The sequence below is a fragment of the Heterocephalus glaber genome, unplaced genomic scaffold (assembly GCF_053883595.1).
Source record: "Heterocephalus glaber isolate CG9 unplaced genomic scaffold, H.glaber_assembly_v1.0 deba00001673, whole genome shotgun sequence".
NCBI lineage: Eukaryota > Metazoa > Chordata > Mammalia > Rodentia > Bathyergidae > Heterocephalus > Heterocephalus glaber.
Window position 1 is genome coordinate 19,935,197 of NW_028258410.1, and position 70,530 is coordinate 20,005,726.

General features: G+C 51.2%; 1 protein-coding gene across 16 annotated transcripts; it reads right to left on the reverse strand.

The window, feature by feature from the left end:
* Window positions 1-1,129: 1,129 nt before the first annotated feature.
* On the reverse strand, window positions 1,130-13,475 carry LOC110344561 (uncharacterized). 16 transcript variants are annotated; one of them, XR_015446057.1, is made up of 5 exons: window positions 13,217-13,271; window positions 10,014-10,436; window positions 6,177-8,195; window positions 4,190-4,423; window positions 1,983-3,790 (listed from the first exon to the last, which is right to left on the reverse strand). XR_015446057.1 is itself a non-coding variant. In XM_087197741.1 (4 exons), exons 1-4 carry the CDS (start codon window positions 9,721-9,723, stop codon window positions 3,725-3,727), a joined length of 549 nt encoding a protein of 182 aa, XP_087053867.1. In that variant the 5' UTR covers window positions 9,724-10,005; the 3' UTR covers window positions 2,121-3,724. The 16 variants fall into 16 exon arrangements, 1 of the variants encoding a protein (XP_087053867.1); XR_015446056.1 differs by lacking the exon at window positions 10,014-10,436 and adding an exon at window positions 11,775-11,920 and having other exon boundaries at window positions 1,985-3,790; window positions 13,217-13,265; XR_015446060.1 differs by lacking the exon at window positions 10,014-10,436 and adding an exon at window positions 5,886-6,158 and having other exon boundaries at window positions 2,117-3,790; window positions 8,090-8,195; window positions 11,921-13,475.
* Window positions 13,476-70,530: the final 57,055 nt, after the last annotated feature.

Genomic DNA, 70,530 nt, shown 5'->3' on the forward strand with positions numbered 1-70,530 from the left:
GACCAGGAAGCCACTAGAGTGTCCCCAGTCTACCCCATCCCTGTGCTTTAGTCACTAGCTTAGATTTGCTTCCTGGAGAACCTCAGTGAGATAACTGTCCCCTAGAAAGAGACAAATCAGGCTGTCAGGGGTCAGTTCCTGGCTTCACAGCTGATCCAGGGAAAGCCCGACTATAAGGACAGGAGCCTGTACTTTCCCTCCCAGCAGAACCTGGTGATGGCTGTCCTCTGATTACAGAAATGACGGGCTCATTGCCAGAGATTTCATGCAGCAGAGGAACTGTATAAAGACAAAAATAAGAATCATTATCCATTCCACCCTCCACAAGGGGCTGTGTTTTAAGTAACCAAGCTCCTTGATTGCAGCCTGGGGGAAGTCTGAGTTCCTGTGACTGGGCTTGTCGCAGTATTTTGCCTAATGCTGAATCTTGTCAGCTGACTCTTACTGAATGCTGAGTGTCAATGACAACGAGAAGCCCCTGATGCCAGCCTCCAAGTCAAAGCAGGTAGGCAGAGTGGGGACCAGTCACACTGACGAGGTTACTGTCACACCTGCATTAGCTGGTGGCCCTGTCTGCACAGTGGGTTATCACTGTTTCAATCTTAGCTGGACACAGCAGAGAGTAGCTTTGTTTCTCTCCTGCCACTGTCTCCCTGCAGCTCCTGCAGCTGGGCTGGGATAGGTAAGGAGGTGACATCAGTTGTGTACATGCAGGAAGGAATGGGTCCTGTTGGTAAACTTACCCATTAGGGATTTTTTGCTTTGATGTTGATTTTGAATCAATCCTGCATTGACATATTATTCATCTTTATTTCAGAATATTTTGGTGCCTGTTGAATTTTGTGCCTCACCCTAATCCAGTGAGTAATCCCGCCCCACCTCACCCTAGTCCTTGCCCCAGTGTTAGGTCTCTGGTCTCTGCTTTCTGATGACATTTGGAGAGATTCCCTAGGTTTTTATTCACATTTACGTACAAGGACAAGCTCATCAAACATTGCCTCTCTCTGGCAAGTAGGAGGCAGCCCTGGCAGCCTCCCAAGTATAGGATGCTGTGAACACGGCTGTGACTACTGCACGTTATGACCAGGCAGGTCCAAATCTAAATTTTACCTCTCGATGGGACCTCCGCTCCTCCCCACTCAGATCTCACTGAGGCTCAGGGTCCCCTCCATGTTCCTTCTCTTCCCTTGGTGGCCCAGGCAGAGTCGGGCGGCACTGGAGAAGGGTTTTTAGTGCCATCAATGATGAGTGTGCAGCAGGTGGATGAGACTGGTCCTGTTCCTCCAACAGAGGGAGTGAGCTTGCACCTCCTCTGTCCTCCCCACAGAGTATCATGTTGCAAAGCCTGCAGACACCATGACAGAGGAAAGTCAGCTCAGGCGAAGTGGTTAAACAGACCTCAGAGGACGATTCCAGCCCAGGGCCACGTGGTTTACAAACCACTGTCCTGTCAGCTAGTATTTGTTTGCAGCAACATGCCAGAGCCCACATGCAGACTCATGTTCATAGAAATTACTGTGTAGAAGGGAAATCAGACTTTCCAAGAGTAAAAAAAAAAAAAGGTCCTTCAATAATTGGGAGTGTGCAAAATGCTGGAAAGGGAAATTTGGTTCTGAGAAGGTTAAGAGATTGATGCCAGGAAACAGGGGTTTTGGGGCTTAGAGCTTGGAATAGAGGGAAGAGGCTGGGGATGAGTAGGAATTTAGTCAGGTGACTGCAGGTGATAGGAGGGGAAGAGTGTTCCTGGTGACAGAAACGGTATGTGCAAAAGACCAGAGGTGCGGAGGATACTGTGCTTTCTTGGGACTAAGGAAAATCCCATAGGCTGCAGCCATGTGCAGAGGTGGAATCAGGCTGAGCTTGTTCTGTTTGAGAAGCTGTGAGTGACAAGGCCATTGCACAGGAACTTGGTGGCAGAAAGGGGACATCAGGGCCAGGCCCAGGTAGGAAAACAGAAGTCAGGATGGCCTAGGCCAGGGGGAGGATATTAAAGGATCTGGGGGAGGGTGAGATGTGGGGAGAGTGTGTACTTAGGAAACTCAGTAAATTCATTGTTTGAATGTTAGTAAGACACTTGCATGTGCACAGACAAACTAGACTGCTTCTGCCACTGTGTGATAGAATAATATAAAAAATGCCCAACACTAATTTTTGCAATACTAATTTTTATTCAAAATAAGATATATATTTCTCATATTTGTGATGTTTATGCATTTTAAGGTTGACAGAGAGCAGAAAAGCTTACTGAGTGACGTGAAGATGTAAGAGATAACAACTTAAAACCAAATCACCAACAACTTTTATATTTTCCAAAACAATTTCACTGCTGTACTTCTTTCTCAAACACAAGGAGTGACAATGAGCACTTTGAACATTTCTTCAATTATTTTATAAACATTAACATCAGATTTTTTATTGAAAACAAAGTATTTAATAATGAAATCTTACAGTTTGCAGAATTTGCTACAGAATGTTGCACTTTTCACTTGGTAGCCATGGCAACTTTAAACAATTTTTTTCCTTCTGATTTTATTTTTTTACAGGATCTACAAATAATTTTATTGAAATCGAACAAATAGCACAACAATCTTCCTATGCTGGGGAGCATCATCCCCAAGCCATGTCCCATGCTAGAAGCATAGAACTTGCACAATAAGAAATTAAAAGAAAAAGAAAGTCATTTCTGTGTAGAAATCAGACTCTGCCCTAACATCAGCATGGACTAGACTATTTACAAATCTTCACACTTTAAGTACAGTATTCCCTTTTATGTTTTTGCCCTCCTTTCAGTGCTTTTCAAGGGGCCCTAGTACTTTCCCTTGACTGATCCAGAAGGGGTGAAGATATTGTGGCAGAAGAGTGGTGGTCTCCTCATAGCGCTACAGGCACCAGACCTAGTATGTTGTTCTTCATCACAGGGTAGTGGACCCTCCCAACCGGGTAGTAGGGGGAATGGCTGGTGCAAAGGCAAGGGGGGAGGCGGTTAGAATAGGCTTGGGGCAACTTCCCATAGGCACAGACGCCCATAGCCTGTTCTGACTCTGGCCTGTACCTCTTAACTGAGGAGAGGGCAATAACTAGTTGCACTGGGGAGCAATTAGCCAAGCCCTGGGAAAAGGAGAAGCTACCCATACCAGTCCTCATTCCAGTTAACAGCCAGCAAACTGTCCATGTGAAAGTGGGAACAAATGGCAGGTAGGTGGGAAGCATCAGGTGGGTGCTGTCCTCAGCCTCTGTCCAATCAGGAAGTATAGAGGTAGAAATGGCTGAAATGCTCTGACTAGGGGGTAAAGGAAGTGAGGGAAAGGAAGTTCCCACTTGTGTAGAGCTCCCAAAGTCCAGGGGCTGGAAGAAGGCAGATTTTGCATGGAAAGTGCTGTAGCTTTTAGTGAGGCTGGGCCCTAGGCAAGCTTGGAAGAAAGCAGACCAGCCAGGCAAGGAACCAGGAACCACACATTCCTGACTGGCAGATGCCCTGTGGCTGGGAAAGCTCTGCTGGTAACTCTCCCGTTAGCCTTTGCCAGACACCAAACCTCTCTTGTCCACACACAAACCAATACCCGATTTATACTGAGGGCTGCCCTGCTTACAGCTGAAGGTTCTGGGCCAACAGAGTTCACGAAGGGCTGTGGCCCCAGCCTGGGGTGCTCAATGGAAGCTACACCTTGTGACAGGAAGTTTCTTGCTGGGTCAGAGGGGGTGCTTGTGTCTTCACCCACCAGGCTCACAGCTCATAGAGGATCACAGGGAAATCCACGTGGCTGCGGGGGAGATCCAGCCTCACGATGCCCTAAGGAATCAGAGCCTTATACACCTGCCTCAGCTTGGCCCGCTTCTGGCCGTTCATGGTGACGACTGTCTCCTCATAGAACTCATGAGCCAGATCCCCATCCTCCTCACAGAACGTGGAGCGAGGGGAGTACCTGCTCGGGGTCAAGCCTCAATTGAGCCCACTCTTTCTGCTAGGCCTCCCGAAGCTGACTGCCCGGCTTTCCCCCATCCCTCGCTCCGATGGGGCCCCAAAATGCAGGACTCGTCCTGGCTCAAACACAGGGGTCCAGCGGCGGGAGCTCGCTGTGGTGCGGTGTTCCCGGCCGGCCGCCTGCGGTCCTCCCCAGGCCGAATCCACGCCCTTACCCGCGGCGCGAATACGAAGGGGGGCACCCTTCGGCCTCGAGGCCTCCCTCACCAAGGCTTGCTCAGCGCCCGCAGTCTCGTCTCCGGGACGCTGCCTCCCGTCGCCGAGGCGAAGGACCAAAGGCCCGAGCTTTGGAGCCGCTGGCGCATGGCGATCCAGCGGCCGCTGCGCTCTCACAGTGCAGAACGCGCCACCATGCCCGGGCCCAGCTCTGTTCTCAGGTGGTGCTGCTGCCGCCATCACCTCCGCCGCCGCCTTCCTTGTGATTTTAAAGATTTTTTCATTCTAGAAAATTTGGAAACATACCAATCACTAAAAGGAAAAAATGAAAACCATTTATAATGTTATCACCTATGTTACCATTGTCGATATCTTGATTTGTTTTTTACCCAACGATTTTTCTCTAACTGTGGGTGCCTTTGTGATGAGAGCATCATACACAGAGTTATAGCCTGTTACGTTTCACTTCACACAAGATCATGAACATTTTTCATGCTATTTAAAACTTGATGTAAGTGTATGAGGTCAACGCCTTCCAGTTCCCTTGTCTGGATACTTCCATTCCTACATCACTGGGCATTTGTGTTGTTTCCAATTTATGTTGCAACGAACACATTGCCACATAATCTTGCTCTGCATTTCTGAGTATCTCCCTGTGATAATATCTATATGTACAAAGATCGCATCAGGGAGTGAGTGCTTTTATAAAACTCTTCTCTGTCTACCACATAGTTTGGGGAGGCAACGGGCCTGGTGGTCCCCACTGGTGGGCGTTCTGTGCCTGTATCATTGTGACCTCAGAGACATAGGTAGTGTGTGTTGAAAGGGTTTGTGCAAATCTGCTTGGGCATGCTCTGCGGTTCTTTTAATTTGCAGGGAATTCCTAGCTGGGTCCCGCTCGTCCTTGGTGCCACCTTCTCAGGAGCAGACAGGAAGCTGCCCGGAGCCCAGGCAGTGACCTGTGTGACAGGCAGCACTGCACTGCTAGATCAGTGGTCAGTGGTCGGTGTGGACAGGGAGCTGCTAGTGTCAGAACCAAAGTGTGTCCCCCTCGTTCTGGGGAGCTCAGCAATTGTTCCTCAGTTCTGGGGTGCCTCTGAGGTGGGGCACCAGGTGGCACATGAGGAATGCATGTGCCCCAGGCACCCAGACTGGCCCTGGCAGCCTCCCGAGTGTAGGATGCTGTGGACACGGCTGTGACCACTGCATGTTACGACCAGGTCACCCCAGCCCCATGTCCTGTGGGTGCCCCACTTCTGACACCTTGCTGGGCAGTCTCAGGGCCAAGCCTTGCAGCTGCTCCACTCTGCCCGGGGTTGGTTCAGAGCCTATTTCACAGCCCATTCAAAGGGAAGATTAGGAGGCCTTTTCCATTTCCTGTGTGAAATGATTCAATTCCCAAGGGAATTGGTCAACACAGTGCCCTAACACAGCCCAGGTCCTATATTGTTTGCAGTTATGTTTGCAATTACAGCCATCCAAGCCCATCAGCGTCTGGGCTGGGTGCACCAATGACACTTGCATTGCTGCTGGGGAGGAAGGGGGGCCATGGGCATCTCTGCCTCATTTCAGGAAACTGATGTGTGCAGTGACATCCACAGATGATGGGGATCCAATCTCCCCAAAACAGGTCTCCCCATGGAAATGCATCTGATATATGTTTAACCAAGTGTTAAGGTGCCATTATTCATCATAACAGTTGTTAGCCCCTTGACAACACCCAGGTTGACATACAGGTCATCCCCACCTGCCATAGCTGCTTCTCCACAGGGGCAGCCTGACCAGCCCTTGGGCCTGAGCACAACAGGATGCCTGGCTGTCATGGAAAATTTTAGGAGGTGGAACCTAAGACACCAACTTTGGTCAGTCTCCATCCCTGAGGGTTCTCCTCCGGCAACTCTTGATGCTCCCAGGGCCACCCAGTCCTGCATTCCTTGGAGATGCTGTGTCATCCCACATGCTGTGGAGGAGCCTCCTGGGGTGGAAGACTCAGCAGTGTGGCAGACTTACAGCATGTGTCCTGGGTAAGAGGACATACCTTCAGTTATGTTGGGTTTTGAGGTCACAGGGCACAGAATCCACGTTAGACCCTGGAGCACAGAAATGCAGAACGACCAGAAGGTCTGGGGAGCAGGAGGCATTGGAGGGGCAGGAACAGGGTATCCTGGGCCCTGGGCAGCAGATGGCAGCAGGAAGAGCTCATACTGGGCCATCAGTGGGGTCAGGTGAATTCAATCCCTGGAGGAAAACTGGAGGACCCTCATCCTAGGAGACAGGGCTAGGTGGAGGTCCACTGCAAGAGTCTGTTCAGGCACCATCTCCTCCCAGCCCTGTCAGGAATTCAGCTTCCTCCTTCCTCCCTTCAAAGGATAGTACTAATCTCTCTCTCTCTCACACACACACACCACACAACACAAAAGCTCAAGGTGTCTAAATCCCTTTTTCATTTGTCACTGATTTGGCCTTGTATCCATCTTTTTGACTGGGTCTCTAAAATGAGCATAAAATCAACATTAAAGAGAGAGGAAAATGGGAGTTGGGGGTGGGACCGCAGCTTCCATCTGTCAAATGGCCTTTTCCACGTGGGAAATGCCAGCATATGGAGATGGACTAAGTTTGTCACCAAGTTGGTTACAGTCCAGAGGTGAGGGGCTTTGGAAGTAACCTTTATTCAAGTACAGTGTGTGGTGTGAGTCAGGGCTCCCAGAAGACACACTCAACAGAACATGTGCTGAGGAGTTCAAAAGATGCCACCAAAAACATGCCCTTGAGTGTGTGGAGTATTTCAGAGAGAGGACACCTGGGGACAGCAAGCACAGAGAGGGCTCGGCCAAGCTTCCCTTATCTGCCTAAAGTTGGATCCTACAAAGGGAACCAACCAATTATCAAGAATCCCCTGCCAGGGCCCTGGTCAGCCAGAGAAAGGTGGACTTCCATCACAGCAGGTGTACCCAAGGTCACTCTGTGCCCAGATACTTTACCCCCGGCTGGCACCCAATGGCCAGTTAGCCTTCCCCTTCCCCCTCCCCACTGAAGCAGGTATATATGATTCCAGATCACCCTGGGCTGGGACTGGTCACTTCTCTTTCCTGTGATGTCCCTGTGTGGGTAAGGAATTTGTATAACTTTTCTCCCATTAGTCTGTCCATTGTCAGTATACTTCATAGACCCAATTATCAAACCTTCAGAGGGTAGAGGGAAAGTTTTTCAACACCTATGGTTCATATACGGAAAGAAATTTATCTTCAGCAATTGGCTCCTGTGGCTATGGGGGCTGGCAAGTCCAGCACCCGCAGGGTAGAGCAGCAGGCTGGAGACCCTGGAAGGAGCTGGTGCTGCTGTTTAAGTCTGAGACATCTGCTGAAGAATTCTTTTTGCTTGCAGGAGGTCAGTGTTTTCTTCTATACACGCCTTCACCTGATTGGATGTGGCCCCCCACATTATGGAGGGCAATCTGCTTTCCTTAAAGTCCACTGATTTAAATGTTAATCTCATCCCCAAACACCCTTATAGAAACTTCTAAATAATATTTGACCTCATCTCTGGGCACCACGGCCTTGCCAAGTTGACTTAAAATGAACTGTCACTTATGAGTTTGGATTTCAAATCTTTGATTTCAGAATGTCAAAGAGCATTAGTATTTTTTTTTTTTGGTACCAGGGATTGAACTCGGGTCCTTGTGCTTATGCAGCAGCAGGTGGCAAAACCACTGAGCTAAATCCCCAGCCCAGTATTTTCTTTTAACTGTTCCCTAGTACAGGGGTCATCTGTTGTTTCTAGCAGCCTATGTCTCCTGAGAGTGGCATATTGGGAGCCCCCACACCTCTGTGTCTGGGCCTTGATGACCCCATATTCCATTTCTGGCCACTGTGATTGGTCCAGCAAAGGGCACGTGACTCAAGGCAGTCAATGGTGAGCAACCTCGGACTTTGGGGCTGGTGTTGTGGGCACCTGTCTTTCTGCTGCTGCCACTGAGCAGGGAGGCAGTCAGCTGGGAGCTGTCCAGCTCAGGGGTTGAGCCTCCCTGAGAAGAAATCCCATGTAGAGGACAGCACAGCTGCAAAAGGGGGACAAGGAGGGAGAGAAGAAAATACGGTGAGTACTCTCATGGCAAATACTGGTTCTAACACACACAAGATCACACTAAGGATCCCGAAACCTTCTTGGAAGGAAAGAACCTGGACAGAGCTGTCTAGGCAGCCAGGGTGTGGACTTGGGGACGGGGAAGGATGAGTATTCTCTGCTTTCTCTCTGAGCCTGGACCTGTGCTGGGTGCTCGACATATGTGGCCCCATTCAATCCTTAGGAAACCCCATTGCTGTAGGTACTTTCACCTTCCTTTCATAGCTAGGCCCAGAGAAGCAGAGGGTACCCAGCCTGCCCAGCTTAAATGTCAAGTCAGTGGCAGAGGTGACATCAGGGGCCAGGTCTTTCCAGCTCCCAGGCTGGGGCCTTTCAAACCACATCATGTCTCCCTCATGGGGAGGAGCTGGCGGCAGCATGCAAGGGCTGTGTCATCTGTCAAGGGTTAGGTGGCGCATGAGCAGCACACACAAGATACTCACACAGGTCAGTCCTACTCCACATGCCCTGTTTTCCTGTCACCTGTCAACCATTAGTGGAAAGGACGGAGTAGGAAGCCAAGGGGAGCTGCTTCCCTCCAAGAGTGACCCACAGTCTCCAAAGCCGGAAGTGGGTCCATCATTGTATAAAACTCTGCATCTAGGTGAGTTTCCTACACCCACTGTTTTCTTGGTTCTTAATTGAGATTGCCCAGCAAAGCAAAGAGAAGTCACAGATGCCTTCTAGGCAGGTTTGAAGAGCAGCAAGAGCCCAAAAGTTCTTAATGAGGTCCCTGATCCTGGGCTGAGCAGCAGTGGGCTATCTCAGAGGTCACATGACTATCCTGCCTGGACCACTCACTGTGGGCCAGGGTGCTGATTGGCTCAGGCTGAGTCACATGCTGGGGCTGAATGTAGGATCCACCCACCCAAATTTCCTAGGCTGAGTGGGCAGGCAGCTGCTTCCTGGGAAATTGTGCACACATTCTTGAAGAAATGGGAGGGATTTGGAAGATGTATAGTAGGGGGAAAAGATCATTACACTCAATTTAACAGAGTGCATCAGTGAACACATTAAATAGCAACGGAACATTCTTGTTGACATATGGGATTTTGGGAAATGAAACAAGCCACACTCCTGATTCAGGTCAAGGACTATCTAATCCCTCTGGGGTAATGGGAAATGCTATTTGCAGGCCTCTAAAAACTGGAAAATTTAAATACTACTTTGTAAGAAATCCCCAGGATACATAACATTGCAAAACCACTGATTTCACAAACATTTATTGGGTACTGTGTGGCAGGCCTTGAGCTAGGCACAGACAAGCACGGTCCCCTTGTCATAAGGCTGACATCCTGGTTGGAGATTTATAGATAATAAATAGCCCAGTAAAGATGTGGGTGACCCCGAGCATTTCAGAAAGGGGCAAAGGCACTGATACAAATGAACCGCGGTGGCATGATCAAGGAGATAGGTGGGGGAAGTGCCTGAGATCAGGAGAGCCCTACCCGAGCAGGTGGCATGCGAGCTGAGACTGGTCATGGAAGGAGCTGGCCCTGGGAAGAGGATTCCAGCAGAGCCAAAGGACCAGCAAGAGGCTCCCAGGACCCTAAAGTCCTAGTGCGGCCCTTGAGGGCAAATGACAACGTCCTGATGTTCCTCCTTTCCACTCCTCACCGCCCCTTCCACCGTGGGAGGGAGAGTTGCTACGGCAGCCAGTCTGCCGCCCTCTTCAGTACTGGGCACCCAGCCATCCTGGGTGACAATTGGTATTCTTACTCTTTCCCTTCAGCCAAAGTAAGGATGCAGATACCTGAACTCCACCCCTTTAATCAACAAGTTCTTTGAAGTCCCAGAGCTTTGTCTTTCAAATGTGATTCCATCCATTTGTTCACTTGCTCAGGCTACAAATATTTATGGAGGCCCTGCTGAGTGTCTGGCACCGTGCCCTGCACTAGGGACACAGCTGTGAGCCAAACAGACTGAAAAGAGGGACGCTTGCCCTTGGACAGGGCACCCCCTTCTCTAGATCCGCAAATGCTGACAGGTCAAGCAGTGAAAGGTGCCTGCACATGTCAGGTCCTGGTTGGGGGAAGGGGGACAGTGAGTGTGGGGGTGCAGAGGTGATTTTTAAAGGTAAGGAAGACCTCCCGGAGGCAGCCACAGTGAGAGGCAGCAGCCTTGATACTATCTTGAGACGAAGCTTTCCCAGCAGACGAATGGCTGTGCAAAGGCCCTGGGGTGTATGAAGCATAGTGAGGATGTCAGTGTGGCTGGAGAGGGGAGAGAAGGGGTACAGAGATAGAGGAAGCAGGCCAGTGAGGAAGGGCTGGATCAAGCAGAGGCCATGGCTTCTACTCTGAGTCTGTAAGAGCAGCACAGGGTTCTGGCCAGAGGATCAACAGGATCTGATTTACCCATTTCATTCACAGTTGGCTCTGTTGAACTCACTTCTTTAACAAGACTGGGTCACCCCAGAGGTCTGTGGCTGAGGCTTGGGTGCCCTGAGAGGCCACGGACACAGCCATGCTGGGACCTCTGGTGGCCCAGGTACCTGCTCTGCCCAGCCTTCATTTGCGGCATTTCTCATGTCCGGCCCTCCTAACGGGGTCCCTTCTCTGAGCCTCACTGCACCTTGGCATGGAGGCGGCGGCTCCCTAACTGGCTCACGAAGCATCTTTTTAAAGGTTAATGGTCACCGTCGAGGGAGGGAAGGGTCACCGAACATGGATGCTCTCTTGGATGATGTGGGTTTTTCAATTAAGTGAAAATACAGAGTCAGGCCTCTCTGCAGGCACCTGATCCGACTGCCAATAAGCCGAGAAGGCCTTGTGCTTTGGAAACTGGAAGCTTCACCCTGGTGCGGCTGCCTTTGCTTTGTCCAGGCTGATCCTGGGAGAGGGGATTATGAAGAACTTTTCCCTACCCCTATATATGGATGCTCATGTGAATATGTGGCTTCTTAGAAAGCAATTGATAAACAATTGATAAATAGATGTGCATGTGAGTGAAAACCCTTCTGAATCTCAACAGACATAAAAAGCAAATTGTAGTCACACTGATCAAAGGGAATATTCAAGGAAAACTTCCTTGTCCTGAGCACACAGGCAGGTTGCTTTCTCTCTGGGGCTCAGTTTCCCCACTGTTGAAATGAAACTTGTGTCCAAAGGACTCTTTGGGAGTCAAATGCCTGTGACTCTATGATGTACATCGTGCAAATTCCTAAAGGGAAGGGGGTAACATTCTGTTACCAGGTGAGGTGGCAGCCCCTGAGTGGAAATTTGTCCTTCAGTCCCACGCTGCCTGTTTCCTACTTTACTTTGGGTACAGGGCCAGTGTGATTGGCCTCATGCCCTTACGTTGGCCCTGCTGTCAATAACAGGTGGGGCAGGTGCAGTGCAATGGCACCTGGTCACCTAGCCAGCTGAGCTGAAGTCAGTGCATGGAGAATAAGTATGCAAAAAGGAAAACCCAAAGCCAGCCCAAACCAAAGCACAACACCACCCTACACACGCTGTCTTTGTAGCTTCTGGAGCTAATGAGTAACAGCAGACACTTCTGAAACATTTATCACCTGGTCTCAGAGGGGAAGGATGGAAGCCTTTTTCTTTTTTTGTACCGAAGATCGAACTAGGGACCTTGCACTTGCAAGGCAGGCTCCAGAACCACTGAGCTAAGTCCCCAGCCCCTGGAAGTCTTTTGATTTGATTTCAAGTATACCTGAAATATCAAATTGAAAATATATTCCCTTATGATGTTTTCCCCAAAGACTAGTCAGGGTGCCCATGAAGGCTATGAGATGATTTGTGGCTACTGGAACCAGCATGAAGGACTGGGGTATCCTACTGTGGGAGACGTATTTCCACACCAAGTTTCTTTCAGATACTCCAGCGCCCCGTGGAGAGAGTCTCAGGTGGGTGCTAGTTGACTTTAGGTTCTCCAGTGCTTACTAACTTTCCTTCAGACAGAGGGGGCTCCAGGCTCAGGTTCATCATCGTTAGGAGTCTTTGGTGAAAAAGTAATAACACTTCTTTGTTTTGGTTGTATTTGTTTTTACGGGTTTTCTTCTATTTATGGCAGACAATACTGATTTTTCATTTGCAGAGGTGGAACATCAAATTTCCTTAAGAATGTTACTTGAGTAAAGTTAACTGATTTAAGAAACATACTGATGAGGCTGGAGTACAGATGGGATGTATCTATTTAAAAAATCACTATGGAGTCATGGGAGTGTTCTTTGTAAATGCAAATAGGATCATGGCATTCTCCTGTTCAGAAAAACCCCATCAGTTTCTTCTCCCTCTAAAGCAAATCTAGACTCCTTGCCAAGGCCTAGATACAACCTGAGCCCAGGATCTGGGCCTTGCATAGCTATCAGATCTCCTCTCCTCCCTCTGTGTCGTTCCACTCTGGCCACACTGAGCATTCTCACCACAGGGCCTTTGAACTTGCTCTTTCCTCTGCTTGTATTCTTTTCTTCCAGAAATGCTGTGGTTAACCCTGAGTGCACTGTACTTTCTGCACATTTTGCACCCTCCTAGCAGCTTTCTCTGCCACCCCACCTAATTAGCACCTCCCTTGCCTTTACAGCCCCAGGGTGGGTGGGCTGTTCCCCTGCCCACCCAGATGCTAAGTGACGCTGCTGCGTGTGCCTATTTATCTGTCTAGGATCTTCTCTGGAAGGTGAGCTCTGCAGGGGCAAGGACTGCACCACCTGGTTCACTGTCCTGAGATGTGACTGTGAGGAGAAACAGCACCCCCTCCTCTCTCTAGGACCAAGGGGGCCACATGTGTTGCTTCTCCAGCACCTCTCCTGTCTTCTTCTGGCTACAGACCACCCTTCCTAAACAGGACCCAGACCTGCCCCATTCTTCCCCTTGGATCTGTGGGGAGGGAGAAAACACCTATATGTAGGCAAGCCCAGGTCCCGAGCCCCATGCTGGGGCACCACCTGTAGCTGACCCACTCGGCCAGCCTTATTCCGGGACCTAGAGCTGCTGCTTTGTTCTCTCTGACCTGGGGAGTGAAGATGAATGACAGAGACACAGAGTCAGCTTAACGTGTCTCTTAGGAGGCAGAGTCTCTAGCGTCTGGCTCATCTCACCTTTATTCACCCAAACACGGGCACAAGGAATCAAAGTAACACAAGATTCATCTGCTTTCCAATAGCCATTAGTAAGTGCTCGGGTAAACAACTTAACCTCAGGTGTCAACTTTTGCCTAGAACCTGCAATATACCATCACCCTTGATTGCAGCCCTTCTCCTTTGTGCTCACAGAGGAGACCACTTAGGCCTCAGTTCTCCTGTGGCCTCACACACCCACGTCCAAAAGGAGGAGCACAGGTCCAGGAGAAAGCCAATCAGAGCCCTACAATGCCTTGCCATGGTGATTGGCTCAGGGGTGGACACGTGGCCCTAGCCTGGCCAATCAGAGTGACTCAAGGGACTTCTGTGGGTTTTCCAGGCTCCCAGGACTCCTTTCTGTTTCTCAAAACCTCCAAACTCTGTTCTGCCTCAGGGCTTTGGCATCTATTGCTTTTGTCTAAAATACCCCTTTTCCATCTTTTCACAAAGCTGTTCCTTCTCTCCAGGTCTCATTCTTTGCATCTTCCTTACTGACTCAAGTGGCCACCTATAGCCATCTCTTTTTACCAGCTGTCCTACTTGAATTTCCTTCATAGTATGTATCGCAGTCAGAAAAAGCTCTCATATTTATTTCTTTGCTGTCTTCCACTGTAGTTCCACAAAGACAAGACTGTCCCCTGTTGCATTCCGCTGCCTGACTCACACCAGGGGTTTGTTAAGTATTTGTTGAGTAACTATCAGAAGTTAAGATAGAAATAAAATAGGGGTGGAGGTGTGTTGCATCGCTCATTACCAAGCAAATCTTCCCAGCCGCAGTGGGAGGGGACTGGAATGGGAGGGAAGGGTGATGTGCTCAGGAGTAGGGGCAGTGTTCTGAGAAATGGATGGGGCAGAGTTTTGAAAAATGACAAAACGCAGCACTGACCACTTGTCTCCTGGGTGAGTAATTAATCCTCCCAGAAAGAGAAGAACGGCCCTTTGCAGTGGGGCCCATCGATCAAGAGGCTACAGAGGGACCCTCGGCAGCCAATTAGTGGGAGCGAGCTTCCAGGCACCAGGCAGGAGATGGGATGAAGGACAGAAGGGCTGCTTCCCCTGCGTTCCTCTCCCCACCCCTCATTTGGGCCGGTGCCTGCTCAAGAGTGAAGTAGGGATGGGAACTCTGCCTGCCTGGAGGGGCTGCCGGACGTGACATGTTCTCTGGCGCTATGTGGAGGCCCAAAGACCAACATCCCATTATCCGAGGAGGCATCGATACTGGGGCCAAGGAGCTCTGACCGCTGTCCAGCAGGGCTCTCCGAGGAGGAGCAGGACACGGAGGCCTCTGGGCCGTGGGGAGGAAGGCCAGAGACCACTGCTCCCCAGGGTGCACACAGAGCCAGCCACTGACCTCGGGCATGGCCTGGCAGCCTGTAAAGGTGCAGGGGCTCGGGTGGCAGTGGGCCTGGGGCTGAGCACCGGCTGTGTGCAGGCAGAAGGCCTGGGAGCGGAACATGTAGGGGAGGGGCCCGGGCAAGGTGAAGGCGGTGGCGAGGAGGGAATGGGAAGAAGCCAGGAGCGGGGGCTGGCCTGCTGCCCTCACCTGGTGTAGCAGTGCTGGTACCTTTAGCTATGTCATGTGGGTATGAAGTGAAGTGACAGCCAGGGTCCTGGATGGGACAAAGTAAGTAGACTGGTACTAACCACTGCAGGAATAAAATCTCCCAGGAGACATCATGGTGTACTCCGTCTGCTCCTCTGGGCCAGGTGTTGGCTGTGGGCTTCTGAGAACCTGGTCCTGAGTGTGGGGCAGGACCTGGGTCTGACGTCCTTGGGGAGCAACAGATGCGCTCAGCTCTCAGCCTGTGGTGCTCACTAGGCCCCTACTCTGTCCCCTACCACCGCCCCCCACTGCTGTCCTGGGGCCGCCACTGTGGACTTGGGAGGTCCCAGGACCAAGTGGCCTCAGGCCAGGGTCCTGCTCTGTCCTTGTTCCGGGAGTGATGTCCCCACCATCAGGTGGCTGCTGACCAGCAAACTCCGGTGACCATGAGGCTGAGGGTCTCAGAGCACAGACTCTGCACCTGGCCCTGGACAGGTGGAGAAGGTGCCCCTCACTGTGGGTAAATGGCACCATGGATGCACCTCAGTGCAGAGTGGGTTGGGTCGAAGGCAGGTTAGGATGCATTAGTGGGTCCTGAAATCAATGTGGAGGTTGAGCCGGCACTTAGAGCCTGCTGCAGACCAGAATAGACTCTATGAGGACATCGCAGAGAGCATCATGTGGTGATGAGCGCGGGCTGGGAAACATGTTCCGTTCCTCCATAAATAGGGGTGTAAACCTGTGTGTGTGTGGTGCATGTGCGGGGTGGGGCTGGGCTCAGTGGGAAATGGGTCTCCCTGTGGGTTGCATTAGAGAGTTCTCCGGCCTGAACTTCAGACACAAGGGCATCGCCCAGGACAGAGGGTCTGGGACCCGTGGGTTGGGGATCAGATTGCAAAGCTGTAAAGAAAGAAGAGAGAGAACTGACAGGGGCCAGTGGCTGTCACTGGGGCCGGCCCACTGCAGAGTCCCTGGCCTCTCCCTGTCCCCTTCCCTGGCTCACCAGCTCCAGCCCCTCATGGTCACTTGCTCTATCTCGCATCTCCATTGCTCGTCCCCATCTGAGGTGACCTCTGTGAAGTTCAGTCCTCTGTGTCTGGTCTGCCTGCTGCTGGGACATCCCCTTCCCGAGGGCAGGAGCTCATCTCTCCGTCCCTGCCCTGGTCCCCAGAGTAAGGACAGCGAGGCACAAAGATGAGGCTTACCTGGGGCTGAGAGGCCCGGCTCACCCTGGAGGTGGCCTGGCCATTGGTCATGAAGGTTGAGTACCGGGCTGGCCTGGGCCGGCTGTGATGGGTCTGCAGCTTGGGTGGTGAGCGCAGAGCTGCCTGTGGGGGTCGTCGGGGCTCTGAACTGAGGGGAGACGCTGTGCAAACCCTATCTCAGGTCCCCACGGCCCCTGGGCCTCACCTTGCCACGTACCTGCTGCCAGCCCCTGCTGTGGGCACCGACAGCTCCCCCAGGGACTTCCCTGCTGGGGGACAGGGCAGCTTCACAGTGTCTGAGGAGCTAGGAGTACACTCCTAGTCCCTCTCCTTGGTCTGTGCGCTGTGGCCCCTGGAGGCTGAACTCCGTCTGCTAACGTGCTGGGCAATGGATGCCTGGCGGCCTTCCTCCCTCCTGTGTCCCTTCCACCCCATGGGTTTCCAGGCATCTTCTTCGGAATCAGCTACTGGCATTGGAGTCATAGTCTCTGTACTTTTAGGGGAACCAAAGTGGAGGCCAAAAACCTTGGCTGGATTTGGTCAGTTTTTATAGTTTTACACATCTAATTGTTTTTTCCCCTGAACCCTAAATTTCCCTGATTTGAGACTTATTTACAAAGCTAAAAAGGGGCGCCCATCACCCAGCAGGCCTGCAGGGCGGGGTCCTCTCGTCTCACCGTCCATAGGAGGGGTCGGGGGAACTGACCTGCAGGACAGAGGTCTCAGGCTGAGAATGAGAGGGGCAGGGGGAGGCCACGGAGAGGGGAGGGGACACAGGGCTGGGTGACACAGGGGAGGCGGTGAGGTGGTACCGGGGGGCTCAGACCAGCAGCTCCCCTGCAATGCTGAGCTGAGAGCTGCCAGGCAAAAAAGCGGTGGCCATCTGTTCGGTAACCTGGAGGCTCAGGGCTCTCCTAGGGTACGGATGTGTCCAGGACCTGTTGGGCACATTTGGTTTTCATCCCATACACAAGGAGTGGCCTGGATGTGTGTGTGCAAGCTCACACACTCTCACCCCACCCACAGGCGGGCAAGCCGGGCATCACTGACACGCCAGTCCACGCCTGTGCCTCCTCGTAGAGACCCCAGGGATGGCGCATAGAGCAGCCTCCAGCTCTGGGGCGACCCTGGTGGCCCCCTCACTCATCTCCAAGGCAACCAGCCTGACACCTGTGTGTCAGGTTAAAAGCCTCAGGGCCCCACGCTCTCTCATGTTAATTCATGCGGTTTAGCCGCTGGCTGCTCAACCTTTGTGCTGTCATGGGGAGTAGCGGTGCCCAGTTGTCATCTCCGTGTGTGTGTGTGTGTGTGTGTGTGTGTGTGTGTGTGTATTACACAGTCAGGAGGGGTGGGGTGAACCAGTGACAGACCCAGCCAGCGGTGACCGGCTTCCAGCCTGCTTGCTTTCCGAGTCCTTAACACAGAATCTGAGTCCCAGAGATGAGGCCCCTGGGTGTGGGGGAGGAGAAGGCGCAGGCTTGGGAATCTGGGGAGCCCCACCCAGCTCCTTCCTGGTGCAATGGGGGCCTCCGGCCAGGCGGGGGTGCTTGAGGGAATCCAAACCCGTCCCCAAGGGGCTCCGTCCATGGCCCTGAGCAGGACACAGAAACCCAGGCCCTGGGTCAGGGTCCGGGCTCTGCCTCCTTTGCCCTCTGCTGTGGAGCACAGTGCCCTGGAGAGGTGGAGGCAGAAGAAGGGTCAGGTGCGGCTCCTGTCTGCAGCAGGAAGTCCGCCCACTGCCCAGAGGGGCCCTGCAGGCGGCAGTGTGAGGGGGCCGGGCCCAGCCAGGCCGGCCAGCACTTGGGAGCCAGCGCCGCCCGCCTGCCACCGAGGAGCAGGCTCCGCATCCTCCAGGGCCCCAGCCCTGGGCGGTGGCCTTGGTCCCGACTCTGTTCACGGCCGGGAAGCAGCCCAGGCAGGGGAAGGGACTTGCCCTTGGTCACCCAGCTGGCAAGCGGCGTGGGGGCAGCATGGCAGGGGCATCCGGGCCACGGACCCTGGGCTGCGGGTTGGGGCCATGGGGAGAGTGGAGCCGGCGGCAAACTGGAGAGAACGGGCGGCTCGAGGGGCACCAGACTCCGCTCCCTGCTCGCGACTCCCGGACGAGGTGGCCCAGGGTCCCTGAGCTGAGACCCCAGGAAGCCGAGATGTCCCGCCCTCCGGGGAGAGCTCTGGCTTACGTGGGGACACTGCGTTCAGTTTCTAGAAGACTCCGCGGGTCCACAGTGACCTCTGCGCCACGGCGAGAACGTCACTCATTCTGGGCGTCGTGGGGGACAGGGCTGGCGTGGCCGTGGGCTGGGCGGAGGGGGACAGACGAGGGCGAGGACGCGGCTCCCTGAGGCCTGACCTGGCCTCCGCAGACAGGGTCAGGGCCACCTGCGGGGCTCAGAGGAGGCGCATGGTCCCCTCCCTGGGGCGGCCAGGGAGGCGGGGTGGGGTGAGGGGGCCCCTGGCCTTGTCCAGAGCAGCTCACAGTGCCAGAGTGGACAGTGACTGGCCAGTCTCCTGGGCCCGTGCCGGCTGCTGGGTGGTGACATGACACCAGCCCGTCCATCCACACAGCCACCAGGAGGAGACAGCCTGGCCCTGCCCGGGTCCTGGACTCCGGGGCTGGAGGCCTTCGAGTCTGTCCAGCCCCCACTTGAAGCCAGCCCAGCCCCATGTGGGCAAGGACGGTGGCGATTTCGGGACATCGTCCTCCTGTCCCCAGGTTGCCAGAGCTGACCGCTCCAGGGGCCGGGCCGGAGGCCCCACAGTGCCCGGCTGCCTCACCACGCTGTCCCTCCTTACAGGGTCACTTGAAGAATGCCAGGGGGGAGGCGCCAGACTTTTGCATCTGCCGCTCCCTGGGGACCAAAGCAATCATCTTTTGTGAGCGCTGATGGAGAACAACTGGCTGCTGCCCTTTAATCAGGAGGGGACGTGCCCAGCCACGGGCTCCCTCGGGTTCCGTGAACACCGTGAACTCGCCTGTGCTCTCTGCAGCTCAGCGCAGCCTGCGAGGGGCCACCGAAGAGGCCGAGGAGGGCCCCGCCCCCGGCCTGGCTCCCTGGCTGGAGAGCAGCTCGCAAAAGAAATCGCCAGGCAGCGGGCTCTTGGCAGTCCCTGATCTGGTGAACTATTCCTGGAGTGCAAAGTGCTCCTCAGGCTGCGATCCGGGCGCTGGGGGGCGGGGGTGGGGGGTGGGGGTGGCGCCCAGGCACACCCGAGGGCAGCTGCTCGTGGCAGTGCGGGTGCTGTCGGAGCCCTCTCTTCCCCTCCTCCTGGCCGTATTCTGGGGTGGCCATTGCAAGGAGGACACGTTGCCGGGTGTCATCTCACGCGTCACCGTGGGACCTGGGTGTCCAGCGTGACAGGAGCAGTTCCAGCCCCGACTCTCCTGTGACATCAGGATGGGACACAGGCCCTGTCCCCACCCCAGGCTCGTTGTCTGAGGGTGGCTCAGGGCCCTGAGACCTGGCCCCTGGCTGGGGGGCGGGCAGGACGAAGGTGTCAGACAGCAGAGCCTTGATGAGTCGGTCAGGGCAGAAGCCCGTGGAGGAGATGCAGCCCTCGCTCGGGACATCGGATGGACAGGAGAGGCCGGGGCAGCCTTTGAGCGGGGCTGATGACTGGAGTCCAAGGTGCATGGCTGCTGCCCACGGCAGGAAAGGATGAACCCTGATGTGACCTCCTGAGAAGCCGGGGTCGGACACAGCTTTCCATCCCGACTGCTGTCCTTTGAGACCTCATGAGGGGGAACCGTGGCTGAGGAGCTGCTGTCTCTGTCCCCTGATCTATGTCCTCAATCTGGCAAGACAGGTGCTCTCAGTCTCCCTGTGTCTCAGGTCAGAGCCCCTGGGGACATCCCAGCCCGCCTTCAGTCTGGCCACTGAGGCCAGCACAGCCCCATCCACACTCCCCTCCCCTCCAGTGTCTGAGGAGCACGTGGCTTGTCAGAGGGGAGCCGTGTGTGAGACCCATGAATGTGGCCCTCGGGAGACGCCCCTGTCTCTGTTCTTCCATCCTGCCAGACACACATGGGGGTATTGGGCCAGTGCATTTGGTCTTTATCACAGGCTCACATCTGGGCAGATGGGGCAGGGAGCAAACCCACTGAGTCAGGAAGGATCTGGGGTGTGCAGCAGGCACCTTGCAGGGTGAATGGGGTGGGGGTGGAAAAGGCAGGTTCAACAAGGGGACAGGCAGAAGGTAATGAATTTTTCTTGAAGGTTCTCACACTCATTAATTTCCTTGTCGCATGTGAAAGTGTAGGCACCAGCTCAATTAACAGTGATGTTCTGATGCCAATTGCATTTGTCTTTTAATCGCTCCCTTTGCATATTGATTTGGACAGCTCAGTTTAATCACAGGCTATTGTGCTTGGCAAAGGAGTCCTTTGCGATCTGAGGGTGTTTCTCCCTCTCCTGGAGTGTGGGTGGGACCAGACTGCACTCACCCTCCACATGCCAGCAAAAGTCTTACGCTCCTGCTGGTGAGGGGTCCTTTCTAAGGGATACAGGTGGCATATCTTAACTCATGCTTTACAGAGGATCTTACCCTGGGGGCTCGGAGTGAGGCATCCAAGAGAGGGCAGGAGTTCACAGTGCAGGTCCAGGTTGATAAGGCAGAAAGCCTAGCTAGTGGCAGTCTTTGGAGGCCAGGAGGTGGGAAGCCCTGGCCACCTGAGTGTCCCGTGCAAAAGCATGGGCTCCCTCTCAGCCGGGGCTAGGAAGGGCCCCTGGCCCAGTGGCTCCTCTCTGCACCCCTCTGAGCACTGTGATTAGTGTGGGCAGGGCTCTGTACCGAACCTCTGAGGTCCTGTCTACAAACCTCATCAGCATCGGGGGTTTCCATCTGTCCTGGGTCCAGATGACAATACTGTGAATGACAAGTGACCCTTATATGATAATACATTATATAAATATGTGGGTGGACATACAGACTTAGGAAAGTTATTTCTTTTTTTTTCTTGGTACCAGGGATCGAACTCAGGTCCTTGCACTTGTGAGGCAGGCAGCAGAACTACTGAGCTAAATGCCCAGCAGGAAAGTTATTTCTTACAACTGCCCTATGACTATTTTCCACATTCTGCAGGTGAGGAAACTGAGGCTTGGACAGGTTTTGAGATATGCTCAAAGTCACACAGATGGTAAATGGTAGGGTTGGGATTTGAAATTGGTTGGCCTCAGAATACTGGTGTATAACCATGACAACAGCCTCAAGTTCCTTCCTGTCCAGAGTCTGTGATTCATTGAACTGTCCCTGAATTTTGATAATGTCTTACCCAAATCCCCTGTTACTCAAGTTTGGGGTTTGAATGAAGCCTGGCACTTGGCATCCACTGTTTGATGGGGAGAGGACGCACTGGATTTCTGTAAGAGCATTTGTTGTCAGGACCGAATGCAGATGTTTGCCAGTCTGAGCAGTAATTGCCCTGCTCATTCCGAAAGGGGCCATTTTATCATTAAAGATGCCCCAGGGGTCCAGTTTGATTGTGGGCTGGTTTTAAAGTGCCTGCCCTGCCCTCTGAGGCCATTTGGTGTTGGGTGTCCAGACACCAAGCCCAGCCCTGTGCCAGGTCCCAGGGCAACTCTGGATGAGGCTTGTTTGGTCCCCACAGCACTTCTGCCATGACCACCGGGAGACAGGCAGAGAGGTGGATTACTTGGTGACAGCCTGAGGTGGAACCAGATATACTGGTGTTACATCCACACTCTCAACTGCCACACTACGTGGCTCCAAAATGAATCCCAGCTGCAACTGCAGGTCCTCTCTATGGGGTTGTGATGGGAGAAGATTTCCCATGGGTCCTACTGTGCCACTGGGAAGGTGACAGTTCTGAAGACCACATGGGTGGTCATAGCAGGAGGGTTTTGTCCGGAGAAGAGCTAGGCAGTTGGTGCCCACGGAACCTGGCTGGGGAGTTTCTTTTCTAAACTCACTGGACCCTCTCATTGCCTGTGGCTTTGACGCAGAGGTGCCTGGAGGTGTGCAGGTGGTGACACCGTGTGGCAGGCAAGGCTGTGACAGCTCCCAGCAGTCACCTCTGAGCGTTCTCAGCCCTGCTGTTCCTGCTGTCCTCATCCCCACCTGAGGAGGATGGTCCCATCCTGCCACCCCAGGGTGCTTGGTCCTCTAAACCAACAGACAAGAATGCAGTGGCTGTGTGTACAGTTGCTCCATGCCTGCAAATTACTCCAAAAATCTGATGTCAAGATTTTGAGTTATGACTCAGTTTCATGCCTATTATAAGATCAATTATTGCAAAAGCACTCTGTTCTACTGGAGCCCTTCTACTGTGTTTTGATCCACATTGAAAGCCAATAAATGCTTTATTTATATATCTGAGATAAAATACGAACACTTTATTCCTACCATCTGATAAGAGTCCATCCCATCCATCCTATCCCATCCATTGCATTTGTTTTAGTTACTTTCTTGTTATGGGGACACAATACCCAACACCCACAATGTAAGGAGGGAGAGGTATTTTATTTTATTTTTTTGGCTCACAGTTTAGAGGGTTCAGTCCATAGTTGGCTGGCTTCAGGCAGAAATAGCATAGCAGAAGGGTCTAGCAGAGGAAAGCTGCTCATGTCATGTCATGTCATGGCAGAAAGCAGAGAGAAAAGGGAGGAGCCAGGAAAGAAGATGTGTCCTTCTGGGTCATACCCCCTGTGATCCACCTCTTCTGACCAGGCCCTGCTCCTAACAGCAAATCTGCTATATCACCCCCCCAGTTCAATCATCCTCCACAAGCCTTGCCTATGAGTATATGAGAACTTTGGGGCCATCTTCAGTCTAAACCATAACATCATCTCATGGCATCCCATCTATTCCACCCCATCCCTTTCCATCCCATTCCATCCCATCCCTTCCCAGCATGCTTCTGTCCACCCCATTCCTTACCATTCCATTCATTCCAACTTAAAAATGCTGTACCCAAGGCTGGGGATTTAGCTCAGTGGTTTCAACGCCTGCTGTGCAAGTGCAAGAACCCAAGTTCAATCCCCGGTACCACCCCCCCCGCCCCAAAAATGCTGTACCCAATGCCCTAAGTAGAGTTAAGGACTCATGCATAGATACTGCCTGCAGATTTAACAGTGCTACCTCATCACAGGGTGCTCTCCTGACTTTTGCTGCACTGAGTGGTTTTTCTTGATTGATGGGACTGAGATCCCTTAGTCCTGGTCAGCATCTTTCCTTCTTTCGATGCTCACACGAGCCCTATTCCTGGCACAGAGTAAATGCTCCAGGAATGCTTCTTGGCTGGATAGAATGAATCCTCTCCTTTTCCCGCCTTTTGTTATAACTATCTAATTTTAGGTTGCCAAATGCTCAGCAAATAGCATCCTTTTCTTTGCAGATGGTGAAGGTTTAATGGGATTCTTTGACAGGCCTATGAGAGCTCAGAACTAAACAGCCTGGCACCTTGTAGAGAGCCTCACACAGGCAGCAATGCCGCTGAGTCCTCACGCCCCACACTGAGTTTTAAACGAATTTTGAGTGTTGGATTCGCATGCAAGGCTGTGTGAGTGTGAATGAGTGAGGGTGTTCCTGCTTGTCACAGTGGTAGGGAAAGAGGTGAGGAACTGGTTTCTGTTGGGCAGGAACCTAGGACAGTAAGTGTCTCACTGCAGTAGCTCAGACAGTTCCACACAATGAAAACTGCTTGCATGAAATGCCAGTAACACCCATTGCTGAGACACTGGCCTTGTCAAAGTTACCTTTGGAATAGAGAAGGTCAGAGGGGAGTCTGTTTCTTCTCCTCCCTCACCCACTTTCTTTGCAAATGTCAGGTTTATGTGTGGGGAGGCTGGTGCTGGGACAACTGGTGGCTGTTTTGGAGAGCTGCCTGGCCCTGACATGCCAGCCTGATTAGGCCAGGAGGGGCGAGTCACTGTGGACTGAAGCTCCTCAGGTCCTAGGTCAGTGGAACCACGTCAGGCTCTGATTACCAAGGACAGATTAGCAGCCTCCTGTGGGGTCAGTTGGCTGATATCACATTAGCACGCTTCTAACCACTTCCCAATACACACCCTCCACACACACATGTGCCCGGGACACGGAGCTTCCTGGGACTGTTCCCTGGGAATAGGGGACTGCATGTGACATGATCAGTCTGTTGGAGCAGTGGGTCGGCTCATCTGCGGTGTCCACAGTGCAGTCCTCCCTCACCCCTCAGTGTAGATGGAGTGCAGAGTCCGGAGGCTCTCTGAGGAGGTGACCTGGGGCTGAGTCCTGAAGGATGAGAATGAACCACAAGGAGGGACTAGAGAGAACAGCATACCACACAGAGGGAATGGCAACAACAAAGGCTCAGAGGATGAAACAGGGCTGCAAAGACTGGAGATGTATGTCTGAAGCATGGAGTGTAGGGAGAATGGAGGGAAATGGGACAGGGGGACTCGACCATCGAAGAAAATGTAAGTCACAGAAAGAAAAGGGAAGAGAGATATTTCTTCCTGCAGCCATGAGGTTCTCATATCCTCAGTACTTCTCTCTTTTTTTTTTTTGGTACTGGGGATCAAACTCGTGTCCTTGCGCTTGCGCAGCAGGCGGCAAAACCACTGAGCTAAATCCCCAGCCCAATCCTTCTCTTTTTTTAGTCCACTCTTATTACCAGGGGAGGGGAGAATTTTCCCACCACTACCTCAGCGTCCTCCTTGCTTCCCAACACTGAAGCCCGTCCTCCTTAGACAGTTCCTGCTGGGGAGGCTCTTCCTGTAACAGAAGCTGAGCAAAGACACAGCAGCATTTGTCAGCCAGGCCTCACTCAGATGCAAGGTTTAGGGAGAGCTTTAGCTTTAGATCAAATGCAGCTGATAATGCACATGGCACAAAAATGCAGATTTGTTCTTTGGGTTAAAGAACTAAGCCACCAAACTGAAAGTTTGATGTTTAAAAACAGGTGAATAAAAGTGAATCTCTCTATAGAAATCAAGGTTGCTCTGGGAAATAAAGATACACTGGCTTCAGTCTTCGGTTTGGACAAATACATCATGCCTTACAAAATGTTTTCCTTTGGTCAAAATATTTACATGTTACACTTCTTTACAATTCTTCTCTTGACTGGACAACAATAGCAAAACGTCCACAGGTACCCAGCCCCACTGCCCCTCTCGTTCCTGGCCGTCCCTTGCTCCTCACGCTGTGCATGGTGTTTTGAATGCTATATGTTGGTTTCCTTCCACCTCCCTCACTCACAAGTGTATCATGGGGACAGTTGCTTTTGTCTGCCAATATTTATTCTCTGTTTTCCTGGAACCATGTCCTGATTTTGTTTCTGTCAACCTCTCCCATTCTCCCTTGTTCTTTACAAGGGAAATTGGACCCACTACCTCTAATTCTAAATGTGGGCTCATGATCCAGCCAGTGTATTCTACCCCTCATTGTCCTTGGCCGAATAATTGACTGATAGCCACATGATCCAAACTAGGCAATAAAAAGTAGTGAAGAAGAGAACTGGGGCCTTCTGCTGTCAGGGTCTAAAAGCTGAGCATGGTGCTACATGGCTGTCATCTGCGCACTCTCATAGACTGAGGTGGAAGGACCAGAAGTTTGAGCTCAGCCTCAACTTATGAACTTTGTGAGATCTTGTCTCAAAATTAAAAATAAAAAGAAGAACTGGGCTGTAGTAAAGTGCAAAGGCCCTAGGTTCAATTCCCAGCACCACAAAAAAAAAAAAAGAAAAAGAAAAAGAAAAAGAGAGAAAGAAAGAAAGAGAAAAACTGGGCCACCAAGTAGAGAAGGACTTGCCTGTATATGAGCAGAGAATACAGAAGAAAACAGTGTCAAAAAATAGATTCTTGAAGACATGATTAGAGCTGTCATATCCAGCTTCACCTGCAGCTGCTTTACCTCAAACTATTATTATGTGACCCATACATCTATTTTTTTTTTGCTTATGCCTCATTGAGTTGGAATTCACCTATTGTTCCCAAAGGGCCTTTTGTTTAGGATGGGTAGAGGGTATCAAATATCTTAGCAATTAAAATCCAAGCTAAAGAAACTACCTCTGAATTGCCTATGATAAGAGGCAAAACCCTGCATTTTGGAGAGATTAGTCAGAGAGGGAAGCCCCAGATGGCTGTGGAGGAAGACTGGGGCAGACGTTCAGGAAGCAGGCACTGGAGGCAGCTGGGAAAGGACAGGGTTGCTAGGCCGCCATTGCCTGCAGAAGGCTTCCTGGAGGAGGTGAGCTCTGAGCTGGGGCTTGAAGGAATTATAGGAGTAGGAGATAAGGGGATCCTGAGGGAACACCTGGCTAAAGAGACACCTGATCCCAGCAGCTGGTCATGCTGTGAGAAGGGCCAGGTGCTGAGAGTTGATATGCTTTATGCCAAACAAATTTGGACTTTTTTCTTGTGGATGAGGCTCTTCCAAACTTCAGTAATCTATTTACCACCACTACTTTTCCCTACCTGTGATGTTTGTGTACTAATTTACTTATCATATTTCTCTAGAAGGGTTCCTTTTTCTCTACTTAATCTACAACTGCATCCTAAGCATAAATATCTGTGAAACTGTGAGTTTTATTTTTTGATTGCATTTCTTTCCTGAAATTCATTAAAGTAAACATCAGCCTAGGCTGGGGATTTAGCCCAGTGGTGCCGCCGCCTGACTCACAAGCACAAGGTCCTGAGCTCGATCCCTGGTACCAAACAAATAACTAACTAAATAAATAAAATAAACATTGGCCTTTAAAGAGGCAGTCACCTGAAATCATTTTGGCCATTCTTGGGGATCTGGTGGGGACCTTGCTGCTGGGGTTGGGAGGGCAAGGAAGGTGTTGGATGGAGGAAGGACTGAGCTGGAAGGCATTGCTATTTCAGTGCATGACAGAGCAGAGCAGACTGAGGGGCTTGGGCAGGGGAGACCAGGGTGAGGTGGGGTGGAGTCACAGTCGTCAGAAAGGAGCCAGGCTGCATGGGCATCAAAACCACAGATGGGTAGGAAAGGAGAATTATCAGCACCGGCTAGATAAGCAAAAGAGCCGAAGCTAGGTGAGACAAATATGCAGAGAAAATGTGGGGCTGTCAAATGTGTGGGCATTTGTTGTGGGAGTAAATAGAAAATGGATCAAACATCCCTGGACCAGGCCTGTCTGCAGCGGAGACCTGACCACCCCATGTTCAGTGAGCCGAAGGTCGAAGACTCTGAAGTGAGCTGAACAGCACCCCCTCCCCCAAAGGATCTGTCCCCCTGTGATGGGGACCTCACATGGCAAAATAGGGACCGTTATCTTCTTTGTTTTTTTGGTACCAGGGACTGAACTCGGGTCCTTGCGCTTGCGCAGTAGGCGGCGAAACCACTGAGCCAAATCCCTGGCCCCAGGGACCATTATCTTCTATGGCAAAAGGTGTACAATGAGGAAGCAGAGAAGAGGAGCGGCCCCTGCAGGGCCCAAAACACTGTCACAGGCATCTAGGAGACAAGCAGAGGGACATCAGGAGCTCCCATCGCTGGGGATAGGAGATGTGCCCAGGCAGGCAGAGACTGGAGTGACACAGCCACCAGAAGCTGGAAGAAGCGAGTGACAATTTCCACCTAGAGCCTCTGAGGGTTGAAAGGAATCGTACCACAAATTAAAATGTAGGGTGAACTGTATTGACTTTTTGATATCAAATCTCACTTAAAAATGTATGGCAATGAGAACCCTGGGTTCTAATGATCCCATTTAAAGAGGACAATGAATGGATTCAGGTTTTTCCATTTCTGGAGCTGTGCTCTCACCACAGCCACTGATCTGCAGAGCTGTCTCATCTGGGTGGAATCAAAGGTGGGGAAGCACATGTGAACTGACCAGTGACAGGAGCAAGCACCCTATCCCCAGCACAAACCTTCTAGGGTGTAGAAATCTGCCCAGCAGAATTTCCCCAGATTTCCCTCTTTGGAACATGCCAGCCCCTCGGTCGAATTCATTGGTTCAGTTCACTCACACTCACCTCCTCTTCTGTCCTAAATGACCCTCCTGGTGTCCTGCAGTACATGCCAGAACAGAAAATGTCTCAGGTCTGCAGAAACCCGGAAAAGAAAACTCATTTTTCGATGCACAGAGAATACAGGCATTTCAAATGCATTCCGTGCTCATCGCTATTGGGAAAGCTGCACAGAGGGAATAATGAATGCAGAATATGTGAGTGATTCATTTTGATTTAAAAAATGCAACCCAGCCACAGAAAGCTTTGCAACATATCTGTACACATACACACACACACACACACACACACACACACACACACGCTCTATTTATGAAGTCATGAAATTAAAGAGATGGTTAAAAGCAAACCTGAAATTTAACCTTGAAAGAATTGGGCATTTTAATTTTTTAAAAGGTGGCAAAAAAAAAAAAAAGCCATGAGAGTGTTTCTGAAGGTTAAGGAAACTGTTATTAAAATGAGAATTACGTGCGCGGAGCTGTTCGCAGATCGGCCCCTGGAGTGTGAAATTAGTGAGTGAAGGCAGATTTCACAGCCCTGTGCTGCGGTGAGTTAGGGCAGTGGCGGATTTGCAACCGGGCCGCTCTGCCAAGTCCTGCCCACTTGCAAGCTGCTGTCGCCGTTCATGCAAAGCACAGATAACCCTGAGTGTCTGCGGCATTTTGCATTTATATGGAGCACAGCTCTGTCCTTCCGGTACTGAATCTAGTGCTTTGTGCAGGAGGAGCGCATGGGAGGAGCATCGTGCAGACCAGTGTTCTTACCAAAGTCATATTTTCTCTTTAAAAAGAAAAAGCTCCATATGGATCACATTGGGAATTATATTGGGAAATCCATAGGAAACAGAAACGGGGTTAAAATGTTATGCAGTAAAATCTTCCCAAGGGACTCTCTCTTCTGGGGTCACAAGACCAACACAACTCGAGCACAACTCGATGCTGTTACATCCTGATACCTGACAGCAGGTCTGAGTTTAACAGATTTAAAAAATGCGCGAGGTGATGAGGTTGGAGGTGCCTCTCTGTCTCTCCAGATGCCCCCATGTGCGTGCCCTGTGCATGCAGGACATTGATCACTTAGGAAGTGTGGTCAGCTTTTACCTCTTCATGCTTTTATCACTTGTTATGGCCAGACTTATACAAGGTGAGACTATGGAGACCACAGGAAGACTGGTGGTGTCAGGGGCTTGGGAAGGGAGGGAGAAACTGGTGGAAGAGAGAAGGTTTGTGGGCAGTGATCTGTCCTGCAATATTCTTAATGGTGGGTGCATGTTGCAGTCCATTTGTCAAAACCCCTAGAGTGGTCAGCACTAGGAGTGACTCCTGATGTGGACCAATGCAGATGCTAAGAAGAGGGAAAATGGGCCGGAGGAGGCAAAAGGGTCTGTCTTTTCTGCCCATTTGTCTTTAAACCTAAAACTGCCTAAAATACAAAACCTGATTAAAAAGAAAAGGAGAAATCACATTTCCTCCGGGCCCTTGGCCGGGCCCCCTCTCACAGTCAGAGCCTGCGTACTATATCTGAGGGGCCATGTGGCTGGACCCCTGGCCCTCATGGGACTCGGGCTGGCAGAGTCCCTGCAAGGATATGGTGGTGCTGCATCTGCAGAGCTGCCAGTGGGGAGGGAGATGGGCCTGGAAAGGAACAGGTGGGGACTGGGCTGTGAGAGGGACCGGGCCTGCCCAGAGGCACATGCAGGTGGCTTGAGGGGCGTGGGCACAGTCCTTGGGGCCGCTGTGCTGAAGACCCAGGTCACAGGAGAGAAGCCTGGTCCTTGTCCCCCGAGGAGAGGTGAGGGGTGTGTGGGAATGCTGCACCTTCTGCTCAGGGTCCTTTAAATTTAACACTGCTCCCCAAAATGAAATCTTTTAATTAATTAAAAAAACAAAAAGGTCTCAGGAAAAAGAGATACTAAGCTGAAGCTTATACACACCCTAAATTCATCTTTGTCTCCTGTGACAGGCTCAGGGCGGGCAGCCTGAGTGTGCAACAATGCTCTGGCAGGTTCTCTAGGAGTTGCATTTTTCATTTTTGTTTCTCTGCCATGAATTGCCTTCGTTCCCTGGATATCTCATGGTACAAAATGGTAGTCCTCGCTCCAGCCAATTTACCCACTGTCCAGACTGCAGGAAAAAGGACTTCTGATGAAGTCAAATGGGACAAAGAACACAAAGGAGCAATCTTCAAAGGGAGATTCCATGTATACTCCAGTTACAAAGCACACCTCACTGTAACAATTAGTCTGATGGATTTGGTAATTTAAAAATCGATTTATGAATACTATGTAATGATAGTTATAGTTATTATAATTTAATAGCTAATTACCTGTGTGCCAGGTACAATTATAAATGGTCAGCATATTTAATCTTCATAATGACTAATTTTTTGTTTGAGACAAGGTCTCGCTGTGCAGTCCAGGCTGGTCTTGAACTTGTGGCGATCCTCCTGCTTCATCCTCCTGAATGCTGAGATTAAAGGGGTGCACCACCATGCATGGCCCTTATAATCACCCTTTTAGGGTAGCCGGATACTTTCCCTCCAAAGTCCTTGTCCTAATCTCTTAAACCTGTCTTGTCACGTGATCTCTCTTTGTCCAGGTGCTTTCTCTGTGATGCCATCTGCCATGATGTGAGGGGAGTGGGTAGGGGATCTCCAGTGCCAGTGCCATGCTGTTGAAGTCTCCCAAACTGTGAACTAAACAAACCTTTCTGCTTTACAGAATATGTAGCTTCAGGTATTTTGTTGTAGCAACAGAAAATGAACTAATACAGACCATCCAGGGCCTCTTGATATAGAAGCTGAGATAGATACTGTGACCCCTGTCAGGGGTGACACCTGCATGTGGAGAGAGAGGCAGGCTGGTCAAGGTCGGGGCGGAGGGGACAGCCGTGTGGGTATTTGGGGACAGCAAGGCCATGCTGTGGTGTGGAGTCAGGTGGGAGCGGGGGGCGGGGCCGGTGGTCCTGAGCCCTGTGGGCCCTGGTGGGGGCCTGGGTTGTTCTACCTGGGGACGGAATGGGCTGCCCTGGTCATTTTCACCTCACTGCTGGGAGGGCCCGTCCCATCTCCACTGGAACCTTCTGGTACGAACAAAGCGCTGACGACAACTAGTTTCCCACAGACTGGCGCCCTTGGCATTATCCTGCCCTCCCCCAGCCTTCTTTCTGACCCCAAATCTCTGTTTTCTGCGTGGCCTGTCCAGATTGACACCAAGTCCCTGAGCCATCCAATTTCCTGTGCATTCTTAAAATTATTAAAGCTCAAACCCAGGTGCAAGTGTCATCTTTTTTGTTGATCCACACCGAAAAGGAAGGGGCAAAGCAAAGAAAATAATCACGTGGCCTCGATTGTATCAGCCCAGCACCGAGAAACAAAGGGCGGGTGGTTTTCTGGTTGACAGGTGACATTTCACTCGAGCGTCTGGGACAATGAGGCTCAGAAACAACGAGAGCAGCCTGGGCACTGGGGTGCAGGGCTCGCAGGGCCTGTCTGTGCTGGGTGTCGGGGGAGCCACGTGTGCCTGGGCACTTGCTGTACCTGGCACGTCTCTGGGCTTCCCAGGCATCATCTCTCCATCCTCATGATGGCTCTGCAGAGGGTCACACTTACCTGCCTCACACAGGGGGAGGCTGCCCTGAGCAGACACCTTGAGGAGCGCACTGTCCACAGCCCATTTAAAACATGGTCAGGAAGCCCCACGAGGTGGTTTTGCACTAATTGTGAGAGACTGGATTTCAGCTCTTTGATTGATGATCACAATCAAGCAGGAACTGGAGAGACGTGGGACCCTGCTTTTATAATTTCAACACTCTCTGCTTTGGTCTGCTGCAAATGAGGGAGGCCCACAATAACCTGACTGAGACTAACTACTTGTTCTCTCCTATAAGCTGTGTGACCAGTAACAAAACATTCCTTGGACTAAAATTCCCTTCTTTGTGTGCCTGCACATACATGTGTGTGCCAGTGTTAGAGTACATGTGCATGCACACACAGCACACATACTGGCCACACATGCACGAACACAGCACTTAAGTGTGTGTCAACACTGCACACGTGTGCGCGCACGCACACCCACACACACACACACACGTGTTATAGAAGAGCAGGGCTCTGGAGTCAGATGACCCAGATTTTAATCCCGGGCCAGCTACTCAGTAAGCTGCCACCTGGGCCCAATGACTTACCCTCCCAGGGCCTCTGTGCCAAGGTGTCAGTCACAGGCTCCAACGACTTCAGAGGCTGGTCTGAAAAGGAGGTTAACTGGTCCAGGAGGAGGTATCAGAAGGGCAGCAGGCATAGGTGGGTGATGAACCCCTGTCACTGTCTGGCTACCTATTGGTTCCCAGTCTCTTGCAGGCTCAGCTGTGTGCATGGCACTGGGGTGACTGTGGTGTGAGCCCCTTCTCCCAGGCAGCTGCCATCATGGGTGTGGGAGAAGCATCCTGGCCACATGGCTGACTGCCTAGGTGACCTTGAGTGGGTGCATGATCTCCCTTTGGGTTGGTTTTCTCCTCTGGAAAGTGGGGACAATATTTCCATTTCTCCCATGAGGCTGGTGGGATACTTTTCCAAAAGCGCTTACTAGGACAGTGTGGAGGCCACAGTCAGCGCTGCAAATGCATCAGCTGCCATAGTTACAATAACTGTTTAGACCCATACTGTCGTTGGACAGAGTCTGAGGAAGTCTCCAAAGAGGAGATGGAGACTTCAGTTTACCCCACCTATGGGGTAGGGTGTAGGTTTGTCGACTTGCAACACAGGAAAGAATTGCAGGACGCACAGTGAGAGGCACAGAAAGGTTTATTAGGCAAAATTACACAAGTACACACTCAGAGAGAATGGTCTGGGCTTGGGGATTTTTGTGTGGTTATGGGGTGTCCTTGGGACATCTAGGGTGTGAATTCCTACAGGCTGCCAGGTTACACGTGGTGTGAAGGTTAGAATGCAAACCATTTGTGTGCAAACATTTGCTACTTCCTGGAGGATGGAGGTCAGTGGGAGGAAAAGCTCAGGCTCAGAGGACAGATGAAAAGCAATTGACAGGTTTGTTTTGTTTAGCCCGTTTTATTTATATATATATATATATATATATATATATATATATATATATATATATTTTTTTTTTTTTTTTTAGTGAGTTCCTGGACAAGAAAAAGGCTTTGTAACCTTGCTTAACTTTATTGTGTCCTGAAGCTATTTTCCCTAACAGTGCAATTTTAAAAGTATGACTTTCTTTGTTCCTTTTCTTTCTACCTTTATCTCTTTTTCCCTACATTAAATAGCAGAAGGTTATTGGCCAATATGCTAACCTTGGTCCTATTGTGGGGTCTTTCTCTTGTAGCCCCTCTCCCAGATTCTCTCTGGTAGCGATGTTGCCTCTCCTGGGAGGCCTCCTGCACCTGCCTTGGGCCTACACCCGGGACCACCCTCCCAGCTCCTGCTCTCCTAAGCTTTTGGAAATGGCCCCAGATGTCCTCCAGTGAGAATTTGGACTTGTCCTGTCCTGGGCAGAATTCATCACTCTATTCCCTCTAATTTAAACATATGTGCATCCTCCCATCAGTAAATCTTATTTTTAGTCATGTATCCCATAGAAACCAAAGCTCCAAAAATATTATATATTCTTTGAGTAATAAATATTCAGAGATATTTATTCCAGTGCAGATGACAGTTGATTATAGTTGATCATAAAATCTGAAAAAATTCTGAGGAGTGCACTGTCATTTTGCAATTTTGTCACTATGCAGAGTGTGTTTATTACAGCATCACCAAGTGATACTATCTTATGGGACCACCGTTCGCGCATATGTGGTCCACCTGAAATGCCATTGTGTGGCACACGACTGTATGTAGAAATGCACCAAGTTGATGAGGGGAGGTTGGGCTGGCCGCTTTTATCTCGGTTTATGAGGTTATGTTTCTGGAATTTTAGGGCAAAGGTTGGCTCCAGGGGTCCCAATAAGCCAGGTAGACCCACCTGTCCTATAATGCCAATTATGGGTGGTGAAGGGCAGGCAAGGCACTTTAACCACCATGGCCATGCTGGGAAACACAAATAAAGAGGTTCAAGATCTGTTTTCATGGGGCCAAGAGAAAGTTTGGGGGTTTACAGAAAAGGGGAAAAAGGTAGGGGTAAGGGCTTTGCACAGCTGGCAGTGTAGATAATCCTGGTCAAGCCTAGTCTGGTTGATCTGTATTTTGGGACTGGTTCAGAGAGGTTCTGAGAGAGCCATCATCGCTCGAGGGGGCAATTCAGATCCCACTGTGAGAAGCTCCTGCTTAGGGGGGGCGACCTTGATTCTCCCGAAGGGGTAATTCCTCCTGCTTATAATACTATGCAGCCCTGTCTGTTGTGTCACTAAGTAAAAGAATGAAATCACAGACAAAAAAGAGGCAGTTAAAAGCAGTGTTTATTTGAAGTATAGGAAGAAAGGAAGCTCCCAGAAGTTGGGTGGGGTACCAAAAGTCGGGGTGCCACATGGACTCTTTGTCCAGAGTCTTATGAATAAGTAAAGCACAGGACTCTGTCCACTGTTCCCCTATCACATATGTCCTTGCAGGCTCACATCAACTGATTGAGACTCCGTTTTTCTAATGCAGAGTTTAAAAGAAAAGCCAGTTACTCAGCATTTTCCAATTCCTTGAAATCAGCCTCCAGCCTGGATGTAGGGAAGGGTTGTTACCTAACTTGGTGCATTCTGTTCCTCTCAACTCTGTCTTTATCTTAACCTTTGTCATTTTTCCTGTGTTTGTTTTTGTATCTCTGAGCTTAACTATCTATATGGGTTCAGGTAACTCTTAACTCAGTATCTGTGCTATTTTCTTTGTAAGGCTGACCAGTCTGACTCCAGCTTAGGCTCTATCCCTTGCTAGCTGCCTATTTATAAGCTAAATAGCTAAAGTGCCTCCTACACTTGAGGCACTTGGGGTGAGTTCATCACAGGTGGTCTGTGAGACTCTGCTTTCTTTGTAATCCGAGTTGGCTACAGGGTGAGGACAATTAATGGAGACTGCTAGGCATTGCTGCAGAGGGTCTGGAAGTGAATAGGATAAAAGCCAGCAATTAGATGTCCCTGCAAATCCTGAAAATCCCTTTGGTTACTTTTACCTTGGTGTCCCACAGTCTCGAAGGTGAGTGAGATAGGTTAGATAAATTTAGGGTGAATGAACTTGTAATGTAATATAGACACTGTTTAAGTGATTAACATGCACAGAGCCGAGCAGGGACCTGACCTCAAATTTTAAGGTAATAAGGGAGACATATAAAATGAAGGCAGAGATGTGAATCTTTAATCCTGCTTCTAGTTACCCATTGGGCATCTGCAGGCCTGGCCTCTAGGTCCCTGTTACAACGGTATTGGATTATTTTTGGCAGTAAAGATAATTAGTAAACAAGCTGACAAACAGGAAACGGCCCTGGGTAGAGTCCCTCAACCCACAGAAAGGGCATGGTTGATTGGCTCTGAGCGACAGAAGTTTGTGTGGCCCCTGGGGAGCTGGGAGCCCCAGTGTGCGCACCCTTCAGACACCCAGAGGCTGATGCACTCTAGGACAGGGCTGAGGACTCTGTTCTTCCGCTAGGTTGGGGCAGGAGGCGTGAGGTAGCCACAGTGTACTGGAGTTGCCAGCTTCATTTGGGCCAGGTGGCGAGCTGGCCAGGGAGGGGCACAGGACAGGAAGAGTGCAGAGAAGGTGACAGAGGACCTCAGCCTCTGGGTGTAGGTGGCTGTCTACAGTGCAGTGGGCCTCAGTGTGGTGCTGCCCCCTAGAGGTGACTTCCAAAGCGCAAAGATGGGGCCAGGTGCTATTGAGGTAGGATAGAAAAAAAGAGACAGGTAGAAAGGAGACAAGGAAAATAGTACATTTAGAATTGTACTTTAAAGAAATCCACAAAAAACTGCAGCTTCAGGACACAAAAGTTACTCAAGACTTTTTCTCCTTTGGGAAATTCATTTAAAAAAAAATTCCCGGGGACTTAAGGACGCACTAGGCCTGGACCCTGTTGTTTACCTGTAAATTGTGCTTCCCCGACAGAAACCCTATCTCAGCTTCAAATGCAGGAAAATGGTTTGCATCCTAACATGGCCCACCACATGGGTAACCTGAGAGACAGCAGGAATCACGTCCTAGGTCATGCATCTTGAAAGACACCCCAAGACTGCAAAAAACCCCCAGCCCCTGACCATGAGAGCTTCTCTCTTGATTTCCCCCACTCTGTTCTCTCTGGGTGTGCACTGCTTTAATTCTGCATAATGAGCCTCTTTGCACCTTTCACTGATGTGCCTTGAAAGTTCTTTTCTTTTCCTGTGATGGAAGTCAGGGGATCCACAACCTGCTCCATGGCTGGGGTGAGTCACAGCTCCCCATTTCCATTTTGGGGAACCTCCTCGTGTAACTGGTGCAGCCAAATGGAACTTTAGAAATTAGAATTTTTTTCCATTAAGCACAAGTAGCTTCTTCAGACTTCCTCATGCCTTGGGCATAGTCTCCAGCCCCTCCTCTCAGCCTAGATCCGTGGCGGTGAACCTATGGCACACGTGCTGCAGCAGGCATGTGGAACTCTCTCTGTTGGCATGTGAGCCATGTGACCCAGCATCCTCCCAGCAGCCAAGGCTCCAGGTTTAATTGCAGTGTTGGCATTTTGCAATAAAGAAGGGGGTTTTGGGTTGCAGTTTGGGCACTCAGTCTCTAAAAAGTTTGCCATCACTGGCCTAGATAACATGCAGATGTGCCTCCCACCCCAGGTCAGGACCCAGGAGAGAAGGAACAGGCCTGGAGTTGTCTATTTTCTCATTGTATCCCCTCCCCTCTGTTCCTTTCTATTATAGACAGCTGAATTAGGTAGACATATTATAGGCAGTCAGATAGGGCTAGGTCCTCGATAGTCAGGACAAAGGTGAAATACACCACAACTGCGGCCAGAGACACATCTACTGGAGACTGGGACTCCTCAAGATAAAGACAAGATGACCGGACCTGTGTACTTCCTCAAAGGACAAACGCTGGGCCTGATGAAGTCTTGATAGACATTAGTCACTTTGGTGGGTGACCAGGATCTCTGGACCCACCATTTCCTAGAAGTGTTTGTTCTTTTCATCCACACTTATTAAGTGACTTGTTTCCCAACCGGATCACTGTTACCTACGAGACTATACCTGTAACCTTATTGGTTGATCATAGCTGTAACCCACATTGTACCCACATGGGTTTTCCTCTATAAAACTCCTCTATAAAGTAGGATCTCTGGCTACCCATTTGGGTCCCCTCCTGCCTCTCAGGGGCTATCCTATCAATATTTTCCTACTCTTAACCTCTATTGTTCCTTCATTTTTCAATTTTTAGAGAACATGATCTCAGTGTATCAGACATCTAACAGGTTGGGAGATAGACTATTTCATATTTCATCTCTGGTATCATTTCCTGTGTCATTACTATAAACACCCCTTGCCCACCTGGATTGGAGGCAAATGAAGTCCCACCACCTCCTCAGAAGTAGCTTTGACTAAAGACCTCTTCCTTTTCACCAAAATAAATGGCCTCTTTTGGTTTTGTCTGGGGTAAGCGCAGACCTGACTGAGCATAGGACCTGAGTGGCCAGGAACACCTGGACCTGGTCTGGTGACAATCAGCAGTCAGTGGGTGGGAGCTGGATGTCCATGGGGCCCAGGAGAGTTCCACCCCATGGTTGCATTTTGCATTAGTGTCAAATGTCCCACTGGATGCTCCTATCACTAAAGCTTATTTGCAGTGGTTAGAGCCCCATACAGAAAATCCATTTGATTGGAATCAATGATGCTTTTTGCACTCTTTAGATAAATTCCTCAGTTTCCTGGAATAGCAACTATGGCGCAAGTTGAGGGCAGCTTATATTAGTTTTCTTCAAAACTTTACCAATGGTGACATCACCAGTGGCAGCATGTCTCAGGCCATTTGAGCTTGTTACAGGCTGCATGTACTGCTGAATGAGTTCTTCAATTCAGTGTGCCGGGGCATTTGCGCCTTGAGATGGGCATTTTCTTACTGCAAATTACTTCACAGACATTACTTTTCTTATATTTCCCTCTATATTATAGTTAGGGCACTAAATTGAATTTTTAAAAAGGCATGTAGGTAGGTTATATTGTCTATGAATTTCATTTCATTTCAAATTTCAGCTAAAGTAGAAAAGAGAAAATATTAATTTAAAGAAGGCATTGGGCCTGATGGGGTTGAGAGGCACATTTCTGAGACACACCTACAGCTCTTTCCCCAGGGAACCTGCAGCCTCATTTAAAGAGGCTTTTGAGCCTTTTTTTAAACCAAGCCAGATTTCACCCCAAGAGGATCTCTCCTTGCCTTCTTATGGTCAAGTCCTCCTATGCCAAGATTCCTTTTAACAGCTCTGCTGGAGGCCAGTGTAATTTTGATCCTGACATCCTTGGGCTGTCTAAATTCCCCTGGAATTGGCCCTACCAGTGTAAGTGCATCTGTCTAACTCAAGTTAGCTTCACACACAGTTGGGGCTGCTGCCAAATTTAGGCCACTGCCCGGTGGGCAAATAATTTGTTCCTCCATAGAAAACAGATCAGTAATCAACAAACAAACACATTAAAGAAAAAAAGAGCAGAAAGCTTAGTCATGCAAATCAAGGCCAAGAAGAGAGGGAAAAGAAAAGACCTCATTCATATTCGGCAGCAGAACCAGGGGCCCCTGGCCCCTCAGCCCAGTCCTATGAAAACACTGGGCCAGGCGGCCACTGGCACATTCATAAGGGTTTGTCCCCACCGGAGTAAACACCACCCGTTCCCAGGACAGGAGGAGCAGGAAACTAGCTGGAGGTTAACTGGGTCATTAGCCTCGGTATAATGTGGGTCATTCTGATGCGATTCAGTCCCTTCTGCAGGAGGCTGAAATATAGCGTGGCTCTCACAGTGGGGGACGGTGACTTTGCAGCCTGCTCAGGTCTCTTGGATACCAGGGGAGCTGTCACTGTGATTCATGGCGCCTCTAACATCATGGGGCTGGAGGACTGTCTGTGTGTGGTTCCGTGTGCTGCAGAACGGGACACGCAGAGGCACAGGCACCCAGGACCAAAGTTGGCAGTACCCGGGGAAGATGCCTTCAGTTCCTGCAGGCGGAAGTCTTGTCACTTTCCTGGGAGTGAGTCTTATAATACAACCATGTTCTTTAACTGCACGCATATTTGGGAGACTGTGTGAATAAAGTTTAACAAACCCAAGCATTCTAATTATGCACTATGCATATGTTTTGACTTTTCCTCTTTTATCTGGAGAGTGAGAAAATCAAATACAGAAAAGGAAGCTCAGGCAAACAGCCTGGTTTCACATAGGCAGAACCAGCAGGGTACTGATGGGTAGGAAGCTCCCATTCATGTCTTCTTGCAGAGGGAAACCAGGCTCAGGCTGCTCCCTAGGTTTAGCAGTTTGTCAGCAGATGTTCCTCTGTGACAGCCACTAGTCTTGCTCCTTGCTCCTCATTTGGAGATGCCGAAACCAGATGGCAGAGACCTGATGAAGAAGGAGCCTTGGCTGAGACCTGGCTTAGCCAGCCCTTGGTTCCAAATGGGATAAGGGAGATTTGCCCCCCGTGCCCTCCCCCTCTGGCCTAGAAAGGTGCCTAAAAGTCAGGGATGCTTCCAGATGTGCAGGTGTTGGGTCCATTGAAGACCTGGCCCCTTCGTCTCCTGCTGGACTTGTGAAGTTTCCTTCTGGGCCATAAACAGCCAGGTGTAAAGAGGTTCAATAGGCAGAATTTTAAAAGTACACTCTTAGAGGAAATAGAGTGTGGGCCCTCGAGAAAGAGATGGACTCCTTATGATCTGGAACTGGGTGTATTTATATGGCCTTTGGTGTCTTCAAGATGGGTGATGTAGGATGTGTGTCCTTACGGTCTATAAAGTCACCTGCCTGGGGGCTATGTTAGAATACAAACCATTTATGTGTGTTTGGAGCTGGGATCTGTTGCCCACTCATATAGCTGTTTCCTTGAGGATGGAAGTCTGTGGGGGGAAGTGCAATTTACAGGCAAAAAGCAAGGGACCCAGAGCCCAGGTCTATTTACAGGTCTATTGTGTCTTTAAGACCTTTAAGGGCACAAGGACACGTCGGGCAGACAGCAGGCTAGAGAAGAGTGTACGCTGCTGTTGTTAATCAAGGTGCATGGTATGCATCTTCTCAGACAGAGCTCTGCTTTTGTGTGACAGAGCCCACCATGACTCAGGCTTCTTATTGCAAATATGCCACCCAGACTCTGAGCTGTTCCAAGCAACCATCGTGTGATTCACACCCCACAGAGATCTCCCAGACCTCCGCCTTCCGTAGGGTACAGAGATCCTTGCAGCACCCAACCTATGTGCTTGTTTGTTCCTGGTGAAGATCACCCCAGCCCTGGCTCCTTGGCCCGTAAGACCTGGTGGCCTCCGTCTGCAGACAAGCTGAAGTCGTACCAGCTCCTTGCTGGCCAGAGAGCCAGTCACCATCCTCCAGCAGCTTGGGTATGATCCCAGACATAGATCATCATTGTTTAGAAGCTGCTTTGGAGCCTTTATATCTGCTTGAAAATGTCCCTGGATCCTTGCTGGAGGGCTGGGTGATAGGACTCACTTGTGCTCACCTGCATACAACACATCAGCCAGTAACTTCAGGTGGCTTCAAATGGAGTGTAGATAAAATTCCTTCCTCACATGAGGGAGGCCTTGGCTGTAGAAGAATTGGTGACAGTTACAGGCCCAGCCCAGGCCATGGGAAATGCCCTGCTCAGAATAGGGATGAGCCGATGGGACAGGTGCGGTCCCTGGGCTGCACTGTGCACTATCCTGTGACACTTCTGTTATAGCTCGTGTCTAGATGTCCCCGCCAAAGCCTCACTCAGTCATAGCTGGGGCTTTTCGGCGTTGGCTGGATCTAGGGTGTGTGATGCTGGGATTAAAGATTCGATGGTGGGATTAAGGGTGCCTCACTCTGGCTGTGAGCTGCTGCCTCCTGTCTGCCCTTCAGTCCCCCTGCCTTGCCACCTTTCCTTGCAGCCAGTGGAGAGGGCTGAAACCTCTACAAACTGTGAGCTGAAATAAACCCTCTCCTTTAACTTTGGCTGTTGGGTATTTGGCTCAACAATGAGAAAAGTAACTAAGACAACTTCCTCACACAAATTACAATCCTGCAAAGTAAAGTGAACCCAGTCAAGCAATTCTTATGTGAATCTCAAGCAGGCACGTATCATGCACTGCCATAGACCATTGTCTGACTTGGCAGGGCTTCAACTTATTTTAAAACAAATCCCAGGCCATGCAGACATTTTCCAGCATACGTGCCACATCCTGGTGACCTCTAACCTTCAAACGTCCCTGGGTTGCACAAATGTCTTTTTCTGACTGCTTTGCTATGGTTCAACGAGGGCCACGTGGCATTTGGTGACTGACATCTCTGACCCTCTTGGCTGGCAGTGACTCCCCCTCCCCAGCTGTATTTTACTTTCTGGGTCACTGCTGGTGAATTCCCAGGAGCAGCTGCCTTGCGGGGCCCACATTCTGGGACTGCTCCTCTCCTTCCCCCAGCCCCCCTTTCAATCCCCCGACCTGGAGGGCAGGTGGTTGCCACTGAGCAGCTTCAGGAAGGGCAACAGTTTTCACTGAAGCAGCTTGGGCTGCTGAACTCAGGGCAGCCAGTTTAATGCTGCTGCTTTAATGAGTGAAGGTTCATCTCAAGATGTCCAGATTGTTGCTGAGCTAGCAAAGCCAGCATTTGTCCTGTCTTGCTGCCTCTCTCCCTAATAGCACTGTTCCAGGGTGTCACTTTAATTAGCTGCCCGGCCTGTCCAGGTGAGCTGTAAATTAAACCCCACAGTAGAACCCCAGCCGTGTTGTCAGCATGTGTGGAAACCCTCGCGGTACAAACAGAGGGGATGAAGGGCTGGGGAAGCCTCAGTGTCCACACAACGCAGGGCCTGCTGTTGGCCTGAGTTAGCTCCTGGGTCGTGGGTGTCAGCCTGGGAAGGTCAAGATGGGTCATTTAGTTACAGAAAGACACTGAGCACGTGTCCTGGGCTCCACTGTGGATATTGTTCGATTTAATCCTCAGAATAACCTTAAGACGGTTTGTGCTTCACTCTTTCACAGATGGTGCCTTGCCAGGAGTCAGTACCCATCACCAACAAATTGAAAGAAGAAAGGTTTATTTGGGGTCACAGTTGTTAGAGGTTTCATTCCCTAGTTAGCTGGCTCTAAGGCAGAACAGCATGGTGGAAAGGCCTGCTTTGGAGGAAAGCTGCTCACATCAGGGCAGCTGGGGAGTAGAAGGCAAAGGGAGGTGCCTAGGAGGGAGACAGACACTTCCAGGTCACACCCCCCAGTTTCTCTCTCTCCTCTGAGCTTATTCAGCCCAGTCCTGCCTCTGGGCCTTTGCATGGACTGTGCTCCTCTCTGAGATGTTCTCCTGATAGCCTTGGGCTAGCTGGAGCCTTCTCAGTGTTCAGTCCTGGCTCATGGTCCCACTTCAGAGAGGCCACCCTTGTTCGAAGCATCCTCTCATCCCTGTATTCTTTCACTTCCGAGCTAATTTCCTGTGGAGGAGCTTCAGCCCTTTATCACCCTTGGGTTTTTATCAACCTCAGCGTTGTATCTCCTCCCTGGAGACCAGGAGCCAGGACTCATTTCCTCCTGTGTTCCTGTTGGTGTCAATCCACAAAAGAAACCAGGCCCCAGGTCCTCCTTCCTCTCGACTCTAATCCTCCCCAGCTGAGGCCCGAGGATTCCGCCCATCTCTCTCCCCCCTCGCCCTCCCCACTCCTTGTACGATGATTCCTTTCCCCTTTTTCGTACCCCTCCATGTTATGGTTTAGATTGAAAAAGTTCCCCAGAAGGTTCTCCTATTCAGAGGTGGAGCTTTTGGAAAGTGGATCATGGGGGTATAGCATACTCATCAGTGGACTGGTCCATTGATGAGCTCATGGCTGAACGTTAGGGTGTGGGGCTTGGGTGGAGGTGGGTCACTGGGGATGTGGCCTGGAGGGGTGGTCTCTTGTTCCTGGCTCCTCCTCTTTGTCTCTCTACTTTCTGGCTGCCGTGATGTGAGCAGCTTTCCTCTGCCAGGCCCTCCCACCATGCCATTTCTGCCTTGTAGCCAGCTATCCATGGACTGAACCCACTAAAACTGTAAGCCAATTGTGGGAGTTAGGAATTTTCTCCCTACTACATGAACCCTCTCCAGCCTCTTGCTTTCTTCCCTTTTTTCCCCCACAGCAGCTCCCCTCATACAGTTTCTTTTTTAAAAATTTCTTCTTTCCTTTCTTTCTTGCACAGTTTTCTCTCCCTCCCTCCCTTCCTTCCTTCCCTCCTTTCTTCTTTCCTTCTTCCTTTTTGAGGTACTGGGAATTAAACCCACTAAGCTATATCCCCAGCCCTTTTTAAATTTTTTGGAAACAGATTCTTGCTAAGTTTCCCAGGCTAAGATCAAACTTGTTGATCCTCCTGCCTCAGCCTCCTGAAGTGCTGGGATTACAGTCATGCTCCAGCACACCTGTCCTCTATTCTTTCTCTTTCCTGCTCTCTACTTCTTCCACCCCCAGGAAGCTCTATTGGAAGGTGACTCACTAACATGCTCTTTTCCAATATTGACGTTCTGGGCCCAGTCGAGGTAGGGAAACAGGAGAACAAGGCGAGTGTGGCTACCCAGGGGACAGCTAGGCCAACACTAGGACAGAACTTGTCAGTGAGAATGATGGAACCTCGGGCTGTGGGGAGCCCTGTTGTCCAGGACCGATACATGTTGTGAGATGGGGCTTCTACATCGCGGTGACCTCTTGAAACACCTGGGTCCTTGCTAGATGCTGAGTCCCACTCAGCAGCACTCACATGAGTCCTGAACTTGCCTTTTTAGCAAAGATCCCAGTGCTGAGGCCCCTGTTGGACTGCAGACCTCCTCAAGAAGTGATGCTTCGTGCCATTCCTCTTGAGTCTTCCTTGCAGTCCTCGAGCTGGGAGAAACTGGTTCAGAGGTGAGTGACACCTCAGGTGAGCGACCTCTCCGGTAGTGACACTGTCAGGTATGAGGCGACCTCAGGTCATGCCCTCCCCAGAGTCACTTGGCAGGTGTGGGGTGGAGACAGGATATGAACATAGATCTTGCTGACTCCAAAGCTCACAGTCTTAAACGGGCACACCAGCTGTACTTGTAAGTATGTGGTTAATTTTCTAAAAATTTGCCATAAACTGTTTTTCATCATTTTCTCATTAATTAAAATTTGGTTATAAGATTAAAAAAAAAACTGTCATAGGATGAATCCCCTCCTGGAACTCTGTGCTGGGAACATTGCTCTTGCCTTGAAGGTCCTGACTGAACCGAGTGGTGGGAAATCAGGGTCTCTCTGGAAGGAGGAGAGTGCAGGGCATCATGGGAGCTCTTGCTGTTAACAGCTCAGCAGAAACCAGGACGTGTTGGACAGTGGCCTAAGACTACAGCCATTGTGCTTTTCCCCCACAGACTTCCTCCTTGTTGATGGGTGTTTTGGTGGGTTCCAAACAGAAGCAACCCTTGGGGTCCGGCTCTCCTCATAGACTTGAGTGGAGGACCTGCTGGGGCACAGCCTGGGACGTAGTAGTGCTGCGCCCGGGGATGGGCAGTGGAATCTTCCTGTGGCTGCCAAATTCTCCTCAGAAAGGGACATTTGATGCTTCTGGGGTCCTCAACAATGGGGCCCACAGATCCCCTCAGTGGATGGATTTTGTCAGGATTTGACCAGGCCAATTCACCATGAGAATGACCCTGAGAGGCATTCGGAGGTCTCAGGAGAGCTGCAGATTCTCTCTGGATTCCCAGGTGGAGCTATGGGGAGGAGGCTTTGGTGGGGTAGGTCGAGTCCTCCTTGTGTGTGGGGGGGAATATTCCACATGCTCTGCACCTCTTGGCTCATTTAACTCCCATACCAGCTCCACAAATAGCTGCTGTTCCTAAGCTCCTGCTACTATAGTGGGAAAACCAAGGCAGGGTGGTGAAGGCATTTGTTTAGGGGCCTAGCTGGGATCTGAGCACTGGCAATTTGGCTGCAGACTACATATCTGTTGAGTGTTGAAGGAAACTTCCTGCCCCTACTACACAAGGATACGGTTTCATGGCTTCAGAGAAGGAAGCCTCTGGGGTAGAAACGCTGTTATCCTTGCTTAGATAGGGGTTACCTCCACAGAGAAAGGAGACTGCAATGCTCTGGGGAAACTGTTTGCTCAGCTTTGCCTTAGCTAAAAATGCGTAGCTGGGTGTCTTAGTTACTTTTTCATCACTGAGACATAATACCTGATACTCACTAATTAAAGAAGGCAAAGTTTATTTTGGCTCACAGTTTGCAGAGGTTTCAGTCCATAGTCAGATGGCTCTAAGGCAGGGCAGCATGGCAGAAGGGAAACAGCTCAGGGGAGGTAAGGCAGGAAGTAAAGCAGAAAGCGATCAAGGAAGAGGGAGTTAGATAGATACCGCCAGGCCAGGCCCCAGTGACCCACCTCCTCCCACCAGGCTGCACCTCCGAACATCACAATTAGCTATAAACTCATCAGCAGACCAATCCACTGACAGACATCACATCCCATGATCCAATCATCTCCCAAAGCCCCACCTATGAGTACATGAGCTTTGGGGGGTCATCGAGATATAAAACAGCACTGGGGTGCAGCCTGGCTGGTCTTCACAGGGTGATACTGAAACAAAGGCTGAGAAATAGGGATGTGAACCTACAGTCTATTCCTCCACATATTGGCAAGGCCTTGCTAGGAATGTGGAAGCCAAATGAAGATATGTAGAAGTATGTAAAATAGTCACAGTCATTTTTCCTGGTGGTGAAAAGAATAGAACAAACGCCTCATTGCTTTGAGGAAACATTTTTTTAATCCTGCCAGGGGACAGACTTACAAAGGATGGTATTTACATTTTCCCGAAGCCTCTGATTTTCTCATTTATCATTTGTCAGAGCCCGAGGCCCTTCCTCAGCACAGAGTGTTTGCAAACATCTAATGATCCCTTTTCCCAAACATCACAGTCTCTACAAGGGAATTTGTTAATGTTGCCGAGGCTGCTATGCTAATGCGTTAATGTCACTGCGCCATCACACACGGGTCTCAGGACATCCTGTGTCACCATGAGCTCTGCAGCTCTCTGCTCCTGTTTCCCAGGCTCCTCCAAGCCACGGGAGCCATGGAAACCATCTGCCCATCAGTGAGCGAGGGGATGGCAGTGCTGAGTGGGAGTGTGGCCTCAGGAGCCAGGCCTCGGCTTCCTAGAAGGCCACCCGGCTGCCCGAGCTGTAGGCCTGACCCAGGCTTCTGGACCTGCCCAGCGGGGACTGTGCAGCAGGTGGCGCCAGCCTGAGGGACAGAAGCTGGGAGGGCTCCCTGGGCGCTGGGCCCGGATCTCCTTCCCTCTCACCAGCGGCTCCTGGCCACCCGACTGCCTGGCGCCAACCAAATGCCAGTGCCGTTAGGTGAATTCAGTGCCACCAGGACAGTGATTCTCGCCTTGGCCGACCCTGCCAGGAATATCCGGGTCCTGCCTAGTCCTTGGCTCTTGTGACAAGGGGACACTGAGACAAGCAAGGTCCCCCCTGGGTCCCCCATCACAAACCAGCTCAGGCGACGCTCACTGATGGCAGAACAGATCTCAGAGACAGAAATAGTCTGATGGGGTGGGAGACAGGCCTGAGTCCAGGCTGTCAGGCTGCAGACAGCTCGAGGCTGGGGACCCAGGGGAGAGGGGTCAGAGACGTCTCCTTCTACAGCAGCATCTCTGACTGGGCACTGATGGGCTTCAGACGCTTCCTCTTCACTGGTGGAGACAGCTGAGACGAATTCCTTTGTACAGGCTGGAAGCCGGGCCACGGCAGTCACAGTGGAGGCCCCCGGACGTTCCCCCCGCGGAGTTCCCACTCAGGACAGGCTGTCGAGACCCCGCCGCTGTGGGAAAACTCAGAGCCGGCCGAGGAAGGAGCCAAATCAGGCCGTTTTCCAGCATTTTACCAAGTCCAGCCTCCTGGCGAGGCCTGCCTCCGCCTCACACTGCTCTGGCTCCCTGGCCCCCGCAGGCCCACTGCAGGCCTTGTCCAGTGTTTAGCCCCACAATGTCCCAGGATCCATCACCTGTGAGTCAGCTTCACACAGCCTTTAGCCGTTCAGCTTCTGGCCCTGGGCTGAATGACCCATGGTGGCAGGGAGCGGGCACGTGAGGGTCCAGGCACCAGTAGGGACAGGCTCTGCCCTGTGGGGTTTCCATAACTGCCCTGTTGCCCATTTCCTGGGCCCAAGGATGTGGCTCATTCCCTTCTTCTGCTCAGATCGACGTCACTTCTAGAAATGACCTCCCCTCTCGACCACCGTGGTCTCATCATGGTCCCTGGTGGCTCGCCTATGCCAATGGTCACCTCAGGGGCTGTGACAAGTGATCGGGCTGGTCCAGCCACCATTCCAACTTTGCATCTTCAGAACTGGCCTGAGGTCACCCGGAGGGCTGGGAATAGAAAACCCTGGGCAGATGTGGATTTGACGGTGGACAGGAAGAGGATGTCAGCTGTCAGCCAAAGCGAAGGTCCAGTCAGTGCCTTTGGGACTGTTCCCTTCACTGTCCGGAAAGCGTTCAGCCCACAGTGAAGCCTGGGTCCTTTACCCTTGGGGAGAGAGGACTGGCTTGGTCAGAGGACTCCTTCCTCTTTCCCACTGTTGGGGATGCTGTTGTCACCATGCTGCATCTGGCCCTCTTCCAGTCTGTCTAGTCCCACTGGGCGGGGGTTTCCTGTGATGTGCTGGGATCACAGGGGTTCAGGATGCTCTGAGTGCCCCAGCCTGCTCCAGAGGCTGTGGGTGCTCAGGGACGGCCCCTGGCCCAAGGAAGGCAGTGGGCATTTGGAGAAACCAAGGGCGAGGGCAGGTCAGGGTCAGACTCTGAGGAACAATCAAAGCTTTGTGCAGATGCTGAGGGGCAGAAGCAGGAAGCCCGGGAACTTCATTACTGGGTCCGTGTGTGACACAGGCTGCAGTGAGCAAGTTCAGTGGGTGACCTGTGGAGGTCAGCTCACAGCCAACAGAGCGGGTGCTGGGATAAGCGTCCACTCGAGGAGGCAACAGCACAGTGGCTGTAGGAGCAGAGCCTGTCTTGGATGGGCCAGCTGACGCCGGGGAGGACTTCCTGCTGGGTCCTCCACATCAGGACGGGGACTCAGGGGAGAAGAGTCATCCCTGTTTTCAGCTGGGTTTTTTCCTAACATGTACTAAAATAATAATAAATGTACTATGCATACTTATTGGCGTATAAATGTATTGTGCAGAGACCCACAGTATCCGTGGTACAGTGGGACAAAGTGGTCTTTTCTCCCATGCGACAGTCTCAGCATAGAAGGTCTGAGCTGGTAGGGTGGCTCTGGGTGGTGTGATTCAGCTTTGGCCTTGTACTTTGCCACCTATGGGCATTTTCCTGGTTCACCCGGTTTAAAGGGTACAAGTCGCCACCCCATTCATCAGGAGGGATGGAGAAGAGGGGATGGGAACACAGCATCCCTTTAGCTACACCCTGGAGGGTGCCTGCAAGCTTAGGAGAAGACAGGAAGTTCATTTCAGTCTGGGCAGCTGTCTGATCAGCAAAAAGTCCTCATTTCTGCTATTCCATGAAGGCCATGATAGCTATGACAGGAAAAGCAGCAGCCTTTGCCCTTCCAATATGCTCCTCCTTTTTTTGGTACCGAGGATCGAACTCGGGACCTTGCGCTTATGAGGCAGGCGGCGGAACCACTGAGCTAAATCCCCAGCCCCCCACTATGCTCCTAAAAGGGCCTTCCTTTCCTCCCAAGGGATCCTACCTAGCCTCCCATGTTTTGTCACAGTCAGCCTATTGGGAAATTGTCCTTTCTGGCAGTAATCTGGGAGGAGTAGGAGTAGGAATGAGCAATTCTGTAACTTGTGGCTGCAATATCCCATTCATTGTGGGGGTACAAGACTGCCCATCACTTCCTTCAACACAGGTACAAACCTGTGTGTCCATCCTGATACCTTCTCTGTGCATAGTTACAATATGTGTACATGGTTGTACGTATACTGTGTATACAATGGTTGTATTTTCTTATGTTAATTTGGGAGTAATGTTGGACACTGACATGAGGTGCCTGATGCCTAGAACCGCAACTTATTCCACAGCGAGACTCACATGCACAGATTAGGAGAGGTCAAAATAATACAGCCCCTCGGTTCTGATATATGTAAGCTGGCTGCAAAAGCTGAGGAGGGCCCTGATCAAGGTACAAAGATGTAAGTGACGGAGCCCAGACCACCTTGTCCCTAGACTCTTTCCAGCAAACCCTACTAGGTCCTCATCATCCACAGTTTTTCTGCACTTGATTTCCCTTTCCAAGTTAAAGCAATACACCAGTCACCAAATTAAATGCCACTGAACCTGTTTCCTGACCACCTCTTCCCAGGGACAGCCACAATTCATCCTCTAGTTGTTTTTGTAAATTTCTTTGAAATTTTGAAAGAAGAAACAGTCAGAGTTTTCACCGAAGGTTATCTAATGTCCAGTAAGACAGGGTTATCTCTCCTAGACCTCTGAGCTCCTCCTCTCCCCGTCACTATTTTTAATGACGTCATTAGCAGTGTGTATGTCATGTAACCAGGTAAACGTTGCTCTCTACAGAGCCAAGTATTGTGCTATGGTTGCATTTTCTTTCTTATACATCTTTCCTTTCTTCTAGGGTAATTTCCTTGTTCTTTTTATTTGCAAAATTTACTGTCAGATACTTAGTTATTTCCAAACCTTTCATCGTTTAATCCACTCTAGTGTTTTCCAAGTGGGTTCAACCACAACCCATCATAGGAAATATATAAGAACTATATTTTACAAGGCGGCCATATGCAAGCGGCCCAGCATATGCACATACACCCACAATAAATACAATAAATACATATTAATCTCAAATTTCACAAAACAATATTCCTCTTCAGTATGAATGAAGCTCTCTGACGTTTTCTACTCTATGCTATTATTTAACGCTGTAAGACGCGGGGTGCACGCACTGAGCTGGTTTAGTTTGAGAAGCTGGACTCAACCCTCAGGGTCCTGGCCCCCGGGGCCCCTGCAGCCTCTGTCCACAGCCCCCCTCCCCCTCACCGCGCTGCCTGTGACCAACCGGCTCTCGGCTCTTTCTTTGCTCCTCTCCTGGTTGATCACTTTTGATGGATTTCATGTCTTCTCTCTTCATTAATTTTCTGCTTTACGTGGGTCATTTTCAAATTGCTTTTTTATTGAGGAAAACAAAATTTTTACTGACTCTCCCGTATTTTTTTTCATTGTTTTTCCAGTAACAGAAATATGAAGGTGTAAAGAAATGACAACAGGAAGGAAGCAGGACAGCAGTTGGAGCTCAGACTCACGCGTGGATCTGGTTCTGCATGAGGCCCGCGATACCCGGATGGAAAGGGCGACATCCAGCTGTGCACGTCCTGGGCGCTCTTCCGACGATGGACGGGAACGGCCACTGTAGCCCCAAAGCAGAGCTTCTCACCCTCATTCTAATGACGTTTGGGGCAGGATAAGTCTGTTTTGGGAACTGTCCTGCGCATGGTAGGAGGTTTAAGCTGTGACCTTGACCTCTAACCTTGATGCCAGTAGCTTCGAACCCTCAGAGTTGCCACAACCAAAACTGTCTCCAAACGTTACCAAGCGTCCCCGGGGACCAAAGTCATTCTTGTGGGTTCTCAAGGGTTGGTCCGCCTGTGCCTGCAGCTTTGGATGGAGTCACAGCCGACTGAGCATGCATCAGATGGAGGGAGCTTCATCTGGCCAATCCCATCCTCAAGCAGCTGCTCTGGGTCGTGACAACCTGACACCTGCAATCGGCCAGCTTGAATACGTGAGAGAAGAAACTAGGGCGAGGCACAGCAGCAGGCTCAGGGCTGCTCCAGGTCAACCCTGCACACTCAGTGTCACTGCTGAGGACCCTCTTTGCCGCCTCTGAGTTATTACAGACATTGATGCTGCAGGGCTGGCTTTGCAACCACTGAATAGACCCCCCAAATTATACTAAAACAATCTGGGGCCCATGAAGCTGTTGCTAAATGGGCCATTTGCTGCCGCTTGGGCCCAGGCTGCTATTTCTCTTTCAGATGGACATCTGAGATGCAGTCTCTGGAAATGGAAATCACAGATGCTCTTGGGACAATTTACTGGCCAAGATTTGCCACTGGATTGAGACCAGAGTCACAATGAGACCATGAAATTCACATAAGAATGTATCCCACAGATGGCAGCTGCCTGTCATGTCTAGAGCGGGGCTCTTCTTGCCTGTGATGTCCTGTGGGTCACAGAGCAAGCCCTGTGTGCCCACCTCCCTCACACAGAGCCACCAACTCTGCCTGGGGGACAGAAAAGCCAGTGCACTTGCTGCAGTGGTAGAATTTGAACGTCACAGAGCCGGTGTAGGGCTGATGAATGGCATCAGTGAGTGACCTAGGAAAGTCAGCAAGCTCTTCAGGTGGGCTGGAGCACACCAGCCTATTTGCTCCCCTAGAACTGTGTTCTCTACTGTTCATTCTGGAGCCAGTACCCTCAGGAGCTACTGACCTAGCAGGATCCATCCTGGGACCCTTGATGCAGCCCCCTGACCAGTCCTGACTCTTCCTGCCCCTGGACACATGGACATGAACCCAGTGCCCAGAGGGAATGAGGGATTGTCTGCACTGTTACCAGCAATGTTATTGCCACTGTATCTCAGCTCTGCTGTCTTTGGAGAGTCACTTGGCAGCCCTGTTAGAACTCTGGTCACCTCCATGTGGCCCATGCATGAGGTGTGCGTCATGCTCTCCTAATTACATTCACTGGCCCTGGGGTAATTCTGGGTTTAGCTCTTGCTCTGCAAGCAAAATCCATGCAGCTCCTATTCCTGTGGCCCTGAGCAGGCAGGGCTGTGCTGCAGGGTCTGCTGTAGACTTCACGCTTTGCACTGTTTCTGTCTAGAGTTCCATGCCTTTGGGACACATGTTGCTTCAGATCATCGTTGTACTCACACCTGCCTGATTAGGTTGCACGTTGCAGACAGATAGGCCATGTGCCAAGATGAGGGGTGTCTGGGCAGAGCGGGCTGGGAGATGACAGTGAATTTCTTTGCTTCTCCTTTGGAAGAGCTGAGGTTGGGAGAAGGTAACTTTCTACCTCTGCAGCCAAACAGGCTCCAGACCCAGCCCTCGATCCTGGTGGGGTGGCTCCAACCTCTCCCACTGTCTGTCACCTTCTGTTCATGGAGGTCACATCAGGGGAGCTTGTTCACACCATGGTCAAGCTTTGTCCACCCGCCTACAAGGAACACAGGGACATCTTCTTGGCCTGGCATGAATCTCACATCTGCTTTCCTGGTTCCGACCCAGGACCATGGAGAGGCCTTCAGCCCATCATCCTCTGAGACCCACACATACTTTTTATAGTTTAAACTGGTCATACTGGGTCTTCTGCTGGAGTGTTACTGATATAGGGAGGATATAGGAGAAGAAACAGGACCTCCATATGATATAAGGGAAATATTATAATTTCCGACCTGTTAAATGTCTGGTACAACCAGTTTGTGTTCTCTAAAACTGAAGAATGAATTCTAAGAACAATAGAAGTTAAAAATAGGAAATATTTATTGAGAAGATAGCTCCTGACAGGAGGGGTCCCAAATGGGTAGCCAAGGACCCCACTTTACAGGGGAGTTTTATAGAGCAAAAATCATGTAGGTAAAACATAGTTTACAGCTATGATCAACCAAAAAGTTTACAAGTATAGCTGTCTAGGTAATAGTGGTCCAATTGGGAAACAAATCATGTAGCGAATGTGGCTAGAAAGGACAAAGACTTTTTCTAGGAAATGATGATGGGTCTAGAGGTCTTGCTCACCCACCAAGGTGATGATGTCTATCTAGACTTCATTAGGCCAGGTGTCACCACTTATCTTGTCCTTTGGGAAAGTACGTGGCCTGGTCATTTTGTCTTTATCTTGAGGCCTGGTCTCTAACAGATGCATCTTTAGCCACGGTTGTAATGTGTTTTACCTTTGTCCTGACTCTGTCGAGGGCTTCGTCCTATCTGACTGCCTACAATATTTCTGCCTAACTTAGCTGCCTATAATATTACTGATGTGTATGACCAACTTATGTGGTGTTTACTAAGCGTGGGTTCTTTTTACATGTGGGATTCTGGGATCTGGAACTGAAGGACTACAGAGGAACAAGAGCCCCTGCTGGTTCTGAGAGGGTCCTGCAGTGCAGCCATCTTAAATACCCACTGCACGCAGGCTGAGTGGCAGCCCTTGGGGAGGAGGGGAGACCTGGGTGCCTTGCCTCTGAGGCTCAGTCCTTCTGGGACCGAAGTGCGTCCCATCCCTGAGCTGAACATGGTGCCTGTGGGCTGTGGCCTTGGGGAATGTGTCTAACCTCTTTGCACACAAGCTGATTGCAGGATGGGGGAAGGATGCAGAGAGCTGCCTTGGTAGGAAGGAACTGGACCCTGGCCAGACAAGAGCCCTGAGGGCTTTTGCCAACGTAAAGAAATTTGGGGGAAAGGGATGCTGGGGCAGGGCTGGACACTCAGGCTTTGCATTGTCTGCCTGGATAAAACAGTGTCCCATGACAGGCACACTGAGACCCTCTGTGACCCTAACCCCAGAGTCCATCAGAGCAGGGGTAGAGTTTGTAGCTCCCATCCAGAGAGAGACTCTAAGACCAAGTCAGAGGGAAAACCCCAGAAGAAATCACCACTGATTCAAGAAAACAGGGTCATGTTCAGTAGGAATGTCTTGTCTACCCAGGTTGCATGACAAGGTTCTAAATACTGTGAAGCTGTGTGGATCTTTCCTTCTAGAAGGGGACACTATGGTGACCACAGTGTACTTGGCCTCTTAGATGCCCAAGCAGGGCAGAGCAGCTCCTTCCAAATAGAAAAGACACATGCGAAAAGCCATCTTTCTGGGGAGAATCCCACTAGGATCTAGTTCAGGATTAAGTATTAGAGGGAAAGCCTAAGCTTTGATATCACTTCAGAATGAGCTTAGAATTGTGCCACTCGGTTTCTTAGAGCAAGGAGCCAAGTGACATGTTAGCTCTAAAATATTACCCACCATTCCTCTGTCTGTCTGGCGCAAGAACAAAGGTAAGAGAAACATCCCTAGCAGGTGCACTCCCTAACTGGCAATGTTGAGGAGGCCTCCTGTCCCCTTCATCCACTTGGTGGGGATGGAGAATCCATAGCTCCCCATGCCTCAGTGGAGCTTCTTTCTTGGGAGCTCAGAGGTGCACAGACCTGCCCCAGCACAGATTTGTTTATCAATATAACAAAAACAGAAGGCAGTGGGGTTGTCCAGCACTGGAGGACTGTGCTTGTGTATCTAGGGGACAGAATATTGTATAGCCAGGAACACCGGTGTCTGCAGCCTGTGGCAGGAGGAAGTGAGTCCGTCCTGTGGGACAAAGGTCAAGGCAGAACCTGCAGAGCACGTGCCTGGGCTGAACCCTGTCTTAGAAACCACACAGGCTTTGTGTGTGCGTTGAGAATACTGGAGCTGCAGTTATTTTCTCTGTTTGTAAGGAATATTTCTAAACTTCCTATGACCTTTTAAATTCAGACAATAAACGTGCAGCATTAAAAGTAAAGAGATGACAGAGGAAGGGAGGTCTCCGGGAGGGACCTCTGGCTGCCTTCCCAGCTAGATACCTTGGCTTCACAGGCTCTGCCTTTTTCCTCCCGGGGGCCCCCAGGGCACCGACCCCTGTCCTTTCTGCCTCGGTGGCGCCAGGACACAATCAGGGCTCAATCAATAATTGATGACAACAAAGACCCCACAAGGTGTCCGTTCCCCTCACTCAGCGGGGCAGTCTCTTAAATGCACTTTATTGGATTTTAATTTTTTTCATTTTGAATGGTGGAAATCAAAGCCATGAGAGATCTGTCCCTCGCTGAGAGCCAGAAAAGAGGAAACAAATGAAGGAGGAGGCCCCCGCAGGGCGCCCTTGGAGCCTGGGCCTGGTCACCCGCAGGGAAAGGATTTCCACAACCCAGCAAGGCAACCTGAGGTCAGAGGGAGCGGCCTCTGCTCCTGTGTCCTTCCCAGGCTGGTGTTTGCCAGCCCTGCGGTACCAGGCTCTGCCCTGGGAGCCAGGACAGGAGGGAACTGATGCCCGTTCTCACACAGGTACTTTCCCCGGAGGACAGATGTAGGCACTGGACCAAGGGCTGCAGGACGTGATGGCGGGTTGTGGCCACCACAGAAGACAATAAGGGTGAAGGGCAGGCCAGCAGGGGTCAGGAAGGGCCACCCTGAGAGGGAGAGCCAGCCGAGGAAGGGTGTCTAAGGACAGCCGTGCAAAGGCCCTGGGGCAAATCTTGGTGGTCCTCAGGGAGGAAGAGCAAGGACAGCGTGGCTGGAGCGCAGTGAGTGAGGGGCAAATGAGGAGAGACAAGGCCACAGACACAGCCCTCCCGGCACCCACAAACTGCAAGGCTCTGGAGCCGGGAGAGGCGCCGAGTGGGGCAGTGAGGAGGCGACACGGGACTGAGGTCACTGTCCTCAGTCGGGCAGGCTGCAGTGGGGAGCTGGTCCTCAGGGCTCCTGCCCAGCAGCAGCCCCTGGGCCACATTAGACTCTCTCCACCAGCTCCAGACTTATGAGGGTGAGTGGAGCCCAGCCAGGAGCTCTCCAAGCCCCCGGGGGATCCTGATGCCAGGGTGTGAGAAACACAGGGGTGCACCCCCGCTCCTGTGGTCTCGGGGTGAGCCAGGAGGAGCTCGGGCAGAAACCCGGGAGGGCTGGGCTCAGCACCCCAGCCGGGTCCCCAAGGATTCGGAGCTGGGGGCTGGCACTGGCGGCTCAGGAAAAGTTCCAGAAGGCTCCTCAGCGGGAGGTTGCCTCCGGGCAGGGTGACCTGCAATTGCTGAGGACTCAGGGCCCAGAGCAGCCTCAGCCTGACGGGGGCACAAGCGGCCGTGCCCCAGCCTTGGGGTTGTCTGCAGTGCATCCTCCTCCTGCACCCCAGGGTGCTCAGGGGCATGGAGCTGGGGTGGGGTCCCCAGGGGGACTGAGAGGAGCAGGGAGAGGAGGCCTGGGGCAGTCAGTGCCCCCTGGGGCAGACAGCGCTGCCTGGGGGCTTGGGCTGGAGCTTGGGGAGTGGAGGAGGAGGGCAGGAGGAGATGGAGAGGGACAATGGGGTGCTGTGCCCGGGAAGGCGACCCAGGGACAGCTCCAGCGCAGGGCGGAGGGGCCTGCTCGCATCAGGGGTTCTTTGCCCAGAGGCCTCGGCCTGGGGCCCTCACCAGGGAGCAGGGCGCGGCCACCCTCCTCTGTCAGGAGCACCTGGCCCTGGACCGGCACCCAGCAGAAGCAGCGCCGCCGAACACTGGCCTCCTGAGCCCGGGCAGGGACGCTGAGCGCTCAGTGCGACCTTACAGGAGCAGTGAGCGAGGCCACCAGTGCTGGCTCTGGGCTCGGAGCACCAGGGCCCCCACGCAGCCAGCCGTGACGCTGGGTTGAAGCGAGGTCCCCTGCGCAGACACACAGCTCAGGTGATGTTAAACAAAGATGCGCTGTTTCTCCTCCTCTTTCCTCTTCGACGGTCATTGTCCGAGCCACAAGGCTTCCCCTTGTGAGCCCAGCCCGGGGAAGGTGTTTCGCGTGTGGGACAGGGCCTCCTGGGGCCGCGATCTCCTCCTGTCCTCGCCCACGGGGCCCTCCTGCCTCCCTGATGCGAGGACATGGCAGGTGTGGGCCCCCTGTGGCAGGGCTACTCGAGGAGGCCTCCGCTCCCGTGTGGGGAGAAGATCCCGAGGCGCAGGGCAGCCAGGTCCCGGGGAGGTACAGCTGCAGGGGTGCTCGTGAGTCCCCAGGCCTGGGCCCCGTGGGCGGCTGCCCCATGGACCAGCGGGGCCGGCGGGCTCCGCTCCGTACAGTCAGGCCTGGTCCCGGGCCCTCAACCTGGCTGCACGTGAGAGACTCCAGGGAGGTTTCAAGGTTCCGGATGCCCAGGCTGGATCCCAGGTCCGGCAAACCTGCGCCCCTGGGGGCCGCACCCAGGCATCCGGGTCCTCAGCGCCCCTCAGGCGACCCAAAGGGCCGCCAAGATGGAGCGCAGCGATTCCTGCTCGGGAGAATTTCAGGACCACAGGCGGGATACACAGGCCACGGAGAGGCAACAGAGAAGCCAGAGCAGCCCGGCTCAGGCCCGGGCCCTGTCCGGCCTCCCCTCTCACTCGGGCTCGGAGCCCGGGAAGGAGGACGGCGCAGCCCCCGGCTCCGCCCCCAGGCGGAGAAGGCGCATCTGATTGGCGGAAGCCGTGACGCGGGCCTGGTTCCCGGGCAGGTTAATACGCTGACCTGACGCTGAGGGGAGCCGCCGTGCGGTGGGGCAGGGAGGAGAGCATCGCTCGGCGGCGAGAGGGGCTGGTCCCCGTAGCACAGCGTCGGTGGGCCGGGCCGGGCCGGGCCGGGCCGTCAGCACGGAGTCCGTCAGAAACGGGGCGCTCAGGGCCCACCTCAGCTCAGCCGTCACGGAAGCCCCGGGCGGTCCACGTGACGCGAGGTCTGAGGAGAACGGGTTCCCGGGGTGGAGGCGCTGATGCACCCACCTCCAAGGAGGCCAGAAAGGGCCGCTGCACTGCCACGTACTCAGTGGCTCAAGGATGTCGGGGCTCTATCTGTGCGCCCCTGAGATTCTCCGGCCATCACCTCTGGGCTTCACCATGGCTGCTGTGGCTCCAGCCTCATCAGACTGTGTCTAAAAGAGAGGAAGTGGAGAGCTGGGCTTGGTCTCCTGTGTGTCTTGGAAAGTCTTCCCAGAGGCCCGGGGCAGCTGTCCCTGGGTTTCCCCTGGCTGGAACTGGACGACACGCCCGCTCTTGACCAAGCAAGGGAGGGCAGGGTGACTGCCCTTGGCCCTTGAGCCCCTGGCCAGCCCTATTTGTCCCCTAGGGCTGGCTCAGGGCCGCGTGTGCTCAGCTCCTCTTTTCTAGGCGAAAGAACCAAGGCAGGGGTGCGTCTCCGAGGAAGGAAGGAGAGCAGCTGCTCCGCGCGCCCCGTGGGCCTGGCTGCGCTGCGTCCTCTCCCTCGCCGTCTCTGTCTCACTGCCACAGTGGAGCCGCTCGCTGTGCCCCGTGCATCGCGCCATCTGCCGTCGGGGGCACCCAGCCCTCCCCACGGTCAGGCCCAAGCCCCGGGCGCCGTGGGCGGGCGGGAGGGGCGGGCCCAAGCCCCAGCCTGGGGCCGGGCCGGGCCGGGGAGAAGGCGTCCACTGAAAAGCTCCGGCTCCCGTTTCACTTTTTCCTTTGTTGCGCTGGGCACTGAGCCCGGGCCTTGTTGGGGCCAGACAGTGCTCCAAGGCGGAGCCGCACCCCAGCCTCGGCAGTGAGGGTTTGGGGACAGTCACGGGGGGACCGCGGTGGGACAGGACTCAGGAGAGTTGGAGGGGAGGAGCTGGGCCGCTCCCGGTCCCCGCGTCACCTCCGAGGCGAGTGCGCTCCAGCCTGGGGCCCCTGGGTCTGTGATTCAGGTCCCCCGGAGGCCGGGGTTGGCCGCGGTGGCTGCGTGTGGACCTGGACTGGGAGGAGCTGCGCTTGGCTACAGTCCCGGGTGTCCACGTGGACGGGCAGGTGGGGGCCTCACGGAAGCCCGAGCCTTGCTGGCCACAGAGGGTGGGAGGCTGCTAGCAGAGCCTGCAGCCTGGAGCCCCCCCCCCCCGAGTTGCTGCCCCTCCTGGAGGCCCCGCTCTCCTTTCGGGTCCTTCAGGGTCCAGCCCCTCCCCTCCCAGCATCAGCCGTGGCGCCCTTGGTGTCCCCAGGTTTCTCTGTCGCTGTGCCCCAGGCTGGCGCTGCTTGCTTACACTCGGTCCTCTGACCTTTGCAGGGTCTCTGCACCATCCCAGGTCTCTGCCCAGGAGACCTCAGGGACACTGTCTCCCAGGCAGGACAGCCCAAACCGGGTCTAGACAGGGGCCAGTGTCCCCTGGCCAAGGGCTGCTCCTTTTCTGAGCCTGCATCACTGAGATGTTTTGCCGTAGCAACTTAGTCACACGGCAACGTTTCACTTTTGATGTCTGCTTATTGCCCTTACAGACGGACAGGGGACAGGGAGGGGAGCAGGGAGGGGAGCAGGGAGGGGCGCAGGCACCCCGACCCCCACCCCACAGGCTCCTCCCTCACTGCCTGGGGACAGTGGGGCCCAGAGGGCGGGCGAGCATCACACCTTCCGGGCCTCTGCTCCCCCAGGAGGCCCAGCTCGGCCCCCTCTGGACGCAGAGCCACGTCCCTGGGTAGGACGCTCCTCGTGTCCTCGTGTCCTCGTGTCCTTGTGAACCAAGGGCCCTCGCCGGCTGCCGCGAGGGACAGAGTTCTCAGGGGGTCTGTGGGAACCAGAGCGCCTGTGTCGCTCCCAGGCAGTGAGAGCCGCCTCCCTCCCAGCTGGCGCTGCCCACCCGGCTCCCTGGAGCTCTCCACACGCACTGTCCCGCTCACCATTAGGCAGCGGCCTCCCGTTTTCAGAGTTTGGGACCTGGGCCCCATCATCTCAGTGTCCTGGGCACAAGCAGCTTGAGCTGGGGCGGGGCTGGCTCTGGCCCGAGGCTCTGGGTCTGGTAGTGGCCCAGCCGGAACTCCTCGGGGACTCCCTGGCCCACCCTCTCCTTCCCAGCCATGGTCTCTAACCGGCGGGCCAAGAGGGCGTCGCCCGCCTCTGCAGCACCCGGCACCGCCTCACCTCCCGCTCAGCACACAGCCTTCCTTAACCCAGGGTTGGAGTTTAGTGGGTGCCCCACTTCCCGCAGTCTCCCCATGGCAGCGGGCCCTGCATCTCACTCTGGTCCCTCAGAACCTAGCAGAGTCCTTGGTGCATGGCAGGGACTCCACATTATTTGCTTCATTTCCTCAAACTGTGGTTCATTTCCTTACACACCCCATCACACCTAACAGTATTTTGCCCAAAATAGTAGCTCAGAAAATACTTGCTGAATGACTATGTGACCGACCAATTAGTCACTTTTCAGTTGAGCGGTTTCATTGTCCTTACAATTGAATAAAGTAAAATGACAACAAAAGTGCTTTTAATGCTGTACATTGATTGCTCCAATTAAATGCTTCTCTAAACCTCAGAGAGCACGGTGATCCAGTTCTTCCGATTTCAAGATCAAGTCTTCTCAATTTTGACATACACAGATTGGGAATTGTGAAATGTGTAATGTGGATGCTGCAAAGCCATAATGCTGGTGGGCGATTTGCAACCCTCCTAGGGAAATTTATGTCCATCAGAAATGAGGGAAAGTTCGGGACGGGGACTCAGCAGTCCCTTTTGGGGAATTCATCTTGGGGACATGACTGAAGAGGCAGCAAGCCGAGAGCGGACTGGGATGTTACCCCAGGGACAGCCTTCGGCCTGATGATCGGAGCCGAGCTCTCGAAAGCACTGTGTGCCGTCCCAGAGGGGCCGCCTATTTTCTGACAACTGGCAACTCTGCCTGTTAACCACAAGTGTGCACGGGACAGGAGGAAGGTTGTCTGCAGCCCTCAGAGAGCAGCACAGTTGTCCTCTTGTCCCTGCCGCTAGGAAGAGCTGTGAGGCCATCAGAGGTGGAGTCCTGGGCTATTTAACCGTGCGACTTTGAGAGCTGCGAACCCAGTGTGGTGAGGCAGCACTGTGGGAGGGGTAGATTTTACCCTGATCACATCTCCCAGAAAGGATTTGCAACAATCTTTGCATGTGTTCTGGGGAATGTGTGCACATAGTCACGTGTTCTTTCTCTGTGTGCATGTGTGTATGTGTATTAGGTGTGTGTAATGTGTGCTGGTATGTGTGGAGATGTGTGTTGTGCTGGTGAATGCTGTATGTGTGCTGGTGCCTGTGTGCACGCACGCGTATGTGAAAATCCACATCATTTGTGCATGTGCATTCTCCCTCCTCTGTCACCATGAGGGCCCTGGAGTCCAAGCTCCTGCATCTGGGTCCCTGTGAGTCCTGTAGGCCACCTTGAGGAATTAGTGGGTTCTGGAGCTTTCAAACTGGCTGAGAAAGAACAAATATTTGATCTGAAACAGATTTAGTAATCTGGAGATGGGTCCATGGCAGGATCACATTTTATCTCTACAGTGATTGGTTGAGGATGATCAGGTTGAAAGCCAGTGAGCATTATGGCATTTCCCTGGGCCACCATGACTGGTTCAGAATTGGGCAAGTGAGCACGTTGGTGTTGTCAGAGTGAAGACAGAGCTTCTGATGTGTGGAAGATTGGGGAATAAAGGCATTATTCTTTTTGGAGAGGGCCGATTGCAGACAGCAGTCTAGGCCAGGAACAACCATTTTGTGTCCATTATAAAAACCAGCAGGGATGAAGCATCCTGAGTTGCAAGATGAGCAAAATAAGTGTAAATAAATATAAGCCAAAGCTGACAGAACCTGTCTGAGCACCCCTGTCCCCCAGTACAGAAGCCAATATATTGACTCCAGTGTTTAATTCAGTTTGACTTTTGTATTGCTATTTGAAACCTGAAGCATGCTAAGTTATGGAGTCTTCCCTTTGTGGTATTTGAGGACAGGCAGCCTGAGCAGGTGCCTGAGATGTTGAACGTGATAATCGCCGTGGGTAGAAGGCAAACTACCAGCTTGGTAAGGTTTCTTCCAACTTAGGGACATGACCATCTGCTTGAGCTCTGCAAAATGTAGGTGTACCTGCACTGCCACATCTGTGTATGTGTTTCAAACCCAACCCGCCCTTTTGGTGCACAGAAAAGATACTGTAATTATATTGACCTGCATATTTAAGAGGAAAACTAAATGTGTGGGACTACAGAGAATCCCTTAAAGAAATAAAAGGAATGACAGTGTGGGTTTCAAACACCTGCCAGGCTTTTGAGAAGAGAGACAGGATCGTGTGAACTGAAGTTTCTTTAGAGTGCATGAATTTCGAAGGAGGATGCTGGGCTTCTCACTGCAAGGTGGGTTCCAGTGGTCTACGAGGAGGTTCCTTGCCACCTGCCAGCCAGAGAAACAACTTGACCAAGGGCCAGAGGAATCAGGGCAGGTGCTTCAGTCCCTCTATCTGACAGAGTTCAGGTTTGACCATGAAGGGGTAGGGTTCAGTTCATTTCCATCAGCACATCCCAAAGACCAGAGGTGCTAGGGCCTTCTCCCTGCTGACTGTATCACCATGGTCATCACCATGGCAACCACAGGGGCCAGGAGCCCAGCCTGCCTGGTTTGTTTGCAGCAGCCTCCCTTGGGATTCTAGAACACCTCCAGTCCATGCAACCTTGCTTGCAGCCACCACATGTCCCCCAGAGCAGTACTTACTATCAGGTTAGGGACCTGGGAGTGTCTTCAGAAGCCGCAGGAGGCCTCCGTGAGGCTCAAGTAGGGATGTGACACAGATTTGCTTGTACAGTGGGAGGATCACTCTGTTCACAGGCTGGGGTAACCAGGGCCAGGTGACTGATGAGATAGAGGAGGCTGTCACGTGAGTGGGCTCAAGGTGGCCCTCTGAAATGCAGAGGAGGAAGAAATGAACCAGCAGCAACCAGAGGTGTTTAGCAACCATCACAACAGGACTCGGGTTAGAGAGGTGTTGGAGAAGATAGGACAGGAAATGCCCAGGGTTCCCGCATGGATCTGGACGGATGGAGCCACCAGGCACTGAGGCAGGGACACCTAGAGGGCTACTTTGGGGTAAACTCGTGGGGCCGACTTCAGGTGCCCATGGACACCCATGAGGACTGCAGGCCAGAACCCCAGGAGAGCAGCTCGGCTGGGCTGGGTGTGGTTATGGAGTCCTCGTGCGCCTGTCACCTCTGGCCATCCCAGCAGGATGAGCAGAGTGAAGTGAGGAGGTGGACTTGGTGGCACCCGAGGGACCTGTCTTGGGCAGGACAAGATGACAAGAGAGGCTGAGGAGACTGGCCAGTGTGGGGATAGTAGACAAGGAGCAGGGAGGCTCAAGCCTCTTTCTGCAGACAGCTCGGGCCTTCAAGCCCAGACCCAGCATATACCTGTGTCACAGAGGAGACTGAGGCAGAGAGGGCAAGGGACAGCCTCATACTCACACAGCTTGGGAGGTGCTGGGCCAGGACTCCAAGCAGAACCTGTGCTCCTCACTGCTCTGTGGACAGGTTCAACTTTGTAAGTAAAGTCCTGCTGCAGACTGCAGCTTCAGGTGCCTGGTGGACATGGTGTGTGTGGAGCTGGGATGTGGGGCGAGGCTGGCTTAGCAGCAGGAACCAGAGCCACTGGAGCTGCAGACTCAGGCCCTGTGCTGTGTGCAGCCCCCTCTGGGCCAGAGACTCAGCTCCTGGTCTTTCTGAAGCTCTGGTCTACTTGCTTCTCTCAGACACAGCCCCTGGGGAAAGCAGAGGTGAGTGCGACAGGTTTTGAGAAGAATGAAAGGAACCACAAAGGATGCAGCATGGGACAGTGGACCAGAGAGGGGAGCCCCTGAAGGTGCAGGGAAGGGCTGCCAAGGGCGTGGCCACACTGCACACAGCAGGGGAGCGTGGGGAGGAGCCTCCCCCTCCTGCCCTTGACCTCCAGCAGAAGCTCCTTTGGCTGAGGCCCACGGGATGGCAGAGGGCAGGCACTGGAGATGCAGCCCTCGGGCTCCAGTTCCCAGGACAGAGAAGAGCAGGGAAGGGACCTGGGCTGTGGGAGGGGGAAGAGGGTGACCCGGACAGCACCTGTGCCTTCTCCCCACCTGTGGCCAGAGGACCAGGCCCCTCCATGCCCAGCCCGGGCTTTGGGAGCACAGGGAGAGGCACAGCCTGGGCAGGGGCAGGAGTGGGCTTTGGAGAGCTGCGAAGGACAGCGGAGAGGAGGGAGGTGGGCGATCCTGGGGGTTTGTGATGGAGAAGCGGAAAGGGGAACGCTCTGACAGGAAGACAGAGCTGGCGCCATACTCAGAATTAAACACAGATTATTATTCTGATTTTTTAAATAAATTGTTTTGGGTCAACTCTACATCTTCTTGCTGCTGGTCTGTACAGTCTTAACTGCCTGGTTTATTTGTGTCCATCAGCCAATAGCAGTTCTGGCCTGAACGTTTTGCTTTGAGGTGTGGGCTTTCCACTCAGATGTGTTCAGTGTGGAGATACGTCTAAGAGCTGCTGTGTGTGTGTGGGGGGGGGGGCTCCAAATATTAGCACTGAAAGATCCCTGCACTTTCCCCTCTGAGAGGACACGTTATTCCAGACTGCTAGGGGCAAAGCATTCCTAGCAACTCCATCTGGCCAGGGACAGACTAAGGGCAGAGCTCAGGTTTACATTTGGGTCACTGTTGTCATTGACAGGAGATTCACCTCACATTTCACTGATGGGCCTCTTGCCCCAGAACAATGCTAGTGTCTGAGAAAATGCAGCCCCCATGAGGGAGACACCACGATCCTCCTGTTGAAGACCCTTCCTCCCTTTGTAACTCTCACTCTTCCTTCTCAGGCCCCTTAGAGTTGTAAAGCTCCATCCAGAGTTGGGTGAGGATTTCTCATTTTCTGGTTCAAGAGGTGGCTGATGATGCTAAGACTGTTAAAAATTAGACTCTGAATTCATGGTCCATGGTCTAGCTGGGGAAAAAGAAATATTTCATTAAAACTTCATACTTACAAGGGAAAGTCTTTTATTTCATTAAAACTCCCTATTTATAAGGGAGTCTTTTCTGGAGATTGGGACTGAGGGGATCCCAATGTTTATCCTGTTCATCTGGCCCAAGAATGTCACATGCACATCCTCCTTGCACATTTTCGAGTCTTGTGTGTTCCCTGAAGTGAAAATCTCTCCTGGTGTGTCTTTCATAACCCTAAAACGTTTCCATGACATGGATTAAATATCTCTTGGCTTGTCTAGATTTTGACAGGTGGCCAAAAAGACTCCCTTTCTTTATCAGCAGGAAAAACTGCAAAGAAAGGGCTATTCTGCACCACTGGAGGTCCGTCTGGCAGGTGGAGTTTGTTGTTTTTAGCCTCTTAAGAGACATGCTGAGCGTTGCTTTTCTGCTAGTCACAGGTCGCCTTTCTCTGTTCAGATAGAGCTAAAAATCAAGCTGTTCCCGTCCCAGTGACTCAGCACTACAAAAGTCATCAATTTCAGGTTTAAAATCACACTGCAAAATGCAGGACAGATAATTCAGCAAAGGGGAGAGGTAGGAGCAAGCAGATTTTGCAACACAAAAACCATTCTGGAATTGAAATCTGGAAACTGGAGGCAAAACCTGCCAGTTTGGGGGCAGGAAATGCTTAAAACTCCTTAGGAATATGTTATCAAAAGATCCAATCCCCATGATGTTATTTTGGGGCTTTCTTTTGTACTGGCTAATACACTTCCATTTAGTATTTCTCTGACTTGAAAATCACAGCACTCAAATTATAGCTTTTTACAAAAGAGGGAGCAGATTTGTGAATGGTGCTCAATCAATACATATGTTTCTATCCTCTGTCTGTCTTGTCTCGGGTGATTGAGATGAAAATGTTCATGAGTTATTCATTTTGAAATCAAAGAGCAGCAGGATGGAAGAAGTGGGCCATGGGGCATGCTCTTTCTCCTTTCTCCTCATCTTTCTGGGGTCAGCTTACTGGACACTGCCTGGTTCCAGGGAGGGGCTTTGTGAACCCGAATGACATGTTTTGATATAGAAGGACATCAGAGAAAATCAAGAAACTCCTTTTTCTGCTTTTGATGGTGAGCAAAAGTCCTTGCTGGCATGTGTTCTGACAGTGCGTCTGACTATTCATGGCAAGAGGGGCCTCCCCTCTGCTTCCGACCTTCAATAAGGACAGATGAGAGAAGGCTCACTTCCAACTAGGGATGTAGATTAGTTTTTGGCCCAGTGATAATATGTAACACACCAGTTCCACATTGAAGGACCTACAACCACAAGCAATTATTTTCACACTCAAGGGTCTGTGGTATAGAGTATGGTCTACACCTGGTTCTGCCTGGCTTTGTTTGGTCAGCTGTGGACCAGCTGTGCTTACCTACAGGTATGGGACGGTCTCAGGCTGACTTTACGTGTCTGCTGTGGAACTCAGGCTGAAGAGGTTCATCTGCCTAGGATGCGTAGAAGCCAGAGTACAAGAGGTCATTGCTATGTAGATCCGTAGCTTGGGTGTGGTCAATACAAAGTCTACCCTCATTGGACAAAGCAAGTTACATGGTCAACCTCAAAATGAGTGGGGTGGGATGTCTACTCTACCCTATGGGAGGCCCTGTGGAAGTACTTGGCAATAAGTGTCAGAGTACAACCCTATTGCAGGCACGTACGATTAGTATCAATATACCACAGATATACACAGAAACTTACCCTCATTTGTCTTCAACAAGGAACTCCTTCCCCAAGGTAATTTCATAAGAGATCCACTTCAGTGGTGATATCCCAGATGATTTTCTTTCATTTGAAACAGTAGGTTCTCTTGGAGACTCTTTGGAAACCACCCATAAAGAGAACCCAATCCAAGATATGACTGCCATATTGGTTTGTCAGGGATCATTTGGGTTCAGTTGCTTTTGGCTGGTTAAGTTCTTTTAAAATTTTAAGCGACTACTTAAGAATAACTCGCAGAGTTAAAATTATAACCATATTTCCTAAGAAGTCAAATTTAAATGTGAAGTGAATATTTTATAACATTTAGTATCAATTTCTATGCCTAATATGGGCTTTTTGTTCATTTGAACTAAAGTTATCCATCCACTGTGACATAGTGGCTTTTGCTTTAACAGCTGATTCAAGTTTTCTGTTTGAATAGCTTTATGTAAAAAAGAGAGTCAAGTTAAAGAAAAAGTTAAGTAAATCACAGTACATGTGAGTTATAAATAAAGTAAAAATCTGAGGCAATTCTTGAAACACTTTCCTGAACTCTAACCAAATGTAACATGAATTTGATGGCCAGTGACCCCTCACAGTAATGGTGGTCACCATCTTCCTCTCAGAAGCAGCCACAAGTTGCAAACGGTTCCTTCTGTCTTCTGAGTCTTGCCTGGCATCTTCTTCACAGGCCTCTTGGTGGCCGTCTCAGACCCTGGGCTTGCTTATTCCTTTGTGTTGAGTCCTCTCTGCACAGCTACATGCTGAGACACATACTCTGCCCCAGAGATTCAGCCACATGTCTGTCTCCAACAACCATCACCCTTTTTTCTTGCTAAAAGAATATAAGATTCCAGATAAAAACCAAGACCAAGCGACATTTAAATATGCATTGACTAACTGGGGGAGGGTCCCCTGCTTTTAGTGGCTAACCCAGGTCACCTAATAGACCCTCTCAGAAGGTATCCACCCAGGTGCTGGATGTTGATTAGACTGAGCTCTCAAGTTGGGGTTCTGTGTTCAAGATGAGGCTGCAACACTTACCAGTCTGTCAGGTTAGGTCTCCAGGACTCAGTCTCTCCTGTTTGAGGTAGAAGGGAAAAGGATCTTTTTAGAGGGGGTTGGGAGAACTGAAAGGGAGGACTGAGACCCAGCGTGCATTTAAAAGGGCCTCTCAGTGCAGAGAAAATGCTCAACTTAGTGTTGTGGAGAAAGTTCAGGTTTCCTGCCGGGTAGATCCCCACTGTGTCACTTGGTTGCTGTATGAGAATCCAGGTGGCACGGCTGCAGCCTATTTGTGGCGAACTTGAAAACTTGGCCAATGCTGGGGGTCTTCATGACCTGTGGTGCCCTAGTAGTATCATTAACTTATGAAAAATAGCTTTAATTTAAAAAATAGTTTCCTCTAAGTAAGATAAAGTAAATCACCCAGAGGGTATCTTTGAAATAACTTATAAATCAGTGAAGATTTTAAGCATGCCCACTGCTCTTGATGGCAGAAAAGTTACAGATTGGTTCTTTAGGGAAAAAAAAGAGAAAAATCAAGGCTTAAAAATGACCCACATAATTGGCAAAGATTTAGAAATAAACCAGCATAGTGTTTGACCTCTAGTTCCAAACTGTACATGCTCAGGGCGGACAGGGATAAAGTGACTCACCAGGAAAGAAAGCAAATCCTGGCTCCCAGAGGATTTCTTTTTAATGGGGCTACTCAGATGTGGTACGATTTGAATTAAACCAGACCCAGCCACACTGCAATGTAGGGATTATAAGCCAAATAAAAAAGGAGCAATATTTCATCTCTCTTTTATGCATGCTGATGCATCAGAAAATTGAGAGATGAAAAGACAATTAAAAAGCTTTTCCAAATAATGCAAGACTCAGATCATGCAGACGGCCACTAATGGGAGAGAGCTAAATAGCAGAAGATGAAGTAGTCTTGCAAAAGAACATAGAGTATGTGTTTATGTTGGAATTTACCCCTGGGTGAGTTTCCTCTTTTTCTCCTAAGGATAATCACAAATTCTGAATGAAGCAGGTTCAATTTAGAATGTATTTTCATCTAAACCAACTAGCTCTCATAAACATGGAGGGTCCTAAGTGGCTTGAGGTTGAAGCTCTGGACAGTGTCTTTACTCAGCATAAAAGCAGAGGGCATTCGTTTTTTGTTGCTGTGACAAAATACCTGACATAAACAATTTAAAGGAGGAAAGCTTTATTTGGGCTCATGGTTTCAGAGGCTTCAGTCCATGGTCAGGAGGTTCCATTACTGTGGGCTTGAGGTGAGGCAGAAACATGATGGAGGAGGGGTATAGTGGAGCACACCTGCTCACCTCATGGCAGTCAGGAATCAGAAAAAGAGAGGAAAAGAGCCAGAAAGGAAAGGCCAGGAGGTGCTCACATGACCCACTGCCTTCAAATAGGCCCTATCTTCTAAGTTTCTATTACTTCCCAATAATGCTATCAAATTATGATCTGATCAATACATTAATCCACTGACAAAGTTAGAGCTCTCATGATTTGATCACTTTCTGAAAGATCCACTGCTGAACACATGAGACTTTTGGAGGCAGTTTTGAACCAAGCCATAACATAGAACTTAAGACAAGGGCTTGTAGGCAGATTGGTTATTTGGGGAAGTGATCTCAGTACCTGGATTTGGAGGATGGGAAAGAATGAAGTGGGGGAAGCAGAAGGGCCAATCCAGCATGTGTTTGGGGCTGACCATGTGATATGGTGGTTCAACAGATGGCTGCATGGCTTGAAGCTCCTATGAAAGGTGGGTCGATGCCCCCTTCCTTGAATCAGAGTGAGATTGTACTGCTGTCTCGCCAACAAGGCTAGGTCATAAAAGGCCATGTGGGAACTGATGGTTCTTTCTCCTCTTTTTTCCCTGCAGCACAGCCAGACAGTGAAGCCTTATTTCAAAAGTGTGAGTTGGGGTCTTCCTCTGCAACAGCTGTAAACCCCGCACACCAGAAAAGTCCACGCTGTTGGTCACAGAGATTGGATGAAGGACTAACATGTGAGACTCAAGCCTGGACTTGTGCTGAAACGGTAGGACAGAAATCTTTCCACTGGGGCTCCAGGGAGTGTGAATAGATGCCAGGGCAGGAGAGCTTCCCAAAACATGGGAGCCACAGAGAGCAAGGCAGAACCAGGAGATAGAAGGGCATCACCTCCTAATACTATCATTTGAGCACCTGGATCCAGCTGTTCCTGAAGTGATTACTCTTAGGGTTTTTTTTTTTTTGACAGAGTCTCACTTTGTAGTTCAGGCTGGCCCTGAGCTCACTATGTAGCCCAGGCTGCCCTCAACTCACATTGATCCTCCTGCCTCTGGCTCCTGAGTGCTGGGATTACAGGCATGCACCACCACACCTGGCTACCCTTAGGTTTTTAAATGACATGAGATCATTAAAAAGCCGATGGGAAACTCTTCCTTTGCTTTTTGTAGACATAATATTTAGATTCTGTCAGTGGCAATCAGGACAGTTTGACTAAAACAAAGACCAATTGAGGGAAGATCTGACAGCAATATGCATTGATGCACACTAATTTACAGGTTGGAGACTTCAATAGTATGACCCCACCAAAAATAAAATTGTGCCTTTTACTCAGGCTGGCTGATTAAGGCTTTCATTTCCTGTTGTCCTCACTTCTGCAGGCTCTGGTTTGGATAAGCTCTGCTACTGTGGGACCCCTGGTACCATGTATATCCAATCCAGCAGTGGCTTCCTGGGACTGTGGAGACTTCACAGGCTGACCTGCACCTGAAATTAATTAGATATGAAGACAAAGAAAAAGAAATGTAACATGTACAGTTTTTTGGTTTGGCAAAATGACACACAAAATAAACATTTTAATTTGTCTGAAACTTCAAAATGGATATTGTTTTTACACCCAAAATGCTCTCTTTTCATCTGTTATGAGATCAAAACTTAACTCTATTTTAGCCTTTTAGTCAGTCCTAAAGATCGACTTTAATTCCTCATGGTCACATGCCTACTAACACATTTGAACACAATGCATCGAGGTTTACAATGACGCTTGAAAATTATTCTTGAAAACTACTTGAGTTTTGGCAAGATTAGGAATCTATAAACACATTCTGTTATGCCTTCTCTTATTGTTTACATATTTTCTTAAAAATCAGTAGTTTTTCTTCTGCTTCACATTTATGTATATGCCCTTTCTTGTTTGCCTCATAAATTGCTACCAGAAAACAAAATATGTTGAAG

Bases quoted from the DNA above. Each gene is read 5' to 3' on its own strand.
- LOC110344561 (XM_087197741.1), bottom strand. The intron at 4,424-7,961 runs GTGTGGGGGCTC...CAAATTTTCTAG, and splicing joins ATCAAGGCCCAGACACAGAG to AATGAAAAAATCTTTAAAAT. The intron at 3,791-4,189 runs GTGAGGGAGGCC...CTGATTCCTTAG, and splicing joins CGGGCGCTGAGCAAGCCTTG to GGCATCGTGAGGCTGGATCT.